The following is a 72,089-nucleotide window of genomic DNA, read 5'->3' as shown; positions in this document are numbered from 1 at the left end:
CTGCTTTCATTCTGAATGTAATCTTCTCCCAGCAAATAATTACAATTAAACAAAGCAAATTAACTTGTTGACTATGTCTGGAAATGTATATACTTTATTCCATACCTAGTGCCCAGCAACTGCTGACTGATAGGTAGATTGCTTGTTTCCTTTCAAATGGAACTTCAAGGTCCTACCCATATGCCTCTGATTTGTGAGCACTCACCTTACCTTGTTGAATTCTAGATTAATTACCCAATCAACTTCATGTAATACTGGAGTTTGTATACAACAATCACCACTTTCACCACATTTTCTCCTTCAAGCTCTAGCTCTGAGATAAATGCCTACATGAGTTTTCTTCTCCTATTAAAATGTAATGTATGTTTCTTTGGGGCATGGACTCTACTGATTGCTTGTATTTATGCCCAAGGGTTAACATGTTGTCTGCCACCTACATAGTAAGTGCTTAATGTTTTCATTCTTTCCTTAAATTTGTTCATTCACTTGAACTCATTAGATTCTCTGAAGTCAATACTGGTCACTCTATTCTCAAAGTTCGGAAGCATTGCAATTTTGTGGTAATTGTATAAATTTGGCTAGTTCTGCTTACACCACTCTGCATCCAAACATGTTTTCCCAAGCTTCCCTGAAGTATTCATTTATCATTTTTAATGGTGCAGCAATATTATATAACACTGATACACTTTTGTTTGGCCATTCTTCCAATCATTGTATACCTACTTTCCTTCTAGTTCTTTTCTATTACAAAGATTTAAGCTATACGCACACACACACACACACACACACACACACACACACACACACACACACACACAATTACCTTTTCTTCTGTCTTAGACTTTGTTGGATTATCTGCATAGTATTCTTCTCCTTGACTCAAAGTGAATGCAGTTTAGTGATTTTTTAAGAACAATATTGAACTGAATTTAGCTTATCTAATAGAACTTCAAATTGTTTCTAGAATAGTTACACCAGTTTACAACTCCATCAACAGTGTATGTATTAGTGTTGCTGACTTCCCCACAGACTATCCAATATCTATTATTTCTAAATGCATGTGAGGTGAAACTTCAGAATTGTTTTATTTGCATTTCTCTTGATACTGTTTTGGAAAATTGATATTGTTGATAATGTCAGTTTGATCTTTTGAAAGCTGCCTATTAGCATCCTTTTTATTTTTTTTCTTTTTCCTCTTTTTAATTGTTATTGTTTTGTTTATTTTTTTTTGCACCACTGTTACTTCTCAGTGACTCCTCTCTACCGTCTTGCCTTATACACACAGCCCAGACCCTCATAAGTCAAATGCATTAGCCATGTCTAGAAAGAAATGCCACATTCTGCACCTATTACATACCCATTCTCTAGCAAAAGGTAAGCAGCGTGCTTCATTGGCAGTCTTTGGGTTCCTTGATGGCCAAGGAGATCCCTTGCAATTCTTGAATCTTGTACTTCTGTGATTTTCTAATTGTTGTTGGGAACCACTAGGTGGCAAGCCCTCAATTCAGGAAGACCTGAGTTCAAATCTGGCCTCAGAAATCCATTAGCTGGATAACCCTAGGCAAGTCATATAATCCTGTTTGCTTCAGTTTCCTCATCTATAAAATGAGCTAGAGAAAGAAATGGCAAACTTCTCCAAGATCTTTACCAAGAAAATCCCAACGAGGTCATGAATATTCCTGTATTTCTGTAATTCTTGTTCTCTTCGTGACCCAATTGGGATCACTTCTGTGATATGCTAACACAAAGATATCGTCTTTTATTGAGATTAATTTCTTTATTTTTAGTTTTCAACATTCATTTCCACAAGATTTTGAGTTACAGATTTTCTACCCATCTCTATCCTGCCCCCCTACCCCAAGATGACATGTATTCTGATTGCCCCTTTCCCCAGTCTGCACTCCCTTCTATTACCCCACTGCCACCCTCTCATCCCCTTCCCCCTTACTTTCTTGTAGGGCCAGATAGATTTCTATACCTCATTGCCTGTATATCTTATTTACCAGTTGCATGTAAAACTAATTTTTTTGAATATTTTTTTTATTTTCATTTTTAGTTTACAACACACGGTTCTACATAATTTTGAGTTCCAGATTTTCTCCCCTCCCTCCCCAAGATGGCATGGAATCTCATATAACTACCACGTATAACTTCTCATTGAATTAATTTATACACTAGTCAAGTTGTGGAGAAGAATTATGACCAATGGAATGACTAATGAGAAAGAAGAAACAGAACCAAAAAAAAACCCAAAAACAAAAACAAAAGAGAAGAAAAAAAGGGGGGAAAACGGCGAGCATGAAGTGTGCCTCAATCTGCATTCAAACTTCATAGTTCTTTCTCTGGATGTAGATAGGATTCTCCATCGTGAGTCCCTTGGAGTTGTCCTTAGCCCTTAGTGTTGCTGAGAAAAGCGAAGTCTGTCAGGGTTGGTCCTCACAGAATCCATATATCTGTGGTTGTGTATAATGTTCTCCTGGCTCTGCTCCGCTCACTCAGCATTATGTCGTGTAGGTTTTTCCAGGTTGTTATGAAGTCTGTATCATCCCATGTCTTATGGCACAATAGTATTCCATTACCTTCATATACCACAGCTTGTTCGACCAATCCCCAATTGATGGGTATCCCTTTGATTTCCAATTCTTGGCTACCACAAAAAGAGCCACTATAAATATTTTTGTACATATGGGTCCTTTTCCCACTTGTGTGATTTCTTTGGGTACAACCCTAGAAGTGGTATTACTGGGTCAAAGGGTATGAACATTTTTATGTTCCTTTGGGCATAGTTCCAAATTACTCTCCAAAATGGCTGGATCATCTCACAACTCCAACAGCAATGTAACAATGTTCGAATTTGCCCACATCGTCTCCAGCATTTATCATTTTCCTGTTTTGTTATTTTAGCCAATCTGACAGGAGAGATGCATTTCTCTAATCAGTAGTGATTTAGAGTATTTTTTCATATGCCTATAGATATCTTTAATTTCTTCCTCTGAAAACTCCCTGTTCATATCCTTTAACTATTTTTCAATTGGGGAATGGCTTGTATTCCCATATATTTGGTTCAGTTCCCTGTATATTTTAGAAATGAGGCCTTTATCAGAGATACTAGTTGTAAAGATTTTCTCCCAATTTTCTGCTTCCCTCCTCATTTTTGTTGCATTGGCTTTTTTTGTACAAAAACATTTCAATTTCACATAATCAAAATTATCCATTTTGCATTTTCTAATGCTCTCTATCTCTTGTTGGGTCATGAATTCTTTTCTTTTCCATAAATCTGATAAGTAAACTATTCCTTGCTCTCCCAAATTACTTATAGTATCAGCCTTTACTCCTAAATCATGAAGCCATTTTGACTTTATTTTGGTATGTGTTGTAAGATATTGGTCTATGCCCAGTTTCTGCACTACCATTTTCCAATTTTCCCAACAGTTTTTGTGAAATAGTGAATTATTAGCCCAGAAGCTGGCCTCTTTGGGTTTATCAAAGAATAATTGCTAGAGTTGTTGACTTCTCCATTTTGTATTGCTATCCTATTCCACTGATCCACACCTCTGTTTCTTAGCCAGTACCAGGTAGGTTTGATGACTGCTGCTCTGTAGTACAGTTTAATATCTGGTATGGCTAGGCCACCTTCTCTAGCATTCCTTTTCATTAATACCCTCGATATTCTAGACCTCTTGTTTTTCCGGATGATATTTGTTATTATTTTGTCCAGCTCAGTAAAATAATTTTTTGGTAGTTCAATTGGTATGGCATTGAATAGATTGATTAATTTAGGTAAAATTGTCATTTTAATTATATTAGCTCGGCCTAACCATGAGCAACTGATATTTTTCCATTTATTTAGATCTGACTTTATTCGCATGAAAAGTGTTTCATAATTATGTTCATATAGGCCCCGAGTTTGTCTTGGCAGATAAACTCCCAAATATTTTATAGTACCTAAAGTAACTTTGAATGGAATTTCTTTTTCTATCTCTTGCTGTTGGGCTTTGTTAGTAATGTATAGGAATGCTGAGGATTTATGTGGGTTTATTTTATATTCTGCAACTTTGCTAAAGTTGTTTATTATTTCAAGTAGTTTTTTACTTGATTCTCTAGGATTCTCTAAATAAATCATCATATCATCTGCAAAAAGTGATAATTTAGTTTCTTCTTTTCCTATTCTAATTCCTTCAATTTCTTTTTCTTTTCTTATTGCTACAGCTAACGTTTCTAGTACCAAATTGAATAGTAGGGGTGATAATGGGCATGCTTGTTTCACCCCTAATCTTATTGGGAATGCATCTAGCTTATCCCCATTACAAATAATGCTTGTTGATGGTTTTAGGTAGATGCTATTTATAATTTTAAGGAAGGTTCCATTTATTCCTATGCTTTCTAGTGTTTTTAATAGGAATGGGTGTTGTACTTAGTCAAAGGCTTTTTCTCCATCTATTGAGATGATCATATGGTTTCTTCTAGATTTGTTGTTGATATGGTCAATTACACTAATCGTTTTCCTAATATTGAACCAGCCTTGCATTCCTGGAATAAATCCTACCTGGTCATAGTGTATTATTCTCATGATAAGCTGCTACAATCTTTTTGCTAATATTTTATTTAACATTTTTGCATCAATGTTCATTAGAGAAATTGGTCTATAAGTTTCTTTCTCTGTTTTGATACTGCCTGGTTTGGGTATTAGTACCATATTTGTGTCATAAAAAGAATTTGGTAGGACTCCTTCACCTATTTTCCCAAATAGTCTACAAAGTATAGGAATTAGTTTTTCTTTAAATGTTGATAGAATTCACATGAGAAACCATCTGGCCCTGCAGATTTTTTCCCTGGGAGTTCATTGATGGCATGCTCAATTTCTTTTTCTGAGATGGGGTTATTTAGAAATCTTACTTCCATTTCTGTTAACCTGGGCAATTTATGTTTTTGTAGATATTCATCCATATCTCTAAGGCTGTCAAATTTATGGGCATACAGTTGGGCAAAATAATTCCTAATTATTGTTTTGATTTCCTCTTCATTAGAGGTGAACTCACCCTTTTCATTTTTGATACTGGCAATTTGATTTTCTTCTTTCTTTTTTTGAATCAAATTGATCAAAGGTTTATCAATTTTAGTGTTTTTTTTCATAGAACCAGCTCTTTGTTTTATTTATTAATTCAACAGTTTTCTTGGTTTCAATTTATTAATCTCTCCTTTGATTTTCAGTATTTCTACTTTGGTATTTAATTGGGGATTTTAAATTTGCTCTTTTTCTAGCCTTTTCAGCTGTATGCCCAGCTCATTGATCTCCTTTTTCCCTATTTTATTCATGTAAGCATTTAGGGATATAAAACTTCCCCTAAGAACTGCTTTTGCTGCATCCTATAAGTTTTGGTATGTTGTTTCATTATTGTCATTCTCTTGAATGAATTTATTAATTGTTTCTCTGATTTGTTCTTTGGACCACTCATTCTTTAGAATTAGATTATTTAGTTTCCAATTAATTTTTAGCTTATTTTTCCATGGTTCTTTGTTGCAAATAATTCTTATTTCATCATGATCTGAAAAGTATGCTTTCACTACTTCTGCCTTTCTGCACTGGATTGTGAGGTTTTTATGCCCTAGTACATGGTCAATTTTTGAGTATGTGCCATATACCACTGAGAAGAAAGTATATTCCTTTTTATCTCCATTCAGTTTTTTCCAGAGGTCTACCATATCTGCCTTTTCTAAAATTCTATTTACCCCCTTATTTTTTCTTTTTGGCTGCTTGCAGTATTTTCTCCTTGAGTTTATAGCTCTGAAATTTGGCTATAATATTTCTTGGTGTTTTCAGTTTGGGATCTCTTTCAGGGGGTGATCGGTGAATTCTTTCAATGACTATTTTGCCCTCTGGTTCTAGGACCTCTGGGCAGTTGTCTTTGATAATTTCTTCGAAGATACTGTCAAGTCTCTTTTTTCATCGTGGATTTCCGGTAGGGCAATAACTCTTAATTTGTCTCTCCTGGATCTATTTTCCAGGTCAGTTGTTTTCCCAATCAGATATTTCACATTTTTTCCTATTTTTTCATTCTTTACATTTTGTTTTACTGCTTCTTGGTGCCTCGTAGATTCATTAGCTTCCACTGGCTCAACTCTAATTTTTAATGAGTTAGTGTTTTTATTTTGCTTTTGAGTCTCCTTTTCCAATTAGTTGATTTTACCTCTCAGGTTGTCATTTTCTCTATTTAGATCCTGAATCTCCATGGCCATTTCGCCAATCTTATTCTTTAGAGACTTTTCTATTTTTTTCCGTATTTTCTTTTAGCTCCCTAATTTGGTTTTTAAAATCCTCCTTTAGCTTTTCAAGCAATTCTTTTTGGGATGGAGACCAGTTCACATTATCTTTTGAGATATCAGATGTATCTATAGTGTCATAGCTGTCCTCTTCCAAATTGGTATTTTGATCATGCCTGTCTCCATAAAAAGAATCTATTGTCCTCGGTTTTTGTGTGTGTGTGTGTGTGTTCTTCTTCATGTTGGTTTGCCTTTTCCTGGCTTTACAACAAATATCTTCCTTTGGGGCTCGGGGCTCTCTGTCACAGCTTTCTTATTCTTGGTATTGTGAGTCTAGAATTACAGCCTTCAGTTTCCTGAGGTGTGGCGGAGGGGTCTGGCTCCCTGACCTCTCACTCCCTATGGGTGCTCTCCAGCGCTGTTGCTCTTCAGCAATGGTCTCAGCTGTTTATTGCTTGAGCTGATGTCTGGCACTTCCCCTGGGGGAGCAAGATTGTGTCTGGGCTCCTGGTTTTGACCCCTGCTGCCTCTGCCCCTCTGGGACTAACGAACTTCTACTATTTGACCACTGAAGTCCCACTTCTTTCTCCTCTTTTCCAGCATTGTGTTTTTTTTTCCCCCGAGGAATTCTCTTGGTGGGGATGGGGGGGTGGGATTAGAGCTGCTTACCTGGCCATTATGTCTCCCAGAAGTTCAAGAAGCCGCGTTTCATTCCTTTGGGCTGCAAGCCTCGGAGTTGGTGTTTCATGCTGGTGGCATTGCGCTGCCTCTCGTCCCTTCCACAGACTGCCATCCTGTGTTGGGAGGCCTGGGGATCTCTGCCAGTTTTGGGCACCCAGCTCTCTCCCAGCCTGTCTCCCACATGGGTTTCCCAACCTACCGCTTCCGCTTTGGTCTGGAGCAGCTCCGCACGCCAAGCACTCTCCGAGCCTACAGATTCATGTCTTCGGCCTTTCAGACTCTCCTGGCTTGGAAATTTGCCCCACTCAGACTGCTTGCGGTTTCTAACTCTCTCAAATCTGCTCAAATTCACTTTTTTATAGGAATCTGACAGACTTTGTGAGAGAGCCCCAGTAATTAGCTGTTTTCATGTGGCCATCTTGGCTCCGCTCTGTAAAAATAATTTCTAACATTTGCTTTTAGGACTTGGAACTTGAGTTCCAAGTTCTTTCACTTCTTCCCTTCCCACCCACCCTCCTTGAGAAGGCAGGTAATTCAATATAGGTTATACAAGTATTGTTATGCAAAACACTTCCATAATAGTCATGTTATCAAAGACTAACTACATTTCCCTCCATCCTATCTGTCCCCCATTTATTCTATTTTGTCCTTTGACCCTGTCACTCCTTAAAAGTGTTCGCTTTTGATTACCTCCTCCTCCAATCTACTCTCCCTTCTATGATCCCTCTCCCTTTATGCCCTCCCCCCTACTTTCCTGTAGTGTATGACACCCAAATGAGTATATATGTTATTCCCTCCTTAAGCCAAATCTAATGAAAGTAAGGTTCATTCATTCCTTTTCACCTACCCTCTCTTCCCTTCTAGTATAACAGCTATTTTTGCCTCTTTAATGTGAAATAATTTGCCTCATTTTATCTCTCCCTTTCTCCTTCTCCCAATATGTTCCTCTCTAACCCCTTAATTGTACCTTTTTAGATATCATCCCTTCATGTTCAACTCACCCTCTGCCCTCTTCTCTCTCTCTCTCTCTCTCTCTCTCTCTCTCTCTCTCTCTCTCTCTCTCTCTCTCTCTCTCTCTATATATATATATATATATATATATATATATATACACATACATACACACATATATACATATATATGTGTGTATGTATGTATATTCCATCCAACTACCCTAATATTGAGAAAAGTCTTATGAGTTACAAATATCTTTTCATAAAGGAATGTAAAAGTTTCAATTTTAGTAAGTCCTTTATGATTTCTCTTTCCTGTTTACCTTTTCATGCTTCTCTTGATTCCTCTAGTTGAAAGTCAAATTTTCTATTCAGCTATGGTCTTTTCATCAAGAATACTTGAAAGTCCTCTATTTCACTGAAAGTCTGTTTTTTGCCCTGAAGTAGTATACTCAGTTTTGCTGGGTAGGTGATTCTTAGTTTTAATCCTAGCTCCTTTGACCTCCAGAATATCATATTCCAAGCCCTTCAATAACTTAGTGTAGAAGCTGCTAGATATTGTGTTATCCTGATTGTGTTTCTTCAATACCTGAATTGTTTCTTTTTGGCTGCTTGCAATATTTTCTCCTTCACATGAGAACTCTGGAATTTGGCGACAACATTCCTAGGAGTTTTCCTCTTGGGATCTTTTTCAAGAGGTGATTGGTGGATTTTTTCAACTTCTATTTTACTCTCTGGTTCTAGAAAATCAGGGCAGTTTTCCTTGATAATTTCTTGAAAGATGATGTCTAAGCTGTTTTTTCGATCATTGTTTTCAGTTAGTCCAAGAATTTTTAAATTACAACTCCTGGATCTATTCTCCAGGTCAGTTGTTTTTCCAATGAGGTATTTCATATTGTCTTCTATTTTTTTTCATTCTTTTGTCTCTGTTTTATAATATCTAGATTTCTCATAAAGTCATTAGCTTCCATTTGCTCCATTCTGATTTTTGAGGCATTCTTTAATTCAATAATCTTTTGGACCTCCTTTTCCATTTGGCCAATTTTGCTTTTTAAGGCATTCTTCTCCTCATTGGCTTTTTGGAGCTCTTTTGCCATTTGTGTTAGTCTATTTTTAAGTTGTTATTTTCTTCAGTGTTTTTGTGGTTTCCTTTAGCAAGCTTTTGACTTGTTTTCCATTATTTTCTTGCATCGCTCTCATTTGTCTTCCCAATTTTTCCTCTCCTTCTCTTATTTGATTTTCCAAATCCTTTTTGAGCTCTTACATGGCCTGAGACCAATTCATATTTTTCTTGGCAGCTTTTGAAGTAAGATTTTTGACTCCGTTGTCCTCTTTTAGCTGTATGTTTTGGTCTTCTTTGTCACCAAAGTAAGATTCTATAGTCTGAGTTTTTACTCTGTCTGCCTATTTCCCAACCAATTACTTGACTTTTGAGCTCTTTATCAAGGTATGACTGCTTCCAGAGTGGAGAGTGCTCTGCCCCAAGCTTCAGGGGTTTTGTGCAGCTGTTTTCAGAGCTACTTCTAGGCACCTTTTCAGTTCTTCTGAAGTGGTATGATCCAATGAGGGGTGTTTACTGCTCTCCTGGCCTGTGCTCTGTTCTGTGAGTGATCTCAAGCACTCTTTTCTGCTTGTAACTACCAGGAGGCAGTCCCCTCTCCACAGCCACTATGACCTCTACCCCACAAGGGTTCCTCCTTACCCCAGGACCACCAACCAGGACTGCAACCCAGATCCAAGCAGAGCAAAGCAGGAGAATCCTGCCTTACCACCAGCAAAGAGATCTGTACACTCCTGCTCTGATTAGTCACTTGGTTCCACCCACCATTTGTGAGCCTGGAGCCCTGGAAGCCCCAACCTCTGCTGCTGCTGCCACCACTGCCACTGTAGCAACCTCTGCCACCCTAAGTTGGATCTGTACCATGCCCTTCTCTCACCCAAGTCCAACAGAGTTTTCCCCCTGACTTGCTAATTTGTCTTAGGTGTTTGTGGGTTGAGAAGTCTGGAAACCTGCACAGCTAGTGATTCAGTGCCCTGAAGCCTGCTCCCCCTGGTGTGCTCCAGCCTGGTCTGTGCTGACACAGCCCAAGCTGGGCTGTGCTCCAGTCCCAGTCCAGTGTGATAGACCTTTCCCATCAACCATCCAGGCTGTCTTGGGCTGGAGACTTGTTTCACTCTGTCATTTCATGTGTTGTATAGCTCTAGAATTTGTTTATAGTCATTTTTGCAGGTGTTTAGAAAGATTTGGAGGAGAGTTGAAGCAAATCCCTGCTTTCACTCCACCATCTTGGCTCCACCCCCTAGTATTCTTTTCAAAAGAACATCCATGTGTATGTTAAAATCCCTAAGTATGAGTGCAGGATAAAGAGGGGAAAGGTAGTCCATGAACAAGAAACTAAGTACATGGAGAGAATGTCCTCCAGGTCAATAGATAATTGCTCATAAAATCTTGATTGAAGATATTGGTAAAGCATAAACCTCAAAGGATAAGAGGTTGATTAGAGTAGGTTGTTGTTGTAGTTTGTCCTCCATGCTTGAAGAGTACCAATGACATCAGAAGGGTGATATCTTGACTTGCAAGTGAGTTGGACTCAAATGAGACAGGGCTGTGCAAAGTCATCAGCTTCACTCTTTCTTCCAGGGTCATCTGAGTCCAGTGGCAAGACATAAGTCAGGGTGGCTGGAGATGACCCCAGATGCAGTGGGTGACCTTGACCTTTTGAAGAAGGTCTTTCCTAAATCTCAATTTGCCTGAGGCAAGAACCGTTCAGTGACTTAAATGTAGGTAAGGAAAGAGGTAAAAGATGGTTTAGTTGGATGACGCCAAAAAAAACCAAATCAAACAAGTTGCTGAAGACCCTCAGGGTTTCTGGATAAAACAAAAACAATTGCTATTTACACTTACTTGGAGCCATCAGAACCCAAACAATGAGAACATGAGGCTTGGGCTGGGACCTATTATTGTCCAGTCACTGAGAGCTTGAGTGATTTGGGTTTAAGGCATGGTCAAGTAGCTCAATTTGAATCCCAATTGGGCTTTATCAAAGCCTGATTTCTAGAGTTCAGTTTCAAGAAATCATAAATAAAACTACACAGGACAAAAGACTTAACTGTCCCAGTTTTTTTTTTTTAATGATAGTATAAATAAGTATAGGAGAGAAGAAAAATAAATAAATTAAAAAATCTTGCCCCCAAACACTAAAATATGACTTCAGTGATTAAAATTTATATTTCTTTGGGCAGAGCATACACATGTAAAGTTATGATTTCCACTGTGGACCAAAAGAGAAGAGGGAGGGAGGAAGAGAGAGCAGGTGGTAGAGAAAGACTGTAGAATTGGCAATGGGGAGGAAAGAATATTCTGAATCTCCCAAAAAGACTTGGGGGAAATGTGGTGTGAGTGAAAGTACCATCAGTAGTAGAAAGGGTGACTAGGGAAACAATATCAGGACAGACCCAGGTCTCAGTGAGGGCCAGAAGAAATTAGCATGGAAGAAGTTTAAGATGAAGGGAAGTTTGTCATTTATAAAGAAGGCATTCCAGAGGGTACAGAATGGGCGGGCATACCTGGAGTGGGGCATTGAGGATGGGATGATGGGGTTGGGATGGATGGGAAAAAGAGACTGGGTAGCTGGTATTGGGGAGTGAGGGATTATTCTTAAAAAACATAGAACTGGAAGGTATAGTGTAAAAAGAAGTGGCAGGATGCTGTGTTGGAGAACGAGTCTAGGGAGAGTATCAGTAGATGAGAAGAGGTCTGATCGAGAAGGGAGGTTAGTAGAAATTTCAAGGTCATTCCCTGAGGTCGGTATTTTGTAGCAGATGGTACTTCTGAGGAGGAGAATGTGTGTCCTGGGGAGTTTTGGAATCTATCCAGCAGATGCGTTTGTATATCCCAGGCCCCACCTTGTAGCAGTTTAAAGTAGGGTCTAAGACTTTTGAAGGGACAGGGTCTCCAGCAGGCAGGATATGAAATAACCCTGGCCACTAAGACATATATTCACGTTTTTCCATTATTGCTATATGTATTTGTTAGAGAAAATGGCCCAAGTTTTTGAGAGGATTGTGTTAACGATATTTTTAATAATGCTATTCCATTAAATGCCTTTGATTTAAACTAATTGTGTTTTCTGACTGATAATTAAAATAAACATATAGGTAGGGGCTCAAGGACCATACAGGGTGTTCCTAAAGTCTGGACACAGAGGCAAAAAATGCATATTTTGAAGAAATGAAATGATTGAAATTTTCAACAACACTTTATTTAATTGGAATATTAAGAAATAACATCTTCAATATGATTTCCATCATTTGTGATGCAAAGGTTGATGCCCTTTGCAAGATTCACGTTAAATTGATGCAATAACTCCACTTTGCCATCAATTTTAGCACATTCACTCTTGGGATATGAATGCGAAATCATATGATGTTATTTGAAGATGAAGATGTTATTTGTTAATATTCCAGTTAAATAAAATAGTTTTGAAAATTTCAATCATTTCATTTCTTCAAAATATGCATTTTTGCCCATGTGTCCAGACTTTAGGAACACCCTGTAGTTTTATTTAATTCATATCCCCAAAGAACTTTTATATGAGGTAGCCCTCCCCATAGGAGACCTACCATTTGAATTGTGGGTAAGGCCAGGTACTACACCTGCATATCTGACCTTACCTCAATTCACCTGCAGGTTTATGATTTGACTCTGCTTCTTTTCAGGATTTGTGAGCCTAGGGTCACTCAAACAGCGTGTAAAACAGGTCACATTGCAACCAGTTTGTACTCAGTGCTCAGAACTGACAAACCCTAGCTTCTACTAACCTTCTGACCTTCTGGAATGTTGATATTGAGTGAAACTATCATATGAATCTTTTCTACACTCTCCATGCAGGTCTAAGGCTTAATCCTTGAGGGCTGGGAAGGTGGGGTTAGGTAGCATCTCACAGGATGGGAGCTGCTGGTAGCTAGCATGCTTTTCAAAATTCAAACCTACTTCTTCCCCATGCCTAGTTATTTGTTGTTTTAATCTCTCTGCTCTCAGCAGCACCACAAGGAGAAGGGTTGATTGACAGCTTAACTATTTAAAATCAATATAAGAAGCACTTGGAGATTAAAGCAATTTGAACAAGGTGCTTACCAGGGTTTGGAGCTAAAACTGCACTTGAAGAAAACAAGTGAAAAGGAATAGGAAAATAAAAAAGTGGGTCAGAAAGGAAGCATTGGGAAACTGTGTGAGTGGAGGTGAGATTACAACAATAGGCCAGCATGAGTTTTTCATCAGGGAAAGATCAACTTTTTCTATTAAAAAAAGAAACACTAATCTCAAAATTGCTCTAGCCTCTTACTGATTGCCCCAATGCCTTAGACAAGCTTGTTTTATGCACCTCCCCCACCACACTTTTTCCTTCTTCCATAAGCTATGCTAGAACCCATTCCCTTCACTTTCTGGAAAGTGGGGAGACCTACTCCCCTATTGAATCATCTCTACCTTTGGAGGCAACTCCAAATCCCTCTTTTATTGATATTCAGCTGCTGCTGGTAGAAAGGTGTGGAAAATCAACTTGTCCTGATAAGACTAGACAAGTGATAGTGTAATATATCCAATTTTCCATTAGGCACTCTGATGAAGAAAGCAATCAACTCCTAATGGCAGAGTTTGGGGGGCCATAATGAATCCATCAGACAGGCCAGGAGCTCATAAGGCCTACTTTTCTGAGCAACCTTGTCTATCTTTCAAATTGAAATTTATTTAGGCTCATTGTGACCTCAAATATAGTGCAGTGGAAAGCATGCTGTCTCATGCTGTAAATTATCCTGGTGATAGGGCCTTCTCTCTGGAATATCTCTCCTATAGACCCATCCTCTTCTCTCATTGGTGAGTTCTTCCTTGGGCCTTTTTATTATGGAAGGGCCCACACTAGTCAGCCTTCATTTCCCTCTCAGCCCAGTTGCTGATTTTCTGGACTTTATCTGCTACCCCACGCCCAGCATATTTTCCCGATGACCCCCTCAACTCCCTTTTATGTGTTCCCTATTAGAATGTAAGCTCCTTAAGGGTAAGTGCTATTTTTTTTCTTTTTGCTTTTATTTCTATCTTCATCACTTAGCACAGTGCCTGGCACATAGTAAGTGCTTAATAAATACTGATTTCCTTTCCTCCTTCCTTCCTTCCTCCCTTCTTTGCTACTTTCCTTCCTTCTTTCATTGAATCTTATGAGGAAAAAAGTACAAGTATTTTAAGATCCCAGGAGTGAAAAACGGAAAGTGAATGGGACCATAGAGATCATAAAAATAATGTATGTAGAGTATCTGCTAATATCTAATTGAGATTCAAAGTAAGGTTTAATAGATAGATTAGATAGCTATAGGTAATATATTATATATATGTGTGTATATATATGTGTGTGTATATATATATACATATATATATATATATATAATCAGCTTCAGCAGAAGGAAAAAGGGCCTCTTATCACAGAAAAGGTTAAAAACCTTGGTCTAGCACAATTCCTTTCATTTTATATATGAGGAAAGTGAATTCAATTGAGGAGAGGTAACTTATTCAAAGTTCTAAAGTAATAGCCAAAAGAAGCAGGATTCAAGTCAAGGTCCTCTGACTCCAGTGCCAATTGTTCTATCCACTCTATTATAGGACTTCTTTGTTTTACAAACAAGGAAACCAAGGATTAGAAAATGTAAATGTCTTCTTTAATATCTCATACACTAGTGCTTAAGTAGCAGGAACTGAACCAAGGTCTTATGATCCTATGTCCAGTGTTTTTTAGGGAAACCAGCTAGTGTAGCCAGTTATGTAAGATTGGCTTTTTCAAATCCCCTTAGTCTTCCATAATGTCTTTGAACATAATACTTGGAAATTTTATCTTTCCACATGAGCAATTTCTTATCTATCCTATCCCCTTGTCCTTTCCTAGTAATCATTGCTTCACTCTTTAATTAAATCTCACATTTAGACCATATGGTGGACAGTAAGTAGACACTGCAAGGAGTCAGTCACAATGTGTTCCAGCTCTTTAAAGTTAAAACCCTGGCCAAGAACACAAAGAGAGAGCAAAGAGAAAATCAATAGTCCCATGCAGAACTCATTTTCAAATGTGAATGGAGCCTGTGATTAGCAAGGAATTCAGTGCTAAGGTGTTTTGTTTCTTTGTTTCGGGGTGGTTTTTTTTGGTGGTTGTTGTTGTTGTTTCTTTCCTTCCCCAGGTAGGTTTTCCACACTTTAAATGTCAGACAAGAATTCATGCTTTTAGAAGGCATTGTCCAGATAGTAAAGGCCTCCTGAAAATATGTTCCTATGTCTGTGATTCCATTTGTTATTCATCCCTATAAATAAACCATCCCTCTACTGCTACCCTCTCCTTGACCATTGTACTTCTTCATACTTCAGTAGATTTGGTGGATTCTCCCTCCCTTAATTAAGTTCCTTCATAATATGGCCTGAACGGCTTTTTCTGTTTCTTTGAGCATTTCTTTAATACCAGTACAGGAATTATGTTCAGCCTTGCCTCATGAGCACACTATTTATGGCCTCCATTTTCATGAATCCAACTCATTTCTTAATCCCTTATAATCTGGCTTCCAACTCTGCCACTCAACTGATTTTAATTTTTCCAAGATTTCTAACAATCTCTCAACTACTAAACCACAGGATCAGAAGGTCATAAATTCAAAGCTGGAATTGACTTTTAATTGTCTTGTAATTCAATTCCCTCACTTTACAAATGAGAAAACTGAGGCCTAGATGGAAAGGTAGGAAGGGAAGAAAGAAGGCAGGCAGGGAGAAAGGAAGAAAGGAAGGAAGAGATGGAGGGAGGAAGAAAATGAAGGAAAATGGAAGAGGTAATGACTTAAGTGACTTGACGTATGTCACACATGAAGAAATCAGCACAGCTGAGATTTGGGACCTGGTCCTATAATTTCTAGAAGATTCTTACAATGGCCCTTGCTCATTATTAATCCCACTTCACTTCTCTGCAGTTGTTGACACTGTCAAGCCCTCCCCCCCTTCCTCTCTTGTCTTCCAGGTTATGATTATTTTCTGTATCTCCTGTCTAAACATTCCTTCTTTTTTCTTCTTTATGGATAATATTCCTTCTCATTTTTTTTTAGTTTACAACATTCGGTTCTACATAATTTTGAGTTCCAAATTTTCTTCCCTCCCTCCCCAAGACAGCATTGAATCCCATATAGCTTCCATGTATAACTTTGCATTGAATTGATTTACACACTAGTCAAGTTATGGAGAAGAATTATGACCAATGGAATGAATCATGTGAAAGAAGAAACAGGACCAAAAAAAAAACAACCCAAAAATAAAAACAAAAGAGAGAAAAGGAAAAAAAAAGCTAGCATGAAGTGTGCCTCAATCTGCATTCATATGGATGTAGATAGCATTCTCCACCATGAGTCCTTTGGAGTTGTCTTTGTACCTTGTGTTGCTGAGAGGAGCAAAGTCTGTCAGGGTTGGTCCTCACAGAATCCATATATCTGTGGTTGTGTATAATGTTCTCCTGGCTCTGCTCCGCTTGCTCAGCATTATGTCGTGTAGGTTTTTCCAGGCTGTTATGAAGTCCGTATCATCCCCATTTCTTATGGCACAATAGTATTCCACTACCTTCATATACCACAGCTTGTTCGGACATTCCCCAATTGATGGGCATCCCTTTGATTTCCAATTCTTAGGTAACACAAAAAGAGCCGCTATAAATATTTTTGTACACATGGGTCCTTTTCCCACTTGTGTGATTTCTTTGGGATACAACCATAGAAGTGGTATTGCTGGGCCAAAGGGCATGAACATTTTTATAGCCCTTTGGGCATAGCTCCAAATCGCTCTCCAGAATGGCTGGCCATACCAGATATTAAACTGTACTATAGAGCAGTAGTCATCAAAACTACCTGGTACTGGCTAAGAAACAGAGCTGTGGATCATTGGAATAGGATAGGAACACAAGATGGAGAAGTCAACAGCTATAGCAATCTACTCTTTGATAAACCCAAAGAGGCCAGCTTCTGGGCTAAGAATTCACTATTTCACAAAAACTGTTGGGAAAATTGGAAAATGGTAGGGCAGAAACTGGGCATAGACCAATATCTTACACCATATACCAAAATAAGGTCAAAATGCATTCATGATTTAGGAGTAAAGGCTGATACTATAAGTAATTTGGGAGAGCAAGGAATAGTTTACTTATCAGATTTGTGGAAAAGAAAAGAATTCATGACCCAACAAGAGATAGAGAGCATTACAAAATGCAGAATGGATAATTTTGATTATGTGAAATTGAAATGTTTTTTGTACACAAAAAGCCAATGCAGCAAAAATTGGGAGGGAAGCAGAAAATTGGGAGAAAATCTTTACAACTAATGTCTCTGATAAAGGCCTCATTTCTAAAATATACAGGGAATTGAGCCAATATATGGGAATATAAGTCATTCCCCAATTGAGAAATGGTCAAAGGATATGAACAGGCAGTTTTCAGTGGAAGAAATTAAAGATATCTATAGGCATATGAAAAAATGCTCTAAATCACTACTGATTAGAGAGATGCAAATCAAAACAACTCTTAGATGCCACATCTCTCCTGTCAGATTGGCTAAAATAACAAAACAGGAAAATGATTGGTGCTGGAGAGGATGTGGGAAAATTGGAACATTGTTACATTGCTGGTGGAGTCGTGAGCTGATCCTTCTCATTCTTACTAAGAATAGGTTTCACCTAAGATTTTGTACCAGGTCTTTTTGTCTAGTTGCTCTTGCTCTATCCTCTCTCATCTTCTTTCATGATTTTATTTAGTATATTGATATGTATGGTTCCCAGATCAGTATGTCCAGTCCTACTCTTTCTCTTGAATTCCAATCCTCTGTCAGTAGAAGCTTTCTGTTCATCACCAAATGAAGATCCTATTGACATCCCAAACTCACCTTGTCCAGAATGGAAAAGTATTTTCTTCCCTACCCTTTACAAATTTATTCCATCCCTAAACTTCCCTCTTTCTGTGAGGGAATAAAAATCCCTCCCAGACTCAGAACCATCTTTAATTCTTCCTTCTTCCTCATGCCAGTACTTACTCTTTTGCCATGTTCTGTTAATTATTCTTCCATGCCATCCCACAAAGCTGTCCCCTTCTCTCTACTCACACAACTATTACATTACTTCAGGCCATCATCACTCCTCACCTAGATTCTTGTAATATCATCCTAATTGGTCTTCTTATCTAAAGTCTTTCCATTTTAGCATCCTTCCTACAAACTTCTGAGAAAGTAATTTTCCTAAAGCACAGATCTGACTAGGTCACACTGTCATCAGCACAACACACACACACACACACACACACACACACACACACACACACACACACACACACACACACACAAACTCTAGTGGCTATTACCTCTAGGATCAAATAAACTCCTCTGTTTAGTATTCAAATCTCTTCACAACCTACACCCGACTTGCCTTTTCATTCTTGTTACACATTATGCTCCTTCATACCCTATACTGTCCAGATAAACTGAGCTTCCTCTCCTTAGTCATTCCCTCTGAAATCTCCATACTTTTTCACTGGTTGTCCCCTATGCCCGGAATTCACTCATACCTCACCTCTACCTGTTTGAATCCCTGATTTCCTTTAAGGCACAGCTCAAATGCAACTTCTACATAAGACCTTTTCTGATCAGCTATTTCTGCTTCAACTCCTCCTCCACCTGCCCCAAATCACCTTGCATGGACTTTAATGTATTCTGTATATATCTACATGTGCACACTTTTGCTTCCTCCTAGTAAAATGTATTGCATTTTTTGTCTTTGTATTTTCAATGGTAGCATGGTGACTGGTACATAGTATGTACTTAATACTGCTTTTTGACTGATTGATTGGTGACTAACTCCACTTGCTGCTGTCTTAATATCTCCCCTGACATATTCTCTTCCAAGGAGCTGGTTATTCTTTGGGATTCTGAAGCTGCTGCTTTGTAAAATGGAAGTTTACCTCGTCAAATTCAAGGACTGAAGAAAAAGCCATCAGCTCAAATCTAAAAGTAAAATCTCCTTATCACCTGATAATCCAAAATTGGCACAAGTAGGGGGGATGCCTCAGTGTCTCGGGTCTGGAGGTATGCCCCCTTTCTTTTAGAATCTGTACCTTTTTCAAGGATCAGATTAGATAGCAAAGCCTACCTGAGACCTTTATTTCCCTCAGCTGTCAGTACTCTTTCCTCCCTCAAATTATTTTACATTTCCTTGTCCCCATGGGTGTCTTTGGTGTCTTTATATCTCCCAGCACAATGCTTGGTATATAGGAGGCATTTGTTGAATTGAAATGAATCAGCAGCTCTCTCCTTTTTGGGGTGATACATACCATTGTAATGAGATATTTTTTTGGTCACTCATCATGCAAAAGTTAATTAGGGAAATAATCTGGAATAATAATAATGATGATAAAAATAGATCTGCACAGAAATTTAAGATTTGAAAGGCACTTTCCTTACAACAACCTCCTTACATACACCTTTTGGAATTTTCAACTCTATTTAAGGTTGAGTTCAAGTGCTACCTACTCAAAGCCAATAAGGCCTTTCTTAATCCTGCTTGTTGTTAGCATACAGCACTCCAAATTATTTCATCTTGCATATATTACATATGATATTATATATATTACAATATATACATATATTCACGTGCAGATGTACATGTGTATATATGTGTATGCATGTTATATACACAATATATAATACATAATAAAAGGAATGATCATTCACATTATATATAATATGCAGATACATACACACATATGAATGATCTATGTACATGTTAGTTACTCTTCAGTTAAATAGCAGTTCCTTGAGGTCGTGAATTGTATCACTTTTATCATTTTATGTCCACTGCTAAACATAATTTCTGGAATATAGAAGGTGTGTTAAAAAAGACTGCTGAATTAAATAGACAGATAAATACATATGTGTATATAAATACATGCATATATATATGTATATATGTATATACACACACACATACACACACACACATACACACATACACCCAAACACACACATAAATTTCCTTGAAAAGAAATAATGAAACATTCCTTTCTCTCAGAGCAGAGAGATAGGTAGCTATTAGGATAGAATATTGTATAAGCTGTCACATAAATGTTCTTGATCAGGTGTTTTGGTTTTATTGTTTTTCTTTAGTCTGGGGATGTGAGAGATAACTTCATGTAAAGACAAAAAGTATCCATAAAATGTGCATGTGTGTCTGTGTGTCTCTGTGTGAAACTCTGTGTGTGTGTGTGTGTGTGTGTGTGTGTGTGTGTGTGTGTGTGTGTGGAAGTTTTTTACTATCCCTGGGAGGAGTCAAAATCTATAGTCTCCCAAGTCCTTAACCCTTCAATGCTAAGGAGTTCTTCACTGACAGGACAGTTCCCAGCCAGAAATCAGTAGAAATAGTGTAAGTGGCATAAAATAAACAAAATAGGGATGTGTAGGAGAGAGAAGCAAAATTAAAATCAGAACAAAACAAAACAAAATTTAAAAGAACATATGAACCCAGACAGCTTCTTGCTTTAACTTCTTGCCATCCCTGACCTCGGTGAAAGAAAGAAGACCCTGAAAAAAGGTCTGAGTATCAATTATTTGGCTATTAAAAATACTGACATTTGAGACTCTGCCAATTCATAGAATCAAGGGATTTAATGCTGAAGGGAACTTTGAAATAATTTAGTTCAAAATGTACTTTATAGATGAGAAACCAATGGAAGTCTTTGAGTCATCTTTCACCTGTCCATAGAATGAATGATAATTTTTCTTAAGATCTTACTATGTAAGACACTATACTAAGCACTGGAGATAAAAGTAGGAAAAAACAAACAAACAAACCCAAGACTGTCCTTGCTGTTCAGGAGCTCACATTATAATAGAAGGAGACAAGGCGTATAGGTTTCAGCTGCAAGTCAGAAAAAAAAGCCCCATGCTTCTTAGGGTGTAGCAACCAAGAATAATGAATCAACAAGATCTGTGTTACATGACTCCTCTTCCAGTTTTGTTAACTTGTCACTTAACAATTTTCCCTTGAGGAAAATAGTGCAGGGAAACATTTGACTTGTGTGGGTCTGGAAAAGGGATAATTACTCACATTTACATGATGCTTTAAGGTTTACAAAGTACTTGCCACACAACAACCCTGTGAGGTAGGTAGCATAATAATTATTAATATTTTGACCAAAAGTTAAGATCCAGAAAGGTAAAGTGATTTGCCCATGGTGACATAGCTCTGTTTAAGCTCAGGTCTCCTAATTATAGGCCAAATCGTCTTTCTGTGCTTTCCATGGTTCCTGGGATGGTTTCTCTTCCCCAGACCCTGATTGTGACCACACTTCTCAGTGGCTCATTTAGTCTGAATATTTGTGGGATGACAAAGAGGAAGGCAAAGGGAGGAGACGGTGAGCTATGAGACTTTTAGTGGCAGAGAAAGGACATGAACCCATGTTTCCTAATGACCCCTCCTGTGTTTTTCCTAGTATACTTGCTGCTTCTCAGCAAAATTGGTCATCAGCAAGGTGAGGGAGTACTTTCGCCTATTACTTTTTACATTTTTCCTAAGAAGCTGAGACAGCAATTCTTTCTTTTAACTGCCTTTGGGCCACAGAAATCTTTAAAAGCAAACTGGGAAAAATCAATGGTCGTGAAGTTAAAAGACTCAGGTTCAAGTCCCAACTCAGATATTCACTGACAATAATACAAGCTAGAACTTTCACCTCTCTGAAACTCAATTTCCTTGTCTATAAAATGGAATTGTAACCTAATACTACCTAGCTCCCTAGGAATGCCAAAAAAGAAGAAACTAAACTATGATACACTGTAAGATCTGTTGGCTATTAGTCCTGTGATTTTCACTGGAGCTGAGGTAATAGAAAAATACAAGTTTGGGTTTAGGCCCTGCCTACTGTTGTCGCTTTGGTTGGGATAGGGGGTAGAAAGGGAGAATTGTAGCACTTCTATATGTCTGCTATGGACTAAAAAGAGAAGACATAGAGACTCAGATAAGTCCATTTTCTTATCCATCTTCTGAATTACAAACAAATCTCACATTTATTCCTCTAGAAGTGGGGCCCTTGTTCTGTGGTAGCAGTTAGGAAATTTCACCAAGAAGGGAGGCAGACTTTGAGGGTAAAGAGGATGCAGATGAAAGCAGAGAGTTGAAGATGTATCATTGGACTACATTCGAAACCTCATTTTTTCTTTTAATTAGATTTTTGTTGTTAGTTTTCAACATGAAGTTTTACATGTTCTTGAGTTTCAAATTTTCTTCCCTTCCCTCCCCTGTCCTCTTCCCCCCAAGACAGCATGCAGTCCAATATAGATTCTACATAAACCTTGGCATTAAAATTATTTACATAATAGTCAAGTTGCAAAGAAGAATTACAACCAATGGATTGAATCATGGGAGAGAAGAAACAAAACCAAAAAAAAGATGAAAAAAGAGAGCAAATAGTTTGCCTCAGTCTGCATTCAGACTCCACAGTTCTTTCTCTGGATGTAGCTAGCTTTTTCCATCATGAGTCCCTTGGAGCTGTCTTTGAGCCTGGTATTGCTGAGGAGAGGAAGTCTATCAAAGTTAGTAATCACAGAATCAATAGGTCTGTGGTTGTGTATAATGTTCTCCTGGTTAACTCCTCTCATTCAGTATCAGATCATGTGGGTCTTTCCAAGATATTATGAAGTCTGTATCTTCCCCATTTCTTATAGCACATTAGCATTCCGTTACCTTCATATACCACAACTTCTTTAGCCATTTCCCAATTGATGGACATCCCCTTGATTTCCAATTCTTTGCAACCACAGAAAGAGCACCTATAAATATTTTTGTACAAACAGGTCCCTTTCCCACTTGTGTGATCTCTTTGGGATATAGCCCTAGGAGTGGTATTGTTGGGTCAAAGGGTATGCACATTTTTATAGCCCTTTGGGCATAGTTCCAAATTGCTCTCCAAAATGGCTGGATCTATTCACGACTCCATCAAAAATGTAATAATGTTCCAATTTTCCCACATTCCCTGCAGCATTTATCAGTTTCCTGTTTTGTCATGTTAGCCAATCTGACAGGAGAGATGAGGTACCTAAGGGTTGTTTTGATTTGCATCTCTATAATCAATAGTTATTTAGAGCATTTTTTCATATGCCTATAGATATCTTTAATTTCTTCCTCTGAAAACTGCCTGTTCATATCCTTTGACCATTTCTCAACTGGGGAATGACATTTATTCCTATACATTTGGCTCAATTCCCTGTATATTTTAGAGATGAGGCCTTTATCAGAAACATTGGTTGTAAAGATTTTCTCCCAATTTTCTGCTTCCCTCCTAATCTTTGTTGAATTGGCTTTGTTTGTACAAAAACCTTTCAGTTTAGCATAATCAAAATTATCCATTTTGCATTTTATAATGCTCTCTATCTCTTATTGGGTCATTAATTCTTCCCTTTCCCATAAATCTGACAGGTAAACCATTCCTTGCTGTCCCAAATTTCTTACAGTATCAGCCTTTATTCTTAACTCATGTACCCATTTTTACTTTATTTTGGTATATGGTGTATGATATGAGTCTATGCCCAGTTTGTGCCTTACTATTTTCCAATATTCCTGAGCAGTTTTTGTGAAATAGTGAATTCTTAACCCAGAAGCTGGGTTCTTCGGATTTATCAAAGAGTAGATTGCTATATTTGGTGACTTCTGCATCTTGTGTACCTAACCTATTCCACTGATCTACCGCTCTGTTTCTTAGCCAGTACCGCATAGTTTTGAGTACTGCTGCTGTATAGTACATTTTGATATCTGGAATGGCTAAGCCACCTTCCCTAGAGTTTATCAATTATTTTGTACTGACACCCACAGTCTATGAGTATCCCTTTCAATTGTCATGATAATTGTACTATCCTCAAGATCAACACACACACATATATATATATATGTGTATATATACATATATATATATACATAACATGTATAAAACAATATAATACTATATAAGGATGCAAACAATTTGCCCTTATTGATTAACAGGATTTTGGGGGGGGGGTTCACCCTGTTTACCTTATTACACCTCTCTTGAGTTTTGTATTTGAAGATCAAATTTTCCATTGAGTTCTGGCCTTTTTATCAGGAAGGTCTGGAATTCCCTTGTTTTGTGGAATGTACATCTCTTTGTATTGAAAAATTATGCTCAGTTTTGCTGGATAGTTGGTCCTTTGTTGTAGTCCAAACTCTTCTGCCTTTTGGAATATCATATTCCAATTTCTCCTGTCATTTAATGTAGAAGCTGAGAGATCCTACATGATCCTAACTATAGATCCATGATATCTGAATTGTTTCTTTTTGGCTGCTTGCAGTATTTTCTCCTAGACTTTGTAATTCTGAAATTTGGCTATTATATTTCTTGGAGTTTTCAATTTGGGATCTCTTTCAAGGGGTAATCAGTGGATTCTTTCAATGACTATTTTCCCCTCTGATTCTAGGACCTCTGGGCAGTTATCTTTGATAATTTCTTCAAAGACACTGTCCAGGCTCCTTTTTTCATCGTGGCTTTCCAGTAGACCAATAATTCTTAAATTGTCTCTCCTGGATCTATTTTCCAGGTCAGTTGTTTTTCCAATGAGATATTTCAAATTTTCTTCTATTTCTTTCATTCTTTACATTTTGTTTGACTACTTCTTTATGCCTCATAGAGTCATTAGCTTCCACTTGCTCAATTCTAAATTCTAATGAATTGCTGTCTTCTTTTTGCTTTTGAGTCTCCTTTACTATTGGTTGATTTTACCTGTCAGGATGTCATTTTCTCTATTCAGATTCTGAATCTCTTTAGCCATTTCACCAGTTTTGCTTTTTTTAAAGATTTGATCTCATCTGTGTTTTTTTCCATTTTTTTCTTTTACCTCCCTAATTTGGTTTTTAAAATCCTCCTTTAGCTCTTCCAGGAATACTTTTTGTGCTTGAGACCAGTTCACATTCCTTTTGAGGTATCAGATGTGGGTATAGTTTCAATGCTATCCACTTCCCAATTGGTATTTTGATCTTCCCTGTCTCCATAAAAAAAATCAATGGTCTTTGGTTTTTTCCTGTTCTTCTTCATGTTGGTTAGTTTTTTTTCCTGGCTATAAAGTGGATTTCTGCTTTTGGGGCTCAGGGAGCTCTGTCCCAGGTTTCTTGTTCTGGGAATTGTGAGCCTTACTGGCTTTGTGTATTATGGATTTTCATTTCCTGAGGTGTGGAGGAGGTGTCATCTGCCTGGTAGAAGTCTCCTCTTTCCTTGGGAGTGCTCTCCAGCACCAATGGTCTCAGCTGTTGCTGTGCTGTGCTGGTGTCTGCTACTTCCGCTGGCTGTGCGAAGGCATGTCTGGGTTCCTGGTGTTGATCTTTCCTACAGCTTCGGCTGTAGCTGTCTCTGGCTCACTCTTCTGGGACTCAGGAATTCCAACTGTTTGACTACTGAAGCCCCACTTCTGTCTCCTCTATTCTGGCATTTTTCCTGAGGAATTATCTGGGTCAGTGAGAGAGGTAGAGATGAGAAAAGTTTATCTGGCCATTATGTCTCCCAGAAGTTCAAGAAGGCTGTTTCAAAGTTTTGGGCTGCAAGCCTCAGGAGTGGATGTCTAGTGGCCACAGGTGCTGCACTGCTGCCTCCCACCTTTTCAACAGACTCTTGTCCTGTGTTGGAAGGCCTGGGGATCTCCACTGGTTTTGGGCACCCAGCTTTCTCCGAGCCTGGATGACTGGCTGGTTTCTGCAGCTGCTTCCACTTTGGTGTTGTCTGGTGCAGCTCCACATGCCAGGCGCTCTCCCAGTCTATAGATCTATCCAGTGGACCTTTTGGACTCTCTTGGCTTGAAAATTTGCCCCATTCAGTATACTAGTGACTTCTAACTCTCTCAAATCTGCTCAGATTTACTTTTTTAGAGGTATCTGGCAGAACTTGTGAGAGAGCTCAGGTAAGATGCTGTTTTCACGTGGCCATCTTGGCTCTGCACCCCCAAAACCTCATTTTTTAAAACTTGGAATCACAGGATAGAAGGCATAGTGGTTGGAGCTCTGGTACTGGAATCAGAAAGACCTGAATCCAAATCCAGCCTCAAATACTTATTACCTGTATAACCCCAAGCAATTCATTTACCATCTGTGTACTTAAATTTCCTCATCTGTAAAATGGGGGTAAAATAGCATCTACTTCCTGGAGCTGTTATGAGATCAAATGAGATAATTAATTATAAAGCACTTAGCTCAATGCCTGGCCCATAGTGAGCACTATTTGTAAGAACTAAAAGAATTTTAGGGAACATCTTATTCAACTCCGTCCTTTTACAGAATAAACTGATTCTCAGAGGATGAAAGTGATCGCAAAAATCTTATCACAAATGAGGACTAGAGATAGAAAAAGGCTAGATGTCTTGACTTTAATCCAATACTCTATCATCTAGACAAGTGATCTTCAAAGTAGGGTACCTTGACCCTCTGGAGGCATGGGATATACCCCAAATAGCAAGCAAGTAATAAACTAATTATAGCATGGAAAGATGGGTTGCTTCTCTTCCATCCCTTGATATTGTTGAAGGGCTTATCTCCAACAAAATGATACTTCCCAACTCTGTCCTACCAAACTACAGTTGGACAAACTCTGAACCTCCTTTTTGTCACTTTGTGATTTTCTTGGAGTTGTTAGAACGAAATCTCATTCCCATCACCTCGCTCTAAATGCCCTGGTTGACCCTCCACTCCAGAGCAGTGAAGTTCCTTGTGCCTTGCCCAACCCTCTTTCATTCTGAGACTGAGTTGTACATGATAGGCAGGTACCAATGGATTGCAATCTCCATCACAAATATCATTATATCATCTTTTCCCACAATGTATGCCTTCCTTTCTGAACTTTCCAACTACTATCAAGGGCATGACTATATTTCTAATCACTCAAGTTTGAAACTAAGTTTGCATAGGCAATTCCTCACTTTCCTTCACTTTGCACATTCAATCAGTTGCCAAATGTTTTTCTTCTACCTAAGTCCTTCTACAAACATAGCCACCACCCACATTCATGACCTCTTACCTGGACTCTTTCACCATCTGGTTGGTCTCCCTGCCTCTCCTCTCTGCCCTTTCCAAACTGTATTCCACAAAACTGTCCAGATTATTTTCCTAAAGTCCAAGTTTCATGACATTAATTTCCTATTCAGAAAATTCCAGAGGCTTCTTCTTACCTCCAGTATCAAATATTATATGATCTTTTTTTCTTCCCTTTTAAATACCTATTGTTTGTGTATGTTTTATAATACATGTAATTTTATATATATATATATATATATATATATATACAATTTATAAAAATAAATATATTTTAATATATGGGTTTTTTTTACTTCTAGGGATGAATGATCAAAAATTTTGCAGATCATTGCTCTAAACCATCCTATGTACCTTAAATATTAAGCTTTATTACATTTATGCTAGTTGGTGTAAAGACCTGTTTTACTGTTATTATCTCCCAAGCCACGTTGTGACTTAAATGTTAGCTTTCTCTAGCCAGCCAAGAGATGATAATGGCTGTGGTAATGGGGAGGCCCATGAAACTGCAGGATGAGTTTGGCATTTTCTTAACCCTGAGATAAAAGCAGGCCTACAAAGTTCCCAGAGAGGGACTGGAAATGACTGAGCCAGCTATGCAGAGAGGGAAATTGCTTTGCTTTTGCACATATAGTAATCCTTGACCTACTCATCTTTCAAGCCTCACCTACTCCATGATTCCTTCCCAGACTGCTGAAGCTCACACTAGGCTTTTCTGTCAACAAAATTTCAAAGAAAGTAATGCCTGGCCTTTGCATTCTCAGATGTCCTTTAAAATAATAATAATAATAAAAATAATAATAAATATTGGTTTGTTTGTTTAACTTTGACTTCAAGTCTTGATTCTATCACTCACTAGATGGAGCAGTTAATAGCAAGATGGACCTGGAGTCAGAAAGATCAGAGTTAAGATCTAGCCTTAGGGACCTATTAGTTAAATGATACTGGACAAGTCACTTAACCTCTGTCTCAATTTCCTCATCTGTAAAATGGGGATAATAGATTGGTACTATGTATGTGACATGGTCATGCTACTTTACTACCATAAGCCTCAATTTCTTTATCTGTAAAATGAAAATAATGAGCCCTAAACTGTCTAACATAGTCTCGTAAGGCTCAAATTAAATAATGATTATGAATATGTTTGTAACCATAAAGCACAAAACATATTTGTTCTATTATTGCTATCATCATTATTCAAATTCTTCTTCTTCTTGGCAAAGGATATGCTTTTTTTTCCTCTTGTCCCTTAAAGAATTTATCTTTCATGGGGACAAAATCTGGCACTCTACTACTTGTGCCCTTTGTGCCTAACTCTGGTTTTGGAACCCATATTGACTGTATGAACTTTTGTTCTGTCCTCAGGAGCTCTATACAGTATATCAGTTTTCTCTTCTTTAGACTAAACATCCTCAATTCCTTGATTTCTCTTTCTTCTCAATAGTGTTCTGACTACCAGCAGTTCATGGCCTCTAGGACCTGGATCTATCTCTGGTCAAAAGAATCACATAGTTAGAAGGAACATTAAAGGGCAGTAAAATTTATACCTGAATAGATGTATCTATCTACACCAAGTCTGGCCAGTGGCCATCTACTATTTTCTTAAAGATCTTATAGGAAGCAAAATCTGCTCATTTCCTCAGCTGGTAAACTCTAAACATTTTTCATCTTTCTAACCTATGAATAAAGGAACTATGATCACACCCTTCTCATATATATATATGTGTGTGTGTGTGTGTGTATATATATATATATATGTGTGTTTATATATATATATATATATATATGTGTGTGTGTGTGTGTGTGTGTGTGTGTATATATGTGTATATATGTATATATATATTTACTTATTTATAAATTACACATATATTATATTATAGTGATAATTGTGGATATTATCTTAAAAATCACCGATGTAAATTTAAAATAGTGAAATAAAGATAAAACATTATTTGAACCTTAAAGTTAGTTAGAAGCCACTGGAGTATACTATGGAGGCCAGGGTTATAGGGGGGAAAATCACTTGGAATATTAATTGGAAAGGAAAACAACTGGAGGCAGAGAGATGAATTAGGAATATACTTCAGAGGGGCAGAGCCAAGCTGGCAGAGTGAAAGCAGAGAGTCAACTGAGCTCTCCCACAAACTACTTCAAATACCTCTAAAAAGTGAATATGAACAAATTCTGAAGCAGCAGAATCCACAAGGAAACAGAGTGTGGTAGATTTTCAGCCCAGGACAACCTGGAGGGTCTACAGGGAAGACCTGTTGCATTGTGCTAGGAGAGCACCAAAGTCTAGTGTGGGGGCTGCACCTGTGCAGACTCGACCATAGCAAAGCTGGAGCAGACCCCAATGGACTGAATCACTGGCAGCAGTGATGACTCCCAGACTTCTCAGTGCAGGAGGAGATTCTGTCAGAACTGGGTGAGAGAGAGGTACAATCCTGTGCAGGGCCTGCTGCAGTGGCAACAGCTGCTCCTGGGGCTATCAGCCCACAGATCGAATGTTTGAAAGTCACCTATTTAAACTTCCAGGAGCCAAGATGGTGGAATAAGCAGTTAAGTCCCTCTCACTCTCCCTTGTTGACCTTGAAAAACCCAGAGAATACTGCCCCAGAAAAAATCCTGGAATAGCAGACCTATTAGAAAGTTGGGTTATTTCAGTCTTTTAACTGGGAAGGGATAGGGGGGATTACCAGGAAAGGTCCCTCTTGCTGTGGCTGAAGGGGACCAGTATAGGATGAGAGGTGTCCCAGCAATCCATCAGCAAGCCCCACCTCAGTGGACCAGTAGGGCATCCTGAGCTCAGGGTGGAAGAGCAGGTAAGTGCCAACACCAGGCACATACCACGTCCAACTCAGCATCAGATAAACTACCAAACCACTACAATATGCAACTGCCTGCACCTGAGGCCTTAGCACAGAAAACCAGTAACCAGGCCCCTAGCCCCTAGCACAAGAACACTGGGACCGTGCCCCCTGGGACCCAGAAGCAGAGATCAAATTTAAAAGCCAAAAAAGGCAAACAACATGATAAAGAAGAATAAAAAGTATCAACTTTTACTCCTAAATCATGAACCCATTTTGACTTTATTTTGGTATATGGTGTAAGATATTGGTCTATGCCCAGTTTTTGCCCTACCATTTTCCAATTTTCCCAACAGTTTTTGTGAAATAGTGAATTATTAGCCCAGAAACTGGCTTCTTTGGGTATATCAAAGAGTAGATTGCTAAACTTGTTGATTTCACCTACTTGTGTACCTATCCTATTCCACTGATCCACACCCCTGTTTCTTAACCAGTACCAGGCAGTTTTGATGACTGCTGCTGTGTAGTACAGTTTAATATCTGGTGTGGCTAAGCCACCATCTCTAGCATGTCTTTTCATTAATATCCTAGATACTCTAGACCTCTTGTTTTTCCAAATGAATTTTGTTATTATTTTGTCCAGCTCAGTAAAAAAATTTTTTGGTAGTTCGATTGGTGTGGCACTGAATAGATAGATTAATTTAGGTAGAATTGTCATTTTTATTATATTAGCTCGGCCTAACCATGAGCAACTGATATTTCTCCATTTATTTAGATCTGATTTTATTCGCGTGAAAAGTGTTTCATAGTTATGTTCATATAGGCCCTGGGTTTGTCTTGGCAAATAGACTCCCAAATATTTTATAGTGCCTTCAGTAACTTTGAATGGAATTTCTCTTTCTATCTCTTGCTGTTGGGCTCTGTCAGTAATGTATACGAATGCTGAGGATTTATGTGGGTTTATTTTATATCCTGCAACTTTGCTAAAGTTGTTTATTATTTCAAGTAGTTTTTTTACTTGATTCTCTAGGATTCTCTAGATAAATCATCATATCATCTGCAAAAAGTGATAATGTAGTTTCTTCTTTTCCTATTCTAATTCCTTCAATTTCTTTTTCTTCTCTTATTGCTACAGCTAATGCTTCCAGTACCAAATTGAATAATAGGGGTGATAATGGGCATGCTTGTTTCACCCCTGATCTTATCGGGAATGCATCTAGTTTATCCCCATTACAAATAATGCTTGTTGATGGTTTTAGGTAGATGCTATTTATAATTTTGAGGAAGGTTCCACTTATTCCTATGCTTTCTAGTGTTTTTAATAGGAATGGGTGTTGTACTTTGTCAAAGGCTTTTTCTGCATCTATTGAGATGATCATATGGTTTCTGCTAGTTTTGTTGTTGATATGGTCAATTGTGCTAATAGTTTTCCTAATATTGAACCAGCCTTGCATTCCTGGAATAAATCCTACCTGGTCATAGTGTATTATTCTCGTTATGAGTTGCTGCAATCTTTTTGCTAATATTTTATTTAAAGTTTTTGCATCAATATTCATTAGAGAAATTGGTCTATAATTTTCTTTCTCTGTTTTAACTCTACCTGGTTTGGGTATTAGTACCATATTTGTGTCATAAAAAGAATTTGGTAGGACTCCTTCTTCACCTATTTTCCCAAATAGTCTACAAAGTATTGGAATTAGTTGTTCTTTAAATGTTTGATAGAATTCACATGTAAAACCATCTGGCCCTGGAGATTTTTTCCTAGGGAGTTCGTTGATGGCCTGCTCAATTTCTTTTTCTGATATGGGGTCATTAAGAAATTTCACTTCCTTCTCTGTTAGTCTGGGCAGTTTATGTTTTTGTAGATATTCATCCATATCTCTAAGGTTGTCAAATTTATGGGCATACAGTTGGGCAAAATAATTCCTAATTATTGTTTTGATTTCCTCTTCATTAGAGGTGACCTCACCCTTTTCATTTTTGCAAATCAAAACAACTCTTAGATACCACATCTCTCCTGTCAGATTGGCTAAAATAACAAATCAGGAGAATGATAAATGCTGGAAAGGATGTGGGGAAATTAGAACATTGTTGCATTGCTGGTGGAGTTGTGAGCTGATCCAGCCATTTTGGAGGGCGGTTTGGAACTATGCCCAAAGGGCCATAGAAATGTTCATACCCTTTGACCCAGAAATACCACTTCTAGGGTTGTATCCCAAAGAAATCACGCAAGCGGGAAAAGGACCCATATGTACAAGAATATTTATAGCAGCTCTCTTTGTGGTAGCCAAGAATTGGAAATCAAAGGGATGCCCATCAATTGGGGAATGGCTGAACAAGCTGTGGTATATGAAGGTGATGGAATACTATTGTGCCATAAGAAATGGGGATGATGCCGACTTCATAACAACCTGGAAAAACCTACACGACATAATGCTGAGTGAGCGGAGCAGAGCCAGGAGAACGTTGTGCACAGCCACAGATATATGGATTCCGTGAGGACCAACCCTGACATACTGCGCTTTTCTCAGCAAACTAAGGGGCAAGGACAACTCCAGGGGACTCACGATGGAGAAAGCTATCTTCATCGAGACAAAGAACTGCGAAGTTTGAATACAGACTGAGGCACACTACATGCTCACCTTTTCTACTTCTCTTTTGTTTTTGTTTTTGGGGTTTTTTTTTTTTGGTTCTGTTTCTTCTTTCTCATGATTCATTCCATTGGTCAAAATTCTTCTCCACGACTTGACTAGTGCATAAATTAATTCAATGCGAAGTTATACACGACAGTTATATGAGACTTCATGCTGTCTTGGGGAGGGAGGGGGGAGGGAGGGGAGAAAAACTGGAACTCAAAACTATGTAGAACCGTGTGTGGTAAACTAAAAATAAATAAAGAAATTTATAAAAAATAAAAAATAAAAAAAAATAAAAATCTTTGTAAAGCTTTAAAAAAAAAAAGAAGAATAAAAAATTCCACGACCATAGATCTTCCCTTGGAAGATCAAAACACAAATCACGAGAGGACAACATGGTCAATATACCCACATCTGAAACCTCAAAGGGGAATATGAACTGGTATCAAGCCCAAAAAGCCTTCTTGTAAGAATTCAAGAAGGATTTTAAAGGTCAAATAATAGAAGTAGAAGAAAAAAAATTAAAAATACAATTGACAAAAAAAGGAATCTATTTCAGCAATATAAATGAGAGTTGAAGAGGAGCTAAACCAAAGAAGTGACTTTTTGAGAAATGAGAAGGCAACAGTTGTAAGAAATGTTGTAAAGGTAGAAATGGCAAGATCTGGCAACTGATTAGATATGTGGGATGAATGAGAGGAAGGAATCAAAGATGATTCTGAAGAATCTCTTTTCTGGGGAACTGTAATAATGGTGAGATCCTGAGCAATCATACATAAGAAAGTTTGAAAGAGGGATAAGTTTTGGGGGAAAGGTAATATAATGAGATCTGAAATGCAGATCACAACCTCTCCACTCTGTTCTACCCAAAATGAAAAGGGAGAAGTAGGAGTTCATAGTCAATGGTCACTGCTCCAGAGAGAAGAGGTGACATTGCAAGGTACACTGGCCTGTCAGGAGATAATCTGGTGGGTATGCAGGCGGGGCATACCCAGATATCAGATAGTTTATAACTAAGGTAGGGGGCATACACCTGGCTCAGAAAGAGAGAAGTCAGGAGCTTATACAGTGGAGAGAGGGCTAGAGTATAAGAGGATGAGAATAGGTATGATTGACTATCAAAGAAAGGGTGGTATGCCATTCTGTAACTTCCACCCATTCCCCCTGACTATGTGCTCTTGGGCAAGCAGAATATGTTTCCTTCTACACAATAACTCTTCAAATGTATAATTTTACTTTATTCTTTTCTTCTTTGGGTTACACCTACCTTTTCTTTTTTTTTTTTGCTCCAATAAACAATTTTATCATCTTGACACTCTTCAAAATCCTAGTTACCATTCTCTATACACTTCACAATGTGCCAAAGTCCTCAAAATGTGGTAGCCAGTACCAAACACAGTATTTAAGACATGGAGTGATCTCCCATGATCTAGACATTGCATCTCTCTTCATGAAGTCTAAGGTCACATTAAGATGTTTTAGCTAAATCGTGTCTAGTCATACCTTCCCTATTTCATATTTGTAAGTCAGATTTTAAATCTGAGTGTAAGACTCTACATTTAAATAGAGAAAATTTTATCTTGATTGATTTGTCACAACTCTCAAGACCAGCAGTTCTCAAATTTTTTAGTTTTAGGACTCCTTTACAATCCTAAAAATTGAGTACCCTATCCCAATAGCTTTGGTTTATGTGGCTCATAGCTATTGACATTTACTGGTTTAGAAATCAGTATGTCTTAGTATTATTATGAAAATAGTTTTGGCCTCTTAGATTCCCCCCAAAGGGGCTTGGGGACCCCAGGGGTCCCTGGACCTCACTTTGAGATTCACTGTTTTATAATATTGATACAATTTTGAATCCTGACTCTTTCATCTGTTTTGTTTAGTATCACTCCTAGATTTGCTTTCTTTATAAATCTGGCAAGCTTGCCTTTATCTTCATGCAAATTATGACTATAAAAGCCAAGGGAACACCTGGTTCTGGACCTCAAGATCTTTCTTGACCAGCAGCTCTAAAGAATGACCCCAGGTCTGCTTGGCTCTTATATCTATCACCTCTTTTCTGCCCTCATTGCCTACCTAGAGTCCCCTACCTTGCCCTGTTTCCTTTCCCCATTCCAGGTCTTCAAAGGGCAATGATTTAATCCATTGCAAACTCACACTTATTTTAATGAGGCCAGGGGTCAGCAGATGTAATAAATGCTGGTCTCCAAGCCAAAACTAATGAAAAATATATGCTCTCTCCCCTCCTCATCTAGCTACCTGCAAATTATGTCTCCTAATGCACGCTGCCTCTTTTGCTCCTCCATGACTTCAGACGCTGAACTTTGAATCTTTGTCACATCAGCGGCACCAAGTAATTCCATACAGAAGTCTGACATTTCCAGTTGAAAAAAATAAATTGATTAAAATTCAACAGGCATGTAGTATTCAGCATTTAAAGGTCGAAGAATCTAGGGAACTATCAACTGTAAAATAATTCAACATTTAACAGGGGTGGGGATAAGAGAGATGTGTTTCTTACTCATGCTTCTATTTTTTTCTCCTCCTTGGAATATAATTGTGGCAAATTTAGTAATAGCCCTTTTAGTGGGCCATCTATCTGCTTGGGACTTTCTGGACCATCAATGAATTCTCAAGTAGAGAAGCACTATAGAAGTCATCTACTCCAAACTCTATGGGAATAAGGAATCCTTTACCTGCTTAATACCTAGCTGAAATATGAATTGCTTCTTTATTGTCTCTAGAAAGTGATTACAAATCCTCTGCTCGAATCACTCTCATAATGAGGAATTTACTACCTGCAGAATTAACTTATTGTGATTTTTTTTTACCATTTCAATTGTTAAAAAAAAAAAATTTCTTGAATTTGGAACGCAAGCGGCGCCGGCGTTCTTTAACCCTGCAGCGGTCTAGTGGTCCTGGACAAAGCCGGGTCTCCAGCCATGGCGCTCAAAGTTCATGTGATTTACTGTGGTGCCTGAGGTTACAAGCCCAAGTATCTGTTGCTGAAGAAGAAGCTAGAGGATGAATTTCCTGGCCTCCTGAACGTCAATGGCGAGGGGACCCAGGAGGTCTCCGACTTCTATGAAGTAATAGTTGCTGGAAAGCTTGTACATTCCAAGAAGGCCGGACATGGCTTTGTGGACTCCTCAGATAAACACCTGCTTATTATGGCAGAGATCAAGGCCGCCCTGGGAAAGTGAGGCCTGAAGGCAGAGCTTAGGGGACTTGTCCCCATCCCTGCCCACGATGCTTTATGAGGGGAAGGATTGAAATGTCCTCTGGATCCCAGGTTCTTCCCTGAATCCTTGCATCCGTTGGGCTGGGGCTGAGACGGATGCCCCTGGATCCTGCTCCAAGTGTGTATGTATGTGTGTGTCTGACCCCTTGTCCAAGGTCTCTTTGTTCTCTGGGTCTATTACACTCCTCTTGGATTCCTGGTCCTTCCTACACCAACTCAACCCAAATGCTGTCTCCCTCACTGAGGTCTTCCTTCCTTAGCCCCTCCTGGGTCTCTTGGACCTTCCATCTTCCCTGCTTGAGGGTTAGCTCTCCTGCCCAGCCTTTTGGGTCCTCAGACATCCCTTCTGCAAAATGAAAGGATGACAGCCTCAGAGTTGCCTTGTACATTGGAGAAGGGCCTTTTCCACCTTGATTGGAGATGGAGGGAGGCTCTTGCTTGGCCTGGTATGGCCCAGGAAGGCCCGTTGGAAACCCAGAAAACTGTATTTACCACAAGGGCTAATTAATAAATGTAAAAAGAATTACAAAAAACCATTCTTTGTACTGAGACCAAGTCCTTCTATGACTTCAAGGTGGCAATAGCAGACTCTCCAAAAAACTCAAAGGCACATGTTTTACATTTCCAAATTCCTTGTCATAAAATTGATGTTTTTTTTTTCCCCAACTGGGCACTTCTTCAAATAATCACATTTTAGGGCTAGGACTGTTAGAACATAAATTCAAGAAAGGTCCAAAAGCTATGCTCTTGTCCATATTAAATTTGGTCCTTTAGCTCAGTGATCCAGGGATTTGGGGGTGGGGTGATGGTGGAGAGAGTAGGAAGGGAGTTGGACTCAGCTCTCTGCTAGTATCCTTGCTTCCAATGAGATATGCTGATGTATTACCATTTCTCTCCTCCCTCAAGAGGGAGATGGGCATGATATGTAATACCACCATGACCCATACAGGACTCTGAAAAGAAAAACAGCAGAAAACCAAAGTTTCTACACATTAAATAATGGGACCCTACCATATTTCTCTGGTATTCCACTGCAGGCTGCTTCATATGATTCTGCTGTCATCGCACCTTATAATCATCAAATGAATGTCCTCTCTTGAGTATTTGCACTTCTTAAAGGAAGCAAAGGTCATTGAAAAATTATTCCTTTGGACATGGGAGGCTGCTAGACAGATTATCAAGCAGGGCTGCCAATTTCACAGTGGGGTAATTAAATCAGTATTTATTATATTTCTCAATGATCCCTGACAGATGTAACAGGATGGATGGCAAATCTAGGTTTAGAACAATAATAGAAGCAAATGGGCAGGTGGGGATCAACAGGAGAATGAAGATGATTACATAGTCATCTTCTATTGCTCTTAGAAAGTTCATGGTCTGTTGCAATTTCAAGAGTAGTTTCGAACCTAGCTCCATGAAGATAGAATATATGAGATGTCCCAAAAGTCTTAATACAGATTTATAGCTTAACACTGCATTAAGAATTTGGTTGTATACACAACTGCTTGGAATATTTTCAGTGAAGTAGGATAACAACTGGGATAGCCTCACCAAAACTCCTCTGATTTTGTGACCTTGACATGAAATGATAACATGACACGGAAGATTCTTAGTAACAAGAGAAGTGACAAGGATGGAGCTTCCTAGAAGAGTTGACAGAACAACAGATCATATTGTGAGCACAGATCAGGTCTGTGTTATTGTGTTAATTATTTAAGGAAAGAAAAGAACATAATCCAAGTCCAGTTCTCTCTCTGTGGTGCCAAGCTTCAATCAATTGAGAAATGCCAATATTTCTTGGCTTCAGTTTCTTAATCAGTAAAATGGGAGATAGGTGGATCAAACCACCTTCTAACTCTAAATCTATGATTCTATAACAGGCATTTTTAGAGATATGAAAGCTAGAGGGAAGAGGAGAACCAAAGAGAATGAGAAACAGGGAAACATTTTTGATGGGAATATGATAATTTCCCCATTTTGAAAAAAAAAAAAGATTGCTCTCTTTATGCAATTTCTCCTCAGTTTGCCCTTTTTTCCCTGGACTTCTGGCTCTGTAATTTTACTCTAAACTTCTTCTTGGTGTTGTGTATTGTTGTTGTTGAGTTGTTTCAGTCATGTCTGACTCTTCATGACCCCATTTGGAGTTTTATCACCCAAGATACTGGAATGCTTTGCCATTTCCTTCTTCAGCTCATTTTACACATGAGATGCTCAGGCAAACAGGATTAAATGACTTTCCCAGGGTCACACAGATAGTAAATATCTGAGGCTGGATTTGAACTTATGAAGATGAATTTGATTCCAAGCCCAGTGCTTTGTCTACTGTGCCACCTAGCTGCCTTCATGCTGTAAACTAGAGGCTTACGAACGGTAATGAAAATTAGTCAGAGGGGAATAATTAAATGTGGGCAGCTACATTGCACAGTGAATAGAGTGCCAGGCCTGGAGTCAGGAAACCTGAGTTCAAATCAAGCCTGAGATACTAGATATGGGCAGTGTCACTTAACCCATATTTGCCTCAGTCTCCTCATATGTAAAATTAGGCATAATAATAGCATCTTCCTCCTAGAATTACTGGGAGGATCAAGTGAGATAATTATAAAGCACTTGGCACAGTGCCTGGTACATAGTATACAGTATATAAATATTTGTTAATATTATTACTATTGTCATTAGATAATGGCTGTGACAATAGTTGTGAGGATGATGAGAATGATAATGGCCATCATTGTGCCTTTGGTAGTGACAGTGTGATGGTTATGATGAAATGGAGAGGATTGTAATGGAAAAGAAGAATGATTTGGTAATAGAGTAGCGCTGTTTAGAGGAATATTTGGGTTTCTTCAGGAAAAGGGAGGGAGCAAGTGATGAAAATAAACCTGCACAAGGCTAAGTGGGAAGGATGCCTAGCGTGGATTCCATCTGCTTCCTGCTTGCACCTGTTATTTATTTACTTTTCAGCTTCATCAACTGAGCCTAATTGTTATTTTTTAAACCCCAAAACATAAGGATAGAGAGTTAGAGAGGCAAGGAAAAGAAGGGGGCCAAGGGAAAAGCAACAATTGAAAGAATAAAGATGGAATAGAGAAAAGCATAAGGAGAAACTTTACAAGGACCGAGTCTTATCTTTATATTCTGCTACAACATCTTAGAGCTTAGTGTTCATAGCCTGAGGGTATAAACAACTGCCATAAGTGATCCACTGATGTACCCTCAAAAGGGCATTGTCAGGAGGAGATTTGGATCCTATGGCCGAGCCTGTGGTGTGCTGTTTTAGCCCCATGCTTATCACAGCATTTGGAGGTGCTTGGCATCATATTGGATAGGGAACTGGACACAGAGCCATAAGATCCTGGTTTAGCACTGAATATGCTAACAAATTACATAACTTTTGGCAAGTCACTGACCTTTAAAGTCTCAGATTCCCCAACTGTAAGCTAGAGATAACAATTCTTGAATTACTTAGGTGAATTATAGGATCCTAAAATTATAAGGAATGTAAAAGAATAGAATGTTATAAGTCTGAGCTGGAAAGGAAGTGAGAAATCAGCTAGTTCACATCTCATTTCACAGATGAAGAAAATAAATCTTAGAGAGGAGAAGTTCACAGTGTGATTTGGTGGCATAGTCAGGACTTAAAGTTAGATCAATTATTTAGCAGTCATTATGTGACTGACATTTTGCTAACCACTGGGGATAAAGAGACAAAAGTGAAATAGTCTCTGTCCTTAAGGAGCTTATATTTTTCTTCTGATTTATTAATTATTTTTAACACTTTTGTTTAAAATTTAAATTCCAAATTCTATTCCTCGCTCCCACCCTGCCTTAACCCACTGAGAAGGCAAGTGATATGACATCAATTATACATGTGAAATCATGCAAAACATTTTTCATGTTAGCTATATCATAAAAGCAAGAAAAATAAAGAAGGTGAAAAAAGTATACTTCAATTCACATTCAGAACTCATCAGCTCTCTCTCAGGAGGTTGATAGGACTTTTTTATAATGAGTCCTTTGGAATTTTCTTGGACCATTGTATTGATTAGAGTAGCTAAGTCTTTCACAGTTGACATTCATTACAATATTGTTGTTACTGTATGCCATGATCTCCTGGCTCTCCTCACTTCATTTTTCATTAATTCATGCATGTCTTCCAATGTTTTTTCTGAAACCATTCTGCTTATCATTTCTCATAGCACAATAGTAATTCATGACAATCATATGCCACAACTTGTTCAGCCATTCCCCAACTGATGGACATCATCTCAATTTTAAATTCTGTGTCACCACAAATATAACTACTGTATACACACACACACACACATATGTATATATATACATGTATCTGTATATATATACATATATATGTATATATATGTTTATATATATATATTACTTATAGGTCCTTTTCATTTTTCTTTGGTCTCTTTGAGTTATAGGCCTAATAATGATATTGCCAGGTGGAAGAGTACATACAGTTTTATAGTCCTTTGGGCACAGTTACAAACATTTTTTTTTCACAATGGCTGGACAGGTTCACAACACAAGCAACAGTTCATTAATATACCTATTTTTCCTTCATTACCTCCAGTATTTGTAATTCCTGATAGGTGGGTGGAGCTACCTCAGAGTTTTTTTAATTTGCCTTTAAATAATCAATAGTGATTGGGAGCATTTTTAAAAAAAATATGACAAGGGATAGCTTTGATTTATTCTTCTGAAAACTGCCCATTAATATCATGTGACCATTTATTAATTGGGTTATGGCTCTTAATTTTTTATAAATTTGACTCAGTTACCTAAATATTTGAGAAATGAATTTTTATTAGAAAGAATTTGCTGTATTTTTTTGTTATTACTTTATTGTCTATGGTGCCTGTAAGCAAAATGTAGTTTCCCTGATTACCTCTTTTAATTAGATCTATTTTTGCTTTTGCTTTATATGAGATCATGATTGCTATACCTTCCTTTTTTTTTAATTCAGCTGAAGCATAATGGATTTTGTTCCAGCCCTTTATTTTATTTTATTTTTTTTTAAATTTTAAAAGAAAAATTTTTATTTAACATATACACCCAGAAGATGGGAATTGATAATGAGTTTTTCTTATTCAGATTTTGGTAATAATTATATGAACCTTTTTTTTAAATGCAATTTATTTATTTAACATATTTGGTTTTCAGCATTGATTTTCACAACAGTTTGAATTACAAATTTTCTCCCCATTTCTACCCTCCCCCCCACTCCAAGATGGCTTATATTCTGGTTGCCCTGTTCCCCAGTCAGTCCTCCCCTCTATCACCCCCCTCCCCTCTCATCCCCTTTTCCCTTCCTTTCTTGTAGGTCAAGATAAATTTCTACACCCCATTGCCTGTGTATCTTATTTTTTAGTTGCACATAAAAAAAATTTTGTTTTTGAACATCTGATTTTAAAACTTTGAGTTCCAAATTCTCTTCCCTCTTCCCTTCCCACCCACCCTCCCTAAGAAGTTGAGCAATTCAACCTAGGCCACACATGTATTATTATGTATAACCCTTCCACAATACTCATGTTGTGAAAGGCTAACTACATTTTGCTCCTTCCCAACCCATCCCGCTTTATTGAATTTTCTCCCTTGACCCTGTCCCCTTTCCAAAGTGTTTGTTTTGATTACCTCCACCCCCATCTGCCCTCCCCTCCATCATCCCCCCGCCTTTTATTTTTTTTTTTATCTTCCTCCCTCTTCTTTCCTGTGGGGTAAGATACCCAACTGAGTATGTATGGTATTCCCCCTCAGGCCAAACCTGATGAGAGCAAAGTTCACTCATTCCCCCCTCACCTGCCCTCTCCCCTCCTCCCATAGAACTGCTTCCTCTTGCCACCTTTATGCGAGATAATCCACCCCATTCTATCTCTCCCTATCTCCCTCTCTCAGTATGTTACTCTCTCATCCCTTAATTTCATTTTATTTCTTTTAGATATCTTCCCTTCATCTTCAACTCACCCTGTGTCTGCTCTCTCTCTTTTACATATATATATATATATATATACATATAAACACATATATATATACACATACATATACATACATACATATACACATAGATAGATACATACATACACATTCACTTATATATATATACATAAACATATATATACATATATACATACGTGTATATATATGTATATATATATATATGCATATTCCCTTCAACTACCCTAATACTGAGGTCTCATGAATCATACTCATCATCTTTCCATGTAGAAATGTAAACAAAATAGTTCAACTTTAGTAAGTCCCTTGCAATTTCCGTTTCTTGATTACCTTTTCATGCTTCTCTTGATTCTTGTGTTTGAAAGTCAAATTTTCCATTCAGTTCTGGTCTTTTCACTGAGAAAGCTTGAAAGTCCTCTATTTTATTGAAACTCCATATTTTGCCTTGGAACATGATACTCAGTTTTGCTGGGTAGGTGATTCTAGGTTTTAATCCTAGCTCCATTGACCTCCGGAATATCGCATTCCAAGCCCTTTGATCTCTTAATGTAGAAGCTGCCAGATCTTGGGTTATTCTGATTGGGTTTCCACAATACTCAAATTGTTTCTTTCTGGCTGCTTGCAGTATTTTCTCCTTGATCTGGGAGCTCTGGAATTTGGCAACAATATTCCTGGGAGATTTCTTTTTGGGATCTATTTGAGGAGGTGATCGATGGATTCTTTCAATTTCTATTTTGCCCTGTGGCTCTAGAATATCGGGGCAGTTCTCTTTGATAATTTCCTGAAAGATGGTATCTAGGCTCTTTTTTTGATCATGGCTTTCAGGTAGTCCAATAATTTTTAAATTATCTCTCCTGGATCTATTTTCCAGGTCAGTGGTTTTTCCAAGTAGATATTGCACATTGTCTTCCATTTTTTCATTCCTCTGGTTCTGTTTTATAATATCCTGATTTCTCATAAAGTCACTAGCTTCCACTTGCTCCAATCTAATTTTTAAAGTAGTATTTTCTTCAGTGGTCTTTTGGACCTCCTTTTCCATTTGGCTAATTCTGCCTTTCAAGGCATTCTTCTCCTCATTGGCTTTTTGGAGCTCTTTTGCCATTTGAGTTAGTCTGTTTTTTAAGGTGTTGTTTTCTTCAATGTATTTTACAGTATTTTTTTGGGTCTCCTTTAGCAAGTCATTGACTTGTTTTTCATGGTTTTCTCGCATCCTTCTCATTTCTCTTCCCAATTTTTCCTCTACTTCTCTAACTTGCTTTTCCAAATCCTTTTTGAGTTCTTCTATGGCCTGGGGCCAGTTCATGTTTTTCTTGGAGGCTTTGGTTGTAGGCTCTATGACTTTGTTGTCTTCTTTAGGCTGTATGTTTTGGTCTTCTTTGTCACCAAAGAAAGAATCCAAAGTCTGAGACTGAATCTGGGCGTGTTTTCGCTGCCTGGCCATATTCCCAACCAACTAACTTGACCCTTGAGTATTTCAGTGGGGTATGACTGCTTGTAGACTTACGAGTTCTATGTTCTACATTTGGGGGGAAGGTGCCAGCTCTGTCAGAGCCGCACTCCTCCTTCCCCAAGGACCCCCAGTCCAGACTGGGCTTAGATCTTCAGCAGGCTGTTGCACTCCAGCTCTGATCCGCCACTTAATTCCTCCCACCAGGTGGGCCTGGAGCCTGAAGTAACAACAGCTGTAGCTGCCCCACCTCCGCTGCCCCCGGGGCTGGAAGCCAGGAACTCCTTCCACTCCCGCAGCTTTTCCCACTAACCTTCTCCGCAGTCTTTGGTGTTTGTGGGTCGAGGGGGTCTGGTAACTGCCGCAGCTCACATATTCAGGGCGCTAGGGCCCCCTCCGCCCGGCTTCTGGTCTGGATCGTCCACGCCGCTCAGGCTGGGCTCTGCTCCACTCCGTTCCCAGCTCCCAGCTCCGTGTGGAATAGACCTCACCCAGAGACCATCCAGGCTGTCCTGGACTGGAGCCCTGCTTCCCTCTGCTGTTCTGTGGGTTCTGCTGTTCTAGAATTGGTTCAGAGCCATTTTTATAGGTTTTTGGAGGGACTCGGGTACGGAGCTCACTCTAGTCCGTGCTTACCAGCTGCCATCTTGGCTCCTCCAGCCCTTTATTTTAATTCTGTGTGTGTGCATGTGTGTGTGTGTTTCTGTTTTAGTGTGTCTCTTGTGTACAACATACTATTTGATTCTGGTTTCTAAATCATTCTGTTATCCACTTCCACTTTATGGGTCAACTCATCCCATTCACATTCATAGTTATGATTGCTGTGTATTTCCATCCTGTTTTCTTCTGTTCCTCTTTCTCTTTCTCTTTTTACCCAGTCCCTCCACAAAATTATGTTGTACTGTAGCTATCTCCCTTAACCCACCCTCACTTTTATAGCCCTCCCCACTTTCTCTTATTCTTTTAACCTTCTATTTCCCTCTTGAATAAGATAGTTTTCTATGTCTAACTGTGTGTGTATATGTATTCTTTCCTCTTTGAATGACTTCTGATGAACCTGGTATTGAACTCCTTGACAAAGAAGGGAGGTAAATTATCTCAGCCTTAGTAGATAAGGATTGGAATTTAATGATATATTTGAATAGAGTGAATCTTGAGAAAAGTTACTGAGTGATGGTGGCAGAACTTCAACAGTGTTAGGAGTAATGAGAAAAGGACCAATCAGTACTGGAAACAATGGCCATGGATCCAGTGTCATCTACTGGATGTAGCGGAACAATGTTGAGAAGAATGAAACCATGTCTCTGTTACTGTAAGAAAATAGAAGGAGAATTAGAGGAAAAGGTCTAGAATGAGATGGATTGATTAATTATAGAGCGGAAACTTCCAGAGGGTAGTTGGGAAATGTGAGCAGGGCTTATGTCCATCATGGAATATAGGAATCGACAAGTCCAATTTGAGACTGAGGAACCTAGGTTCACTAATGTCATATCCAGAGTTTTGTTTTCCACTCTGCTCCCCCATTTGGACTTCTCATTTTACATATGAGAAAAAAACAAAACTGTGGCTCAGTGAGGTTACATATCCCATAGCTACCTAGTGAGAGATTAAATATCCCCATTTGGTAAGATTAGGATGGCACATGGACCATAAACCTAACAAATTATCATCATTGATTTCATCATTATTGTCGCCATCTCTGTATGAGAGTAGTGTTTTGAAAAGTACTCTAGATCCGTATGCTTAGTATCCACATGGCCATGGTTAATCACCTCCCCACATCTGAATCAGATTCCTTCAATTATAAAATGGAGATAGTAATACCACTGCCCTAAAGAAATTGTTTGTGTGAGTTATTGTTATGGTTAAATGCCTTGCCAAAGATCACATAGGTAGTCAGTAGCACAACTGCAATTTAAAGCCAGGTTCTATGATTCATAAACTCAGTGCTTTCTCCAATATACCACACCTCTATGAGGAAAAGTGAAACTCCTGCATATGGTGTAGCACAGCAACCACAACTCATGCCCTTTGAAGCAGAAGAAAAGGAAGAAGAGACAGCTGGTAAAGAAGTAGAGGGCTCTATTTTGAGTCCTGGAATGCCTAGGAATGCCTAATCTTCTTGACTTTCCTACCCACCTCCCACCCCCAGCTCACCTTTCTGGATGCTTCTTTTAGCATCTCTAGCATCTAGGCAAGAATGGATCATGGGGAGGGGAGACAAGAAAATAAGGAGATGCAGCCCAATAAATGGTGGCATTTAAAGGACAAGGAAGTATGCGCCAATCTCTGATGCTCACTTAACAAGGCAAGTAGAGGGCACATGGGAGATTACATTGTGGGGATATGATTGCAATTCAAGGTAAAAGTCAAGATGACTCCATAAAAACTAATTTAAACTTCAGGTGTGTTGGCATCAATTTATAAAAAATCATAGATCACCAGAAATGGAAGGGACTTTAGCACTCAATCTAACCTACTTATTATATAAATGAAAAAATGGAGGCTTAGAGAGAGGAAGTGACATAACAAATACCACAGGCTCATAAACGTCAAAGGCAACACTGCAGGGTCCTTTCCATTATACTACAGTATAACAATAATAACAAAATAATATTAGGTTGGAAGAGACTGATTGTCCTTGTACCTTCCAGACTGGGAGATCAGTAGTCACTCAGAATGTCAGCCTTCCCACTAATTGGCACAGAATATTTGACCTGCTCCATTTCTGATTCAGGCCACTTATCTCATACATACCTTGTTGAATGTAGCCCTACTTCAGCTCAGACCTCTAGAGCTGAAGAGATCCACAAGCCTTGGTCTATACAGTAGCAGGCACCACAGGTATATTGTTACCATCCTCCCCCACTTTCTCATCATCATCAATAACAGATAGCTGCCTGGGATCCCTGTATCCCTCTATCATTATCATCTGGAGAAGCTTAAATGACATCCCTCCTTTCCCCATCCACTCACAAAAACTGTGTCGCAAGCTAGGTAGTGTAATATTAGGCTAATTGCTTCCACTCTCTTGGTATCAATTTTTCTATCTCTAAAATATTAAAGGTGTCAGTCTCTGGCCAAGGACTGTGTGGAGACTGAAACAAATTAAAGTGTAGTTGGGAAGTACTTAACAAGATAACTAAAAACACAATAAAACATAGATGATACTAAGCTGTGGTTTTCTAAGTCAAAATATGACTGTTTGTATTTGAGTTTGTCACTATCAGACTATATATCTAAGTAATACTACAATGATCCATATACATCTTTCATTACAGCTTCAAACTTGGAAAACAATCTATAGAAATCTAGATATAAAGAATTATAGACTACAGTTCAATGCCCTAATATAAATTCATCCTTTCTAAGGGCCCTCTTATGACCTCTTTCCCTAGATCTATTAACTGGAATTTTTCTTTTTCCACCATGGACAAGCATGCTCCTCACACTCTAATTCCACTAAATCAGTCCCTACCTCCAATCACCCTTCTTGCAAACAGTCCTGATTCTTCCCTTCATCAAGCCTGAACAAAGCAGATGTGACCAGCAAATCCTGTATCTGCCTCTGCACCTGGAGCTGGCATCAGTCCGCCAGGGATGGGGCCAAATCTAGGGAGAGTCTGGGATAAAAAAACAAACTGTTCCAAACTGCAGGGGAGTGATGAAGCCATTTGGCTTTTCCTGGGTCTGCCTGCCGAGCTCTGGAGTTAATCTTCTATGTCCAGCAGGAGAGGTACTTGTAAGGCAGACCAGATACTCAAGGCCTTGCATGTTTACAGCAATGTTTTCTTGACTATTCTGTTAACTTCCTGCCTGCTGCCCTCTAACAACTGGAGCCATTAGCACAAAACTTCCCATTTACCAGGGTCAAAGTAGCCTGGAGAGTTGTCATGGCAACACTGACCTCTCACCACTAGAAACCAAGGCTAGAACCCTTCTGTCCCTAATGCCTTGATCTTTGTCTGCTTGGAAAGTGAGCACCCACCCTGCACACACACAACTTACTCCTTTTGCCTTTGAATACAGGATCTGGGATCCCAGAGAACATAGGATTTACAAACAGAAGAGAGATAAGGTAACAAATAGAAATCTCTCATTTTAGAGAAGATAAAAACAAGGCCTAGAGAGGATCTCTTGAACTCTTTGGTGCTATTGTGAAATATTGAAACATCTCAGCTAAAGTCTCCCTGCATGAACCTTTTCTCCCTTCTCCTAAATCTCCCAGTTGTATCTTCTCCAGGTGTCTTCCTTCTCTCTCTTCCCCATAATATTCCTTTCCTTTAATCCTCTCCCTCTCCCCCTCCCCTCTCTCTGTTTCTTCCTCTCTCTCTCCTACAAACACCACACACACACACACACACACACACATACACAGGAAAGCAGTTGTCCCAAAGGGTGGGATCAAGTGGTACTGTTCGATGTACTGAAATATTCTATATTTCATCTATATATTTGAATTGAAGAAGTATAAACATCCTACATACTCAAGCGTAAGTTGTACTGTCTGCATTAAAAGGTTCCACGTGACCAATATCCATAATCTCTATCTCTATCATCTCTGAAATGATATTGCAAAAGCACATGTTTAACTGTTTCATTTCCCATCTCAACAAATACTAGTGGTTCCCTATCAACTCCAAGATCAAACACAAACTCTTTTGTTTAACATTTCTATCATGTAAGCCTTGGTTCAAGCTACCTTTCTGGGATTATTATATATCACTCCCCTTTATAATTCTCATTCAATCACACCAAAATTTTTTCTGTTTTTTCAATTGACAATCCATCTCCCACCTCCATGTTTTTACATAGGCTGTCTTTCATGCCTAGAATGAACTTCTTTCTTATCTCCACCTATTAAATTCTCTCATTTCCTACAAAGCTCATCTCCATTATCACTTCCTCTATAGGCCTTCTCTGACTCCCCCCTTCCCACAAGCCCAGTTACCAGTATCTTCCTCCTAAACATAGCCATGCTTTTATTTTTATTTTTTATTTGTAGTGAGGCTATTTTCATGGGGGATCATTGTGTGGCTCAAAGACAGACAGGATAGACATCTCCAGGCTTTTCTCCCTTCATCCTTCTCCATGGGAGACTTTGTTTTTACAAAGTAAGGAAGCAAGAGATTGGAGCCAGAAGCTTGGCCATTATGCTCTCTTCAGAGAGATAAGGTACCCGAATAGAATTATGTCTATTTGCTCTCTTAAATATTATTGGTCCAGGAAATGTGGTTTTAAGTTCAAGGTAAACTTATTTTTGCTATTCACTAACAGGAAAAGGAGAATCCCAAATTGTAGATAGATTGACAGATAGATAGATAGGGAGAGAAAGAGAGAGAGAGAGAGAGAAAGAGAGAGAGAGAGAGAGAAAGAGAGAGAGAGAGAGAGAGAGAGAGAGAGAGAATGTATAAGGCTTGACTTCCTTCCCTCCAAATACCATTTCCACAATAAACATATACATTACAGATACATTTATCTATCAATAGAAAAATAGAAATCAGACAAAAGCAAATATAAGAGAATATACCCAAATAATACAGAGTAAAGAGGCTCTGCATGGGGAAAGAGGTAACCCATCTCAACAAAGGGAGTCCAAGATCTCATCCAAAGAATAATTCCCCAAAGTCTTTAGTGTAGAAATTTAAGGATAGGGATGTCACGGAGACTGCCAGTTCTCATGTCAGCCTCTTTTCTGAACCTTCTTCCTTCAGTAACTCAAAGTGGAGTTGGTGTCATCTATCTTCTCTCTTGAAGCTGAAAGCCAGTAGCACCCAAACTAACCCCAGTATCTGAAGAGACACTAAGAGAAACAAACCTCTCTTCTCTCCAAGTCCACTTCACCCCTCATGAAAATGTGAGTCGTTGATCCCACCAATGTAGAACGATACTCACACCAACGGCTTTGGGACTTGAGTTAAATATATAATGTGTACATGCTTGTAAGTATACATGTTGTCTCTTCTAATAAAATGTAAGGTACTTGAGAGAAGGAACTGTTTCATTTTTGTCTTTGTATCACCAGCACCTAAAAGTACTGCCACAATCTGCTTGCAACACAAATGGCTTATTTGCTGTTTTATCTCTCTATTTCTATCTCTTTCTCTTCACTTTTCTCCAATAATCAAACATACACAAGTTCAAAGTAGCAGACTTGGAATCTAGGTCCCAGGAATCTATATCCTGTGCTTTTTCCACTTTATTATCCATCAAGCTCCATGTCAATTCTCACTTTCACTGTTAATTCTTTCCTGACCAAGTTCACTCACGGGGATCTTTCCTCCTTCATGTTCTCACCATTATTTCCTAATTGCAAGAAAGAAGGTTTCAAACTAGATTACCTCTAAAGGCCTTTATACATTTTTTAAAATTATATTATGGTAGGTGGCATTGAGATGGGTGGAGAAGAAAAGAGAACAACTTATATGAATGAAAGATTCAAGGAATATTCAGGGAGATGTGAGTTGGTAATTTTGGTCAAATTAAATGGTTCATGCAAGCTAATAGTGAGAAATAAGGAGAAGCAGGGTGAGGACAATTTGGGGAGGGCCTTGAGACCCAGGCTTTGAGATTTGGATTTTACCCTATTGGCAATGAGAATGCATTGAATGTGTTTGAAGTGATGGGAGAGTGGTGATGAGGGTAAACTTGTTCAGCAAATGGAGTACATTAATTCTCTCAGATGTTTACACTGTATAGGATTCAGAATGTAATAGACTGGAATAGCTCCAAAGAGACTCTTCAATACTATTGTGTGTGTAATCCCCTCTCCAAAATGCCTAGTCCTATCTGATTAAGTACTTAGGTGAGAGGCTGGACCAGAGCCAATGTTATCCTAACAGCATGAAAAGTGCTGCTTTACAAAGGGGGATGGGAGATAAAAAGTTGTCTCTTCCCCTAGAACAAAACCTATCTCAGAAAACAAAGGAATTTTAAATAACATTCAGGTCACAACTTCAAAGAACAGTAAAACCAACATATGGAATAGCCTGGGGCTACAGCTCAACCTCTAAGAAGCACATCTGCGACCACATCCTCCCTCCTAGGATGCTCATGCTACCAAAGATAGAAAATTTGGAAATTTAGTCTCTCTTGTAGGAAGTATGTATGTTAGAAGCAGCAGTGAGAATGGTTCCCAATGAAAGGTATAGTGGCAGTATAAACCAGCTTCAGAGAATCATCAATGGGGGTAAAAATCTGATTCAGACAGATTAATCATAGATATTGGGTAGTAAGAAGTCTCAATTATTTCCTAGTCTAGTGTCCGTATTATGTAAATGAGGACTCCAAGGCCCTGGGAGGTTAAATGGCCTGCCCATATTCACAGAGATATTAAGTGGCAGAGATGGACTTTGAATCCAGGTCCTATGATTCCAGATTCAGCATTTTTCCCACTACACTGTGCTACCTTCAGAAATTAATGATTCATTCATTTCACAATCATTTCTTAAACTGTATGGCATATGGAATTAATATGAGGTCAGGAACTGGAAATGGCTCCTGGTCCAAACTATTTAACTTGCAGATAGAATGAAGGAAAGTAAAATGAAATTAGGCTTAAAAATTAGCTTAGAGTCAAATAACAGAAAGCCTTAAATGTCAGGCTGAGTTCCCGTCACATCCTATGGACAACGTTGAATCAAAGAATATTCCTGAGTAGGGAAACAGCATGATTTGAATTAAAAATAAGAAAATTAACTAACAACTTACTGAATAATCAACATGATAATAGAAAGTTTTTTTGTTTGATTAAGGCAATGATGTAAAACCACCCAAGATCTAGCAAACCTAATGACTACTACACCATTTCTAGTGATTCATCTGAAAACAAATGTTACTGCCAAAAGTAATCTGGAAAGCATTATTAAAATTTATCAAGAATTAAGCCAGACATTGAAGACCTTAAGTTCGCAGATGTTGTCATTACCATTCCTAATTGAAATGAGGGGCTTCAGAAGACAAAGGCAGATGATTCCTTCTGCAAGAAGGCTTTTCTAGTCCTTAAATTTAGTGCCTTCCTGCTGAAATTATCTCCAAATTATCCTGTATATATTTTGTCTGCTCATAGTTGTTTCCATGTTGTCTCTCTTGATAGATTGTGATCTCCTTGAGGACAGGAACTCCTTTTTATCTTTCTCTGTATCTCTAATTCTTAGCACAATTCTTGGCACACAGTACCTTAATAATAGGTTGTTGACTGACTTGGGAAAAGTTAAGGAAATGGCATTTGGTGGTATGATTATCTAAAAAAATAAAATTAATGGATGAGAAAGAAGAATGCACTAGGAGAAGGGGAAAGGAAGAAGTAGAATGGGAGAAGTTATCTTATATAAAAGAGACCTCACATAAATTTTAACAGTGGAGGGGAAAATAGGGGAAGCCAACAGTGGAGGGGAAAATAGGGAAAACTGGGAGGGGAGCACACAAACCTTACTCTCATCAGAATTGGCTCAAACAGGGAATACTACACACATTCAGTTAGGTATAGAAATCTGCCTAACCATATAGGAAAGTAAAAAAGGAAGGGGCTAAGAGAAGTGGGGAAAGCTGATAGAAGGGAGGGCAATTTGAAGGAGGTAAAAATCAGAAAAAAACCACTTTTGAGAATGGACAGGTAAAAGGAGAGAGAGAGTAAGATAAACAGGGTGGGGGTAATAGGATGGAGAGCAATACAGAGTTGATAATCATTACTGTGAAAAAAATTACAATGAGTTTCCCTGATAAAGATTTCATTTCTCAAATATACAGGAAATTGAATCAAATTTATAGAAATGAGAGCCATTCCTCAAATGGTAAATGGTCAAAGAATATGAACAGGCAGTTTTCTGACAAAGTACTGAAAGTTATCTATAGTCATATGAAAAAATGCTCTAAATCCTTATTGATGAGAGAAATGAAAATTAAAACAACTATTATATTAAATAAGAAAAAAATGGCAACTGACAATGGGATTTAGATTTTTAGCCCATGGTTTACCAAATAAGGATGAGAGGCTTCTAATCAGTGATGGAGTTCCCCTAACAAACCTAGAAAGAACATTCTTGTCCATAGTCTTTACAAAACTAATCAAATTTATGTTAAGTTAGAGATGAAAATGGGCAGAATTATCAGTAGATACCTAGCAACATAAGCATCATAGAGAGTTATTACATTGTAGTAAGAAAATACCATTAGAAACTCCAAAAGACAAAAATCCAAGAAAGGAGTTATAAATCAATTGTCTAAAATGCCTATGCAAAAATCTATGCATTATTTGTAACAATCAAAAGAAACTACAGATTACAATGTAAAGAGATAAATTTCATAGGATTGTCGAGTTACACAAGTTAGAGTTTTATGGAAATTTAATGGCCATTTAACTATACTAGAGAGAGAGAGAAAGAAAGAGAGAGAGAGAGAGAGAGAGAGAGAGAGACCCAGAAAGAGACAGAGAGAAAGAGAGAGACAGAGAAACAGAGAGAGAACAAGAGAGACTATATCAAACTATTTATGTGCAACCATCACTTTGCTCCTAGTTCTTCTTTCTGGGGCCAAGAACAAATAATCCCTTCTCTACCTGGTCACTTTTAAAGTATTTGAAGAAAAACGCTTGATCATATCCTCTCTTAGGTTTGTTTGTTTTACTTATCCAGACTAAACCTTTACAGTTGCTTCTACTGAACCTCATATGGCATGGCCATAAGGCCTTTTCATCATCCTGGATACCTTTCTGTGGACTCTCTCTATTTCATCAATATCTCTCCTAAACTATAGTTCCCAAAACAGAACACGATATTCCAGAAACAGTCTTAACAAGATAGAATATATTAGCATAATCATTTCTTATTCCTGAAAGTTCTATCTTTTAATTTGGTGTAAGATCATATTAGATAATTTGGTTCTCATATCACATTGTTGACTCCTATTATGATATTTAAGTCTAAAATCTTCAGATGTATTTCAGACAAACTACTGTCTAAACATATGTTCCCTATCTTGTATTTGTAAAGTCAATTGCTTTTACCTTAATAATAATAATTTTTATTTATGTCCATTAAACTACATTTTATTTGATCAAGCCCAAATCTTACCATTATTGAAATATTTTGGGATCCTTTTCTGACATCTAATGTTTCGGCTATCTCTCTCAACTTTGTGTAACCTCCAAATTTTGATGTTTTTTTTTTCTTTTTTCCCCAAGTGATCAATAAAAATGCTAAATGGCATAGAGCTAAGAATAGTGAATTTGGACATTCCATTGAAGTCCTGCTTCCTAGGTAGCATTGATCTATTAATGACTACTCTTTGAGTCCAGCCATTCAGCCAGTTCTGAATGCATCTAATTACGTTACTGTCTAGCCAACATCTCTCTATAATTTCTATGAGAATACAATATCTTTTAAAATTCTTTGCTGAAACCTAGGTGAATTATATATATGACATTCTTCAGACCTTTCAGTATAGAAAATCTGTAAATGAAATAAGTCTGGAATGACCCATTCTAAATGAAACCTTGCTTATTCTTTGTTATCTTTGCTTCCTTTTCTAAGATGTTCACTAAATATCTCCTTGTTAATGCATTCTAGAATTTCACTAGGAATAGAAGTCATATTCCCTGCCCTATAGTTGTAAATTACATTTTCTTTAATTTCTAGGAAAGTTAAAACAATTGCTGTCCTTCTCTAGTCTTGTACACTTCTCATTCTCCAAAATCTTCCAATGATCATTGACAATTTCTCAGCAATCATATCTGCCAGTTCTTCCTGTTCTTGGTTATCAACTCTTTTACTAACCATTTTCCTGTCATTGCAGCCCAAAACTCATTCTCCTTGGGAAAGAAATAGACCAAATAAAAAGGAATTGAATGACTCCTTCTTCTCTGTGCCATCAGTTATCATTATTCATTCTACCCTAAAAACTGACTCCTCTTATCATTTCATTAATCTTCAGTCTTCCTCCCACTCACCCCACCTCCCACACACAAGAGCTTTTTTCTTAAAGTTCTTTTTGTTGATTTTAGTTTTCCTAGCTATCTTCAGGGCATTTGGAGCTTTAAGTCTCTTTCTAATATTGTTATAGTACCTTGTCATGTTTTTTTTTCCTCTTTTTTTGACTTTGCTTCCATCTCCTGTACATGACATTTTAAAATCTAAGTTGATTAGTGAGTTCTCTGTACCTTCACATTGATGTCCTTATGAAGCTCCTATATTTCTTCCATCTTTAAATTATTTCTCTTGGTATCATTAGCATTTCATTTCTGAGATTTTTCCATCCATGTGAGAGTGATCTCTTCTGTAGAATTTCATTATATCTTATCTTCTTTTCCTTCCTATCAACTCTTTGAAATCACTTCTCAAATCTAGAAGGCATTTCAAAGTATACTTAGTTCTCCTTTCCCTTATCACCAAACAAGGAAGCACTGGCCCCATGACCTGTCATCCTCTCTTTTCCCTCCAGGAATTAGGTCTTCTTTTTTGTTTTGAGTGGGAGAGAGAGAGAGAGAGAGAGAGAGAGAGAAAGAGAGAGAGAGAGAGAGAGAGAATCTTTATTAATATTATTTACATACTATGCTCAGGTGACAAAAGAAAACTCTACTGATACTGTCTATGTAGTATGATCAGGTAACAAAAATTGCACTGCTTCTCCTTATACTCATATTCACTTGAATGTTCTGCACTCTCTTCATCTGTTAGAGTCCTGTTTATCCTCGCATGACTACAAGTTCTTGAGTATTGCTGAAGGAATTCCTCTATTTCCCTTATGCTTTCACTTTTCTTAGCAAATAACCCTGCAAAACATGTTTTGATTACTTTTTTATTTCTTCTGGTTTTGCTGTAATTTCACCTTGTAGATTTGCTATTTTATTGATTTGATTTTCTGCAATCTTCTTTTTATTCGAATTAGCTATGGGTTTCTCAATGTTATTAATCTTTTCAAAGACATAGATTTTAGTTTTATTATTACTTTATTTTCTTCTTTCCAACTTATTTAATTCCCCCATAATTTTAATATCTCCATTTTTGTGCTTATTTTAAGTTTATTTATTTACTAAATTTGCAATTTTGTAAATGTATATTCAGTTTATTGACCTTCTATTTTTCTATTTTGTTGATGTATTATCATAAGGTTTTACTTTTCCCTCTAAGGACTGCTTTAGCTAGATACTAGAAATGTTAGCATGTTGTTTAATCATTAGCAATTTCTTTTACATAGTTATTGTTTCTATGATTTGTTCTTTGACCCATTCATTATAAAAGATTTCATTGTTAAGTCTGCATTTGTGTCTGTACCTTTTGTTTATGTTCCCTGAATCAATTTCTATTCTTATTTTTTATCTCATATATAGGATGTAGTGATTATTTCTGCCTTTTTGCCCTTATTTTCCATATCTTTTGCCCTAGTACATGGTTAATTTTTGTGAAAGTTCCATGTGGTTCTGACATATATATATATATATATATATATTTCTGCTGTCCCATTTAGGAGATGCAATAAATCTTTTAACTCTCCTTCAGAAATCCATTTATTTCAATATTTTTTCCCTTTGTTTATCTTTCTATTACATTTGTATAAAACTGAGAGAGGAATATCGAAGTCTTCTGTCACTATTTTGTTAATGCCTATGTCTTCTTGAGGCTCAGATTTTTTTTAAAAATAAATTTATATGCTAAGGCATTTGGATCATACTGTTATTGGTTTGTTGTCTATGGTTCATTTGAGAATAAAATAGCTCCTTTGTCACTTTAAAAATATTTGCTTTTGCTTTTTCTAATAAAATGATGGCAACTTCTAATTTTTTGGATTCACTTAATGCATAATAATTTTTTCCATGTTAGTTTTATTTGTGTGTCTTGGTTTTTTGAAATGTGTTTCTTACAAGCAACAGAGTAGAGAGTTTTGTTTTCTCATCCAATCTGTCACTTTTCCCCCATTTTATTGGATTGTTTAATCCATTCACATTTAAACATATAACAGAATCATGTTTTCTTCCATCTGTCTCCAAAGATATGTTTTTTTTTCTTTATTTATTTTTAGTTTACCACACACGGTTCTACATAGTTTTGAGTTCCAGTTTTTCTCCCCTCCCTCCCCCCTCCCTCCCCAAGACGGCATGAAGTCTCATATAACTGTCATGTATAACTTCGCATTGAATTAATTTATGCTCTAGTCAAGTCGTGGAGAAGAATTTTGACCAATGGAATGAATCATGAGAAAAAAGAAACAGAACCAAAAAAAAAAACAAAAAAACAAAACAAAAAAAGAGAAGCAGAAAAGGCGAGCATGTAGTGTGCCTCAGTCTGTATTCAAACTTCGCAGTTCTTTCTCTGAATGAAGATAGCATTCTCCATCGTGAGTCCCCTGGAGTTGTCCTTGCCCCTTTAGGTTGCTGAGAGAAGTGCAGTATGTCAGGGTTGGTCCTCACGGAATCCACATATCTGTGGCTGTGCACAACGTTCTCCTGGCTCTGCTCCGCTCACTCAGCATTATGTCGTGTAGGTTTTTCCAGGTTGTTATGAAGTCTGCATCATTCCCATTTCTTATGGCACAATAGTATTCCATCACCTTCATATACCACAGCTTGTTCAGCCATTCCCCAATTGAAGGGCATCCCTTTGCTTTCCAATTCTTGGCTACCACAAAGAGAGCTGCTATAAATATTCTTGTACATATGGGTCCTTTTCCCGCTTGCGAGATTTCTTTGGGATACAACCCTAGAAGTGGTATTACTGGGTCAAAGGGTATGAACATTTCTATAGCCCTTTGGGCATAGATCCACACATGGATCAGCTCGCAACTCCACCAGCAGTGCAACAATGTACCAATTTCCCCACATCCTTTCCAGCATTTATCATTCTCCTGATTTGTTATTTTAGCCAATCTGACAGGAGAGATGTGGTATCTAAGAGTTGTTTTGATTTGCATTTCTCTAATCAGCAGCGATCCAGAGCATTTTTCCATATGCCTGTAGATAGCTTTAATTTCTTCCTCTGAAAACTGCCTGTTCATATCCTTTGACCATTTCTCAATTGGGGAATGGCTTGTATTCCTATATATTTGGCTTAGCTCCCTGTATATTTTAGAGATGAGGCCTTTATCAGAGATACTAGTTGCAAAGATTTTCTCCCAATTTTCTGCTTCCCTCCTAATTCTTGTTGCATTGGCTTTTTTTGTACAAAAACATTTCAATTTGACATAATCAAAATTATCCATTTTGCATTTTGTAATGCTCTCTATCTCTTGTTGGGTCATGAATTCTTTACTTTTCCACAAATCTGATAAGTAAACTATTCCTTGCTTTTCCAAATTACTTAGAGTATCAACTTTTACTCCTAAATCATGAACCCATTTTGACTTTATTTTGGTATATGGTGAGATATGTTTTTTTAAGTTATGATTTTTCCTTATTCTGTTATAAAAACAGTGTTATCTCCCTTCAATTATTTTACTCTAATTTGTTAAGGTGAACCTCAAGGACTCTCTTCCCCTCTACCCCAGCCCCCTCTTCTCATTTGTTACCTTTTTCTCTTTATGTTTTCATTTATACATTCCCATCTCCTTTTTTATCTATCATCAGTCTGTCTGTCTGTCTATCTATCAATCTATCTATCTATCTATCTATCTATCTATATTTCCCCCTCTTTTTTTCTATTGGCCACATAAATTATACCTTCTTCTCTATCCCTTCAACTAACCCTATTCATTGGGTTTTTTATTATTTCATTTTTTTCAATCATATCCAAAAGAGTATTTTTTTCATTATCTATATTCTCTATTTCTGTTTACTGTAGATCCCTGATCTCCGATTTAGGATCCCTATTATTATCTAGTCTCTCTCTTTTCTTTGTGCTCTTTATACAATCAATGTGTCCATTGTATCCAGTCTAGCCTCTGCTGTCTAGGTGCTTTCTACATTGTAGCGATTATTTAATCCATAGATTATACTTTTCTGTTGTGCCTCACTCTCAGAACAATGCCAATTGTAGCTTGTGTCAGATAGGATATTGACCAATGGTAGGGCACACCCTCACTAAACTCTACTCTCTCTGGTTGACTGTTTTTCTACCTCTGCCTGGAAATCTCCTCCCTGTGTCCATGATCTCCCACTCCTCCAAATGACAGTTTCCTCCAGGGCTTCCACTTCGCCTCACATCCCAGGACAAGTAGACTTTTCAGGAACCAAATATCCCAGGCTTCATTCAGTGTAAAGTCCACATTTCTTGTCACTCAAAGAACTATTCATCAGTGGAACTCCCTCTCACCTCCAAAGTATGGTCTCCTTTCTCTCCCTTCGTTTTCCATCTTCCTCCCTCCCCTTACTTTCTCCCCCATATGGCTCTTCTCTTTCTCAAGCTTTTTTCTCATAGTCCTTTATTTAACCCTGTTACATCATTCATTATTCTCTATTTTCCAAATATCCTCTCCTCTTTCATGTATTCTCTCATGTTGTAATGAAAACATTTGCCTGTAGGCATGGTTTCCCCAGGTTCAGGCCATAACGCCCCCTGTCAACCTCTTCACCATTCGTTCTACCAGATTTCGCCCTTTACCTCTCTCTCCTTGTGAACCTTTAGAATGAAGTCTCTTATTAGTTTTTTTTTGTCCCTTTGTTGCTATTGCTTTATGCATTTAAGTATGGCAAGTGAGTTCAGGGTGAGTAAGCCGCAGTTCTTGGGATATTTTTTTAACTTTCTTTTGGACTTTGTATGTCCTAGACCATGGAAACAGCTGAAGTTACATTATCCTTGGTGCATAATTTCTGTTTTGGAGAGGATTGAGAGGTCTTAGGAATTGGAGAAAAGTTCAGACTTCAAACTTGTTACTCATATGAACAGGAAGTTTACGACTGTAAAGTCTTAATAGATGATACTATCTATCCCATACTTTTTACTTGCTTCTTTTGAATAAAGAAATTCAACTAGGGTTATATGGTCTGATTAGTATCATGCAAAGTAGCTGGTATATTGCCCATGATCCAGAGCATATAGCTCTAGGAGGGTATATAAATTGCAAAAGCAACAAGGTGGGTAAAAAGAAGAGGTAGGAATATTAGAAAGATAAACCCATGTGAGGAAATCTAGTAATTAAGAAAGGGAAAAAAAACCATTAAGATCATTTGAGTAAAGATTGACAAAGACCAAAAAAATCAATGCAATACTTTCATGAGAATTTTGATGCCACTGAGTGATATTAAAGATATAGAGATGGACTTGGAGACAGGAAGCCCTGAGTTCAAACTCTGCCTCATCCATTTACTAGCTTGTATGATGGAGGACACTTTACTTAACTTACCTTTCAACCTCAGTTTACTCAGCCGTAAAATTGAGATAATAGTAGCAAGCACCTCACTGAATTGCTGGAAATATCAAATTAGATAATATGCCAAGCTCTTTGTAAAAGGTAAAGTACTAAATAAATGTTACTTATAAATAATCAAAGCCAAGTAACTAGGGGAAGGAAGAAAGGAAGGAAACAAGCACCTCTTTATTATTATTTATTTATTTAATATTTTTAGTTTTCAGCATTGATTTCCACAAGAGTTTGAATTACAAATTTTCTCCCCATTTCTACCCTCCCCCCACTCCAAGATGGCATGTATTCTGATTGCCCCATTCCCCAGTCAGCCCTCCCTTCTGTCACCCCACTCCCCCCATCCTCTTTTCCCTTACTTTCTTGTAGGGCAAGATAGATTTCTATGCCCCATTGTCTGTATATCTTATTTCCTAGCTTCATGCAAAACCTTTTCTTTTAACATCTGCTTTTAAAACTTTGACATCCAAATTCTCTCCCCTCTCACCTCCCTAAGAAGGCAAGCAATTCAACATAGGCCACATGTGTATCATTATGCAAAACCCTTCCACAACACTCATGTTGTGGAAGACTAACTATATTTTGCTCCTTCCTAACCTATGACTCTTTAATTTTCTCCCTTGACCCTGTCCCTTTTCAAAAGTGTTTGGTTTTGATTACTTTCTCCCCTTATCTGCCCTCCCTTCTATCGCCCCCACTTCCAGCGCAGTGCAATAGACCTTACCCAGTGACAATCCAGGCTGTCCTGGGCTGGAGCCCTGCTTCCCTCCACTATTTCATGGGTTCTGCAGTTGTAGAATTTGTTCAGAGCCATTTTTATAGGTGTTTGGATGGTCCTGGGGGAGAGCTTTGGGCAAGTCCCTGCTTTCCAGCCGCCATCTTGGCTCCAACAAGCACCTCTTAAGGGCTTAATATGTCAGGTATTTTCCTAAGTACTGGGAAAATTTTGAAAATGGACAGGGTGAAAGAAAAGAGATATTAGGATAAAGGGGAGGAAAGAGGATGGAGGGAAATATATAGTAATCATAGCTGTGGAAAAAATTCAGCAAGCTTCTCTGATGAAGACATAATTTCTCAAATATATAGAGAATTGAGTCAAATTTATAGAATTTTATTAATAAATGATCAAATTGATAAATGGCCAAAGGAAATGTACAAGCAGTATTGAGATGAAGGAATCAAAGCTATCTATAGTCATACAAAAATGTTCTAAATCACTATTGATTAGAGAAATGCAAGTTAAAGCAATTTTGAGCTACCAACCCACACCTATCAGATTGACTAATATGACAGAAAAGGAAAATGACAAATGTTGGAGAGTATGTGGGAAAACCAAGACAAATGTACTGTTTGTGAAGTGGTATACTGATTCAACCACTCTGTAGATAAATTTGGATCTATTCCCAAGGTCTGTACATGTGGATATACTTCGGAACTTTTTATATTATTTTTTTCTAATTTCATGTAAAAACATTTTTAACAGTCTTTTTTTAAAATAAAATTTTGAGTTCCAATTTTTTACCTTCCCTCCCTTCCTAACACAGCAAGCAATTTGATAGAGGCCATGTATGTGCAATCATGTAAAACATATATCCCTATTAGTCATGTTGTGAAAGAAGAGTTTCATGCATACCCATTGTCCACACAATACTACTACTAGGTCTGTATCCCAAAGAGATTAACCCCCCCAAAAGAAAATAACATACATGTACACAAATATTTATAGCAGCTCTTCTAGTGGTTGCGAAGAATTGGAAATTGAGGGCATGTCAATCAATTGAGGAATGGCTAAAACTAGCTTTTTCATATGACTGTGATGGAATACTGCTGTGCAATGCTTTCAGAAAAACCTGGAAAGCCTTATGAACTGATACGAAGTGAAATGAGCAGAACAAGGAGAACATTATATACAGTAATAGCAGTATTGTATGATGATCAACTGTGAATGACTTAGCTATCCTCAGCAATAGAATGATCCATGACAATTTTGAAGAACTAATGATGAAAACTGCTATCCACATCCAGGAAAAGATTGATGTAGTCTGAATGCAGATAAAAACCTACATTTTCCCCTTTATTGTTCTTGGGTTTTGTTTGGTTTTCTTTCATAACATGAATAACATGGAAATATGTTTTGCATGACTGAACATGCATAATCCATATCAAATTGCTTGCCTTCTCAATGAGGGTTGGGAGGAAAGGGAGAGAGGGATAGAATTTAGAACTCAATTTTTAAAAAATGAATGTTAAAAATTGGTTTTACATGTAAAGAGGAATAAAGTATTAAATTAAAAATTAAAAAAATAATCTCTACACAAGTTAACCATAAAGTGATGGGAAGCTTTTAAGAAGGGAATTTTATAGACTCAAAAAGAAACAATGCCAGTGAGGAGGTAAAATGAGAATTCTCTAAAGAAACCGATATGGAAGCAGAGGGTTCTTTTTGGAGTTCGCAGTGAGGAAAGAAAGAAAAACTAATTAACAATAGTGTTGATTACTAAAGCCCATAATGAACTAGCCTGGTAATCAAACAAGGATAATAAAAAAGTATGAGATTTATATTTTTATTATTTTGTTGTTGGTGTTGTTGTTATTGTTATGAAAGGGGAGGATGGAAGAGAATCAAAGTAAGAATAAAACTAATGATTGGATCACTGGCCTGAGGACAGAGAGTAGGTGAATATTACAACCTCTTACTTTGCTTTTTTATTATGAGGAGAATGAATTTTGGATAAGAAAGCAATAGAATAAAAATACCAAATAGGAATTTGAAACAGAATAAGTAGGCAAAAATTGAGAGAATATCGACAATACATTCTTGATTAAAGTTACTAAGCCCATATTACCTAAACATCTAAGTGCTGAATGAATTGACTGACTTGATTACAAAGTCAGCATGAGTGATGTTTAACAGATCTTGGAGAAAGGGAGATCATTCAATCAACAAACATTTATCTTGCACTACTCTGTCTCAGACATGGTGCTGGGAAGACAAATACCAAGAACAATATGTCCTTCATCTCAAGGAACTTACATTCTAATAAGAAATTTATTATAGGACAAGAGAAAGGTGAATATGGTACCAATTTTTTAATGGAAGTGAATGGAGACTAAAATAGATCATTGAGTTTGGCTTCAATTCCTAATAACATTTTCAAATTCATTATTAGGAAGCAGATTATTGGACATTTAGAAAAGGAAGCAATGAATACAAAGAGCTAATATAGCTTTATTAAGAACAAATCATCCCAAACTAGCCTAATTTCTTTTTCTTGACAGTCCTTGCCCTCAAGAAGCTCACACTCAAATGAAAAAAAAATGTAACCCAATATGTGCAAATATATAATGTACCCAATATAAAGGATAAATTGAAAGTATTCAACAGAAGGCAGACTCTTGAAATAGGGGGATTGGCACCACCTTCTTGTAAAATATGCAGTTTTAGTTAGGACTTAAAAGAAGCCAGGAAAATGGGGTATAGAAATCTATCTTGCTCTACAAGAAAGTAAGGAGAAAGAGGATGTGGCAGCGGTGATAGAGGGGAGGGAAGACTGGGGGAAGGGGTAACCAGAATGCATGCCATCTTGGGGTTGGGGTAGGGGAGAGAGGGAGAAAAAATTTGGAACTGAACATCTGCTGGAAATGAAAGTTGAAAACCAAAAATAAATTAATTAATTAAATATTTTTTATAAAGAAAAGAAAAGAAGCCAGGAAAGCCAAGAGGCAGCAATGAAAGGGAAGAGTATTTCAGACATGAGGGACAATCAGTGAAAATATCTTAAACCTGAAAATGGAATATCTTATTCAAGGAACAGCAAGGAGGTCACTGTCACTGAACTGAAGAGCACCTGGGGGTCGATGGAGGAATAAGGGGTGAAAAGGGGTGGGTGCAATTTGTAAAGGGCTTTGACTATCAAACAAAGGATTTTATGTTTGATTCTACAAGTAATAGAAAGAGACTAGAGTTTATCAAATTGGAGCACGGAGTGTGTGACATGATTAGTTGTTTGCTTTATAAAGATTAATTTGATAGCTGAATGGAAGATTGATAGAGAGGGGAGAGACTTGAGGCAGGTGGAACTCTCTTGGTATGCATAGCCCTAGCTTTACCATTAAGAAGTTTGTGTTTGATGTGCCTTGCTGGAACCTAGAGGAGACCATCATAAGTCTTGTGTGTGTGTGTGTGTGTGTGTGTGTGTGTGTGTGTGTGCATGTATATAAAATTCATTTTCTCCAATTATATGTAAAATAACTTAAACATGTGTTTCTTAAAATTTTGAGTCCAAAATTTCATCCCTTCTTTTCTCCTTTACACACTCCTTCCCTGAGACAACAAGCAGTTTTATATAGCTACATATGCATATTTTTCCAAAAATATTTTTCCACATTAGTCATGTTGTAAAAGAAAATACAAGTCAAACACACACACACACACACACACACACACACACACACACTCACATAAAAAAATAAAGGAGGTTAAAAATGGTATGCTTTGATCTGCATTCAGATTCCTTCAATTCATTCTCTGGAGGTGGATAGCATTTTTCATCATAAATTCTTCAGATTTGTCTTGGATCTTAGTATTGCTGAGAATAACTAAGTCATTCACAATCGCTCATCAGACAATTTTGATTACCGTGTACAGAGTTCTGGTTTTGCTCACCTCACTTTGCGTCATCTCATATAAATCTTCCTGATTTTTTTTTCCCTGAAACCATTGACTTCATCATTTCTTATAGCACAATAGTACTCTGTCACAATGAAATACAACAACTTGTTTAACCTTCCTCTAATGTATCAATTCCCTCAGTTCCCAATTCTTTGTCCACAAAATGACAGCTATAAATATTTTTATATATATGGACATTTTTCCTTTTTTTTTAAATTTGATCTCCTTGGCCTACAGACCTATTAGTGGTATTGCTGGCACAAAGATTATACACACACACACACATATGTATGTATACATATATATATATATATATATACATATATGTATATTAGGTTTGGGGCGTAGTTCCAAATTATTCTCCAAAATGGCTGGATCAATTCACATGAACCATGAGCATGAACAATGCATTAGTCAACTATTTTCCCATGTCCTATCCAATATTTGTTATTTTTCTTTTCTGTCATATTAGCCAATGAGTAGGAGTACCCCAGATTTGGTAATGTGATTTTTGATAGTTTTATTTTATTTTATAAATTTGTCTCAATTCCCTATTTGAGAAATGAGGCCTTTGTGAGATAAACTTGTTATATTTCCCATAACTTTCTGCTTTCTTTCTAATTTTGACTGAATTATTTTGTATCAAATCTTTTTAATTTAATGTAGTCAAAATTATCAGTTTTGCCCCCCCCCCCGCCATGATTTTCTCTAACTCTCCTTTGGTTATGAACTCTTTTATTACCCACAAATCTGACAAATATTTTTCCCCATATTCCACTATTTTGTGTATATCAACCTTTTGTGGTTAAATGATACACACATTTTTTGTCTTTTTTTAACTTTTTTTACTATTTTTTTTTACTATTTACTATTTTACTATTTTATTTCTTCCAATTACCTGTAAAGATAAAAGTGTTTTCAGCATTCACTTTTATAAGATTTTGATTTCCAATTTTTTTGTCCCTTTCCCTCCCTTCTCCCTCCCTAAGACAGCAAGCAATCCTATATAGGCTATATGTGTACCATCCTATTAAGCACATTTCATGTCGTGAAAGAAGAATCAGAATAAAAGGGGGAAAACATAAGAAAGAAAAAAGAAAGAAAGAGAAAATAGTATGCTTCGATCTGCATTCAAACTCCATAATTACTTCTCTGGATGAAGATAGTGTTTTCCATCATAAGTCTTTTGAAATTATCTTAGATCATTGTATTGCTGAGAAGAACTAAGCCTATTAAAGTTGATTATCTTACAAAGTTGCTGTTATAGTGTACAAAGTTCTCCTGGTTCTACTCACTTCCCTCAGCATCAGTTCATATATGTCTTTGCAGTTTTTTTCTGAAATCTACCTGCTCATCATTTCTTATAGAACAATAGAATTCCACTACATTCATATGCCACTTGTAAAGCCATTCTGTAACTGATGTGCATCCCTTCAATTTCCACTTCTTTGCCACCACAAAAGACCTGATGAATTTATTTTTACCTTATATTGGTATACAGTGTGAGATGTTTATCTGTGCCTACTTTCTGCCAGACTGCCTTCTAATTTTCCTGGAAGATTTTTTTTGTTTCGTTTTTGCCAAATAATGTGTTCTTGCCCCACAAGCTGACATATTTGGGTTCATCAAACAATAGGTTCTTGTGGTCACTTACTTCTGTATATAGTTTGGGTAATCTATTTTATTGATTGATCACTTTATTTCTTATCTAGTATCAGAACATTTTAATTAATAGCATTTTGTGCTATAATTTAATATCTAGTACTATTGGCTGACTTCCTACAATTTTCATAAAATCTCTTGATGTTCTTGACCTCTTTCAGTTCAGTTGCAGTTTTTTTCTAGCTCTATAAAATAATTCTTGAGTAATTTGATTGCTATGACACTGAATGAGCATTTAATTTAGGTAGTATCATTTTATTATATTAACTCATCTTACCCATAAGCAATTTAATATTTCTCCAATTGTTTATATTTGTTTTTATTTGTGTGTAAACTGTTTTGTAATTTTTTTCATGTAGTTCCTGAGTTTGTCTTGGCAGCTAAACTTCTAAGCATTTTATACTGTCTCCAGTTACTTTAAATGAAACTTTTCTATCTTTTGCAACCAGGTTTTGTTGGTATATAGAAATGCTGGTGATGTATGTAAGTTTATTTTACATCCTGCAACTTTGCCAAGGTTGTTAATTGTTTTGACAAGTTTTTTTCTTGTTGTTGTTCTCTAAGAGTCTTTAAGTATAGTCTCTGAGGAAGATTATATATATACATACACACACACATATATGTATATAATCTTCAAAAAGCAATAGCTTTGTTTTCTAATTATCTATTGTAATTTCTTCAGCTTTTTTTGTCTTATTGCTATGGTTAGTATTTTGAGTACAATATTGAATAATAATGGTGGTAATGGACATTTTGGATTCACTTCTGATCTTATTGAAAAGTTTCTAATTTATCCCTATCATAAATAATGTTTGCTCTTGACTTAAGATAAATATTACTCAAATGCTATGGAAGATCCAGTAATAAAGGAGAATGTTGGTGATGTTAAAGAAGAGGAGGCTAAATGCAAAAACTCTCCAAAGTCTGAGGCAGAGAAGGAAGATACATCTAGTGGTTCTGTTCAAAATAACCATGTTTCTCAGAGCCCTCCACGTAGTCCGCAGCTTTCAGATTTTGGACTAGAAAAGTATATGTTTTCCAGAAATTGGAATATTCAACCACCAGCAATGAATATTCCTAAGCAAGAGCAAATAACTATGCATGTACCTTTTAAACAATCCTCTCCCAAAGTGTTAAGAATTCCAAAATGCAACTTAAAGATGGATGAGTATGCAGTGGTAACTCCTAAGCTAGAACACTCTGGAATTTCAGAACATACCATGTGTTTAAATAATGATTACACAATGGTGCTAAAAATGCCCAGAAAAATAAAAGTTTGTCTAAGAATAACACTCATGAAATAAACATAGAAGTGAAATTATGAAGCAAAAACAACATCCTAATCCCTCCTGGTTCCATACTTGAGCAGTTGAAAGAAAATGGTGCTAACCATTCCAATTCCCCTTCAGAGCCTGAATTCTTCACTTCTGGACTGAAAATCCCATCTAGTAACAGCAATCCAGTTTTAAATGTCCCTAAACCAAAAGAGCTTGATCTCTCCACTAATGACAAAGAAATATTACTTCATCCAAATTTTAAAATGGATAGGTTAAAAAAAATAAACAACAAAGGGGATAATATTTCCACCAACATCAGACTCAGATATTTTGCCAAGCAGTTTGGATTCAGAAGATTATACTCCATTGGTTTCACAATCTGCTAAGTGCTTTGAACATCATGGAGAACTCTCTCCTCCCAAGATTTCTGTCAGTGTAAACCTGCTAAGAACACCCACACCTCCAGAAGTAACTATAATTCCGGATGATATTTTCCAGCTGTTATCAAGGTATGATTCAAAATTAGCCTCTCCAGTAACATTTAAACCAGCAAAGCATTTTTCCCAAATTTAAATGAAAGGTTATTCAAGAGACATCCAACAAAGTAAACTACTAAAAATAAGTCATCCTGTGCTTAAAAATGACACTTTTCTGAAGCTGACAAATCCTATAACAATAGAGGATATACAAACAATAAGCCCAAATTCTTTCAGGAGAGGCAAGGATACCTTATAGGGGTACTTTAGAGAACCATTACCCCTTCTGTCTCCACACCACCTTCTGCCAGATCATATTCATAAGATACTTAAGTCAGTGGCTAAAGTAGAAATGACCAGCAGCTAGAAACAACTGTATACTTGACATATAGGGAGACCCAACCTCTAGGACCTGGGAAAAACATTCCACAACTGCTGTAAGGAATTAGAAACAAGACAAAACAGCCAGTAACCTGGACCTCAGAGATATAATGCTTTAGAATCCTCAGAAGAGCAGAAAACAGAGCCTTGTTCAGAAGAACCCTGCAACAAAAATGGAGGCATTAGCCTCAAGCAATACCAGATATTGGCGGCCCAAATCTTGAGTAATAACAACATAAAGGCACAATCCTTTCAAACCATACATACAACATATCAGGTACTGATACCAGAAGCAATCAAGAGGACCAGCCTTGAAACTAGGATACTTGGTCAAACCCCATGACAAAGATTTTTCCTACCCATAGACCTTTGTTGTAATGTCTAAATCTCCTAGAAACACAACAAAAGAAAAAGGACATACAAACTTAATTCCATATACTTTTATCAGGGCCATAGAATAATTCAAGATAGTTTCATCAACCAGATGTCAATATATAATTGATTTTCCATTAAAATTTATGTGAAGAAAAAAAAAGACAAATATTACTTATATTTTTACAGAAAAGCTCAGTGAAACCAAGATGGAGGAGTAAAGGCAGGGACTCACTTGAGTTCTCCCAAATCTCCCTCAAAGCAATGTTAAATGAATGATTCAAAACTAATTCTGGAGCATTAGAACCAAAAAAAGGATGGGACAAAACAATTTTCCAGCCTAAGCCAACTTAAAAGGTTGGCAGGAAAAGTCTGTCTCTCTGGGGTGAGAGTGGAGCACAGTCCAGCATAAGCCATGCCAGCTCAGGCTGTACCCTGGCAAGCCCCAGCAGGTTTTGGGGTAATTTGAATCAGCAGTGGTGCATCTTCAGGAGCACTCAGCCCACAGATGGTAAAGGGTCAGACAACTGGTTAAAAGGGGACTATAGGGGACCCTTTTGGGGCACTGGGAGCAGGACTCTGATTCATTGCCCATACACAGTTGTGGGTCACAGATTCAGGGTGAGGAGGAGCACTACCAAGACCTGAGACCCTGGACATAGTTCCAGAGTGGAGAAGAGTGCTTGTGGTAACTCACAGACCAGAACATAGGCCAGGAGAGCAGTGACTATACATTTCATTAGATCATACAAACTCGGAAGACCTGAAAACTTACATATCCTCAGAAGTATCTCAGAAAACAGCAGTATAAAAAACCCAAAGCTTAGGACAGTGCCCCTTCTACCCCTAGAGCAGAGTCCAACTTTGACTTAAAGTTAAAAGTCGATAAATACGATGGAAAAATGAACAAACAACAAAAGAACCTGAACATAGAAAGTTAATATGGTGACAGGGAAGATCAAAACACAAACTCAGAAGAAAATTATGTAAAAATAACTATATTCAAAGCCTCAAAGAAAAATGTGAATTGATCTTAGGCCGCAGAAGAGATCAAAAATTATTTCAAAAATCAAATAGTAGAGGTAGAGGAAAAATCAGGAAGAGAAATGAGAGTGATGCAAGAAAATCAAGAAAAAAAGAGTCAACACCTTGTAGGGACAAAAAAAAATTATTGAAAACAGTACCTTAAAAAAATAGGCCAAATGGTAAAAGAGGCACAAAAATCCACTGAAGAGAACTCCTTGAAAAGCAGAAATGCCCAAATATTAAAAGAATTACAAAAATTCACTGAAGAAAATGACCCCAAATTGAAAAGGAAATACAGAAGCTCACTGAAGAAAATAATACCAAAAAAATTAGAATTGGACAATTGGAAGCTAATGACTACATGAGACATCAAGAAATGATAAAACAAACTCAAAAAAAATTTTTTTTAATTTAATTTAATTTAAATTTATTAATTTAACATATTTGGTTTTCAGCATTGATTTTCACAACAGTTTGAATTACAAATTTTCTCCCCATTTCTACCCTCCCCCCCACTCCAAGATGGCTTATATTCTGGTTGCCCTGTTCCCCAGTCAGCCCTCCCCTCTATCACCCCCCTCCCCTCTCATCCCCTTTTCCCTTCCTCTCTAGTAGGGCAAGATAAATTTCTACGCCCCATTGCCTGTGTATCTTATTTTTTAGTTGCATACAAAAAATTTTTGTTTTTGAACATCTGATTTTAAAACTTTGAGTTCCAAATTCTCTTCCCTCTTCCCTTCCCACCCACCCACCCTAAGAAGTTGAGCAATTCAACCTAGGCCACACATGTATTATTATGTATAACCCTTCCACAATACTCATGTTGTGAAAGGCTGACTACATTTTGCTCCTTCCCAACCCATCCCGCTTTATTGAATTTTCTCCCTTGACCCTGTCCCCTTTCCAAAGTGTTTGTTTTGATTACCTCCCCCCCCATCTGCCCTCCCCTCCATCATCCCCCTGCCTTTTATTTTTTTTTTATCTTTCTCCCTCTTCTTTCCTGTGGGGTAAGAAAAAAAATTTTTTTTAAATAAATGGAAATGTGAAATATCTCACTTGGAACAACAATTGACCTGTAAAAAATCAAGGAGAAATAATTTAAGAATGATTGGCCTAGTGAAAAGCCATGATGAAAAAAAGGAGCCTAAACATATTTCAAAAAATTATCAAGGAAAGTTTTCCTGATATCCTATAAAGAAAGCGTAAATTTTCTCCGCCATCTTGGCTTCTTTGTTCCCCCAGTCATTATAAATGACAGGTGCAAACCCTAAATTATCTGGACACAACTGAAACATAATAGAAAATAAATGGGGTGGGGTATTAAAAGTAAAGCTAATTTTCAGAAGGAAAAACCAGCAACCTTTCAGTTTGGGTTATTTAATTGTTCAGAAAATATCTTTCTTGTTTTGGAAAATAGTAACTCGAACTATGCAATTTCCCTACCAAATTAGCCAACTTGATCTTTGACATTATGAACAGTGTATGCTCCAGAAAGATGCATTTTTTTAAAGTTATTTGAGCCAGGGGGCAGAGCCTAGATGGCAGATCAGAGGCAACCCACCTGAACTCCCTCACTATTTCCCTCCAAACAACTTTAAAATAATGCCTCAAATCAAATTTTGGAGCAGCAGAGACAACAAAAAGTCAATGTGAGACTTTTTCAAGCCTTAGAAAATTTAATAGGTTGGCAGAAGAAGTCTGTGACACTGGGTAGAGGCCTGTTCAGAGTCAGCACACATGGCAGCAGGAGCAACAGAAGCTTTAGGAACTCTCAGACCAGAGATGGTAAGGGCATTGGTCAGAGAAGCAGCCAGAAAGAGATTACAGGAGACCTTTTATTGACAGTGAGTACAGCTTGCACTTATTGGCAAGTCTATTGCCCATATACAGCCCTGGGTTGCAATTTCAGGGTGTAGAGGATTGCTTGGAGTTGGTAATGAGGGAGCAAGGGCCCTGATTACAGTTCCAAAGCAAAGAAAGTACTGGCACTTGTGGCTGCAGGGGAGCAGGGAACCTTCCAGGGTAAATGCCAAAGAGCATGCCAGGAAAGCAGTGACCATACCTCTACCCAGATCACACCACCTTTGGAGCACTGAAAACATGCAGACTCCTTGAACTAGCTCTGAAAAGAGCAGCACCAGTTTGGGCAAGGGTCTTATATATGGTGAGACTACCTTGTAGAGGTGGGATTTAAACTAACTCTGAGAGGTGAGTTTGTTTTGAAAGAGAGGAATTAGGAGAGCATTCTCAACAGGGATGAAGATGTATCTTCTCTTTCCTCATGACTATGCTATTAACTCCATGTGTTTTGGAAATAGATGCTGAGAGTCTAAATTGATGATATAATAGTTCTGTCATGAGGAGAAATCAATGATGCCCAGTGGCAAAGTGGGTAGCCATCTCAGAGGCAGCTCATGCAGGCACCACAACAAGGAGTAACTCCACTGATTTTCTGTAATAGTCAGGAATTAGAAGTATGAAGGGATACTTTACAACAGCACTTATATTTGACCCATAGCCACCTGGTTTCCATTGAGCTCTTTTAAAATCCATTTTAATCAACTGTACTCCTGCTTTGATGATACCATGTCATTGAACCTAGAACAGCAAGGGACTTTAGAGATCAGAGAGGTAGTATGGCATGGTGAATGGAGATCTGGCCTTAGAGTCAGAGAAGCTAGACTCAAGTCTTGTCTCAGATTCAGACTGGCTGCACAACCCTGGGAAAGTCAGTTAACCCTTCAGTGTGATAGGCAACTCTCTGTGGCTATCAGTTTCTAGATAATTGTTGAATCAGCAGGAATCTCTCCCTCT

General features: G+C 37.6%; 2 pseudogenes; both read left to right on the top strand.

The window, feature by feature from the left end:
• Positions 1-35,403: 35,403 nt before the first annotated feature.
• LOC118840683 lies at positions 35,404-35,664 on the top strand (annotated as a pseudogene).
• A 9,431-nt stretch (positions 35,665-45,095) lies between these two features.
• On the top strand, positions 45,096-67,597 carry LOC118842175 (annotated as a pseudogene).
• Positions 67,598-72,089: the final 4,492 nt, after the last annotated feature.

This window comes from Trichosurus vulpecula, chromosome 3 (genome assembly GCF_011100635.1).
Source record: "Trichosurus vulpecula isolate mTriVul1 chromosome 3, mTriVul1.pri, whole genome shotgun sequence".
Taxonomy (NCBI): Eukaryota; Metazoa; Chordata; class Mammalia; order Diprotodontia; family Phalangeridae; genus Trichosurus; species Trichosurus vulpecula.
Note: the sequence above shows the minus strand (reverse complement) of the source record. Positions and strands in the feature narration are given on the sequence as shown.